The 61,266-nt window shown below is 30.9% G+C and overlaps 2 protein-coding genes and 1 pseudogene across 7 annotated transcripts; all 3 read right to left on the bottom strand.

The window, feature by feature from the left end:
- Positions 1-8,058: 8,058 nt before the first annotated feature.
- LOC111314991 (putative calcium-binding protein CML44 pseudogene) lies at positions 8,059-8,988 on the bottom strand (annotated as a pseudogene).
- A 24,370-nt stretch (positions 8,989-33,358) lies between these two features.
- On the bottom strand, positions 33,359-38,321 carry LOC111315144 (UDP-sugar pyrophosphorylase-like). Of its 3 annotated transcripts, none has more exons than XM_089749489.1 (11): positions 38,020-38,321; positions 37,797-37,902; positions 37,436-37,524; positions 37,089-37,229; positions 36,682-36,791; positions 35,821-35,938; positions 35,676-35,746; positions 35,227-35,332; positions 35,004-35,064; positions 33,989-34,921; positions 33,359-33,577 (listed from the first exon to the last, which is right to left on the bottom strand). In XM_089749489.1, exons 1-6 carry the CDS (start codon positions 38,218-38,220, stop codon positions 35,911-35,913), a joined length of 675 nt encoding a protein of 224 aa, XP_089605615.1. In that variant the 5' UTR covers positions 38,221-38,321; the 3' UTR covers positions 33,359-33,577; positions 33,989-34,921; positions 35,004-35,064; positions 35,227-35,332; positions 35,676-35,746; positions 35,821-35,910. The 3 variants fall into 3 exon arrangements, with proteins under 3 accessions (XP_089605615.1, XP_089605617.1, XP_089605616.1); XM_089749491.1 differs by having other exon boundaries at positions 33,368-33,385; positions 33,989-34,065; positions 34,804-34,921; positions 37,797-38,039; XM_089749490.1 differs by having other exon boundaries at positions 33,439-33,577; positions 33,989-34,065; positions 34,804-34,921; positions 37,797-38,039.
- Positions 38,322-39,254: 933 nt separating this feature from the next.
- Positions 39,255-49,618, bottom strand: LOC111315667 (uncharacterized). Of its 4 annotated transcripts, none has more exons than XM_022917566.2 (10): positions 44,450-49,602; positions 43,361-43,559; positions 43,128-43,278; positions 42,875-42,998; positions 42,645-42,719; positions 41,274-41,361; positions 40,916-41,186; positions 40,786-40,828; positions 40,609-40,712; positions 39,255-39,928 (listed from the first exon to the last, which is right to left on the bottom strand). In XM_022917566.2, exons 1-10 carry the CDS (start codon positions 49,575-49,577, stop codon positions 39,467-39,469), a joined length of 6,645 nt encoding a protein of 2,214 aa, XP_022773301.1. In that variant the 5' UTR covers positions 49,578-49,602; the 3' UTR covers positions 39,255-39,466. The 4 variants fall into 4 exon arrangements, 3 of the variants coding, with proteins under 3 accessions (XP_022773301.1, XP_022773300.1, XP_022773302.1); XM_022917565.2 differs by having other exon boundaries at positions 41,274-41,364; positions 44,450-49,601; XR_016330759.1 differs by lacking the exon at positions 41,274-41,361 and having other exon boundaries at positions 44,450-49,617.
- Between the last annotated feature and the right edge of the window lie 11,648 nt (positions 49,619-61,266).

Below are 61,266 nucleotides of genomic sequence, written 5' to 3'. Positions count from 1 at the left end.
TCATATAAAGCTCCATATAACTGACTGAATGGCTTTTTGAGCTCTTCTACTTTTCTTTTCATATGCCTTTTATTCTCATCCAAAGCATTGATTGCATGATTGGGTAATAGGTTACCACTAATATTGGGTGTTGAGTTTTCATTAGTGTATAACTTATTAGCCATTCTTTAATTCGACTTTACACTTTGTGTTTTAAAAAGGTGCAATCTTTGGTAAAATGACCAGTCACCCCATAATGATAGTCATAGTAGATAGTGAAATCATACCACTTAGGATAAAGAGGTTCAAGTTGTTTCATAAGGATGTGAGCGATCAAGTGATTTTTGTAGAGCTTTTGGTACAATTCTATATAATTTATGAAAATAAGATCAAATCTAGGTTTTACTTAATTATTTCATGGTTTTTGCGTACCACTTGTTAGGTTGGTTAGATGAATAAAACGTTTTATTATGGATGAATAAGAAGATCGTGTAGCTAATTGGCAAAAAAAAGTGAAAGCATGACTTATGGTAGGGTAATAGATTGGTCAATGGTAATTTTTGAATTACTGTTTTTTGAAACTCACAGCTTGAGCCTCATTTTCTTTCTTCTTAGGCATCTTTTAGTAGCAGAGGGCTTTCCCCTTTAAGTTTACCATTTTTGATAGCATTTTTAATGATCTCTCCCAAAATCACCATATTAACAAAATTTTTAATCACGTTCCCTATCATCTTCTCATAATATGGTGACTTTAGAGTGCTTTCAAACAATATTATTATTTTTTTTTTGTTAATGGTGGCTACACTTAAGCGATGATATCTCATCATTTTTGGGCATATTCCCTAAAGAACTCAGTTGCTTTCTTTTCTATACCTTACAACAAAAAATGATTAGGAGCCATATCTATAATATTATGCTATTGGTTGATGAAAGATCGAGTCAGATCCTTCCAATATCATATACAAGTCTTGTCTAATTAAACGTACCATATTAAACTACCTTGAAACATATGCATAAGTAGTTTCTTATCACTAGTGTGTGTTGTCATCTTACAATAATACATTGTGATGTGTGTAATAAGACACTTAGTACTATTATACTTATCAAACTCTGGTACTTTAAACTTTAGAGGTATCATCACATCTGACACCAAAAAAAGTCCCATAAAATCCATCGATCTATAGAAGTCAATGCTTTTTACAACTTATAATCTCTCCTCAATCATGTTCATTGTATGATCAGTCTTAAAGTCTTCTAAGGATGTAGCCATCTTTAACTTTAATTTTTTTCACCTCATCTGGACTGGGATTTGAACTAGCTCAACTACTTTTTCAATGAAGACAAGATTAATGTAACTCTGAACATTTTCTTGACTAGGTGCATAGGGCATTCCCAGGTAGTTTTAACTTAGAAATATGATTTGTTATGGCTGAAAACTTTGAATGGCTTGGGTCTGATGTGGATCGTAACCTGAATGATATACTGGCTCAGTGGCTTCATGTGAAATATCTTTCTCCACCACTTTTCCTTTATTTATCTTATCCAAAGCTTTAAGGATCTTACTTAGTTCCCTCTTGAGTTCTTTCTAAACCTTTTCCAACCTTTCAAAATGGTTCGCATTGTCTTGGTCCATCTTCTTAACTTGAGCCGAGTGTTATACGAATGTTGAGCTCTTCTTGCACCTTAGTACCACAATCTAAAATTAGTGATGTTGATATGATTTGACATGAAGAATGTAATGTAATGCATGAAAAAGAAAGAAAAAAAAATTTGCCCTTTTAAAGATTTCAACAAAAGTGAACTTTTATTTATTTTACAGAAGTCTATTTTACATCAAGTCTAATATTCGACCATTGTAAAAACACTTAATTTACTCATACTAATCCTTAGCTTCATCAATAAAGTTTAATAGTCACTAGCATACTCTTGTACTGGTATGACCAAAGCTTTCAATGTCTCAGCATTCTCTACCATTTCTGTTGCCTTAATTATTACCTTGCCTATTTGGGTTATAAAATGCTCTATGTATCTTTATCTTCTTAATCCATCTCTTTTGTCGAACCATACCTAATAAGATAATTTTTTGTGCCTTTCTGTGAGTGCCATGATATATTTTCCTACTTATTCAATTTTTGCTTCAGCATCTGGATGTACTCTCTAAGCATGTCATTTTCATGTTGAGCTTTGACATAATTATCCTCCATTTAGGAACATTTTCTTTTCAACTTTTCATTCTTATAAGTCAAATCTATGTTGTTTATTTCTTTGGCTTGCATCTATATGTGCAACCTCTTATGTTTTTGTTATAGCTTTATCAACTCTTCAAGGGCATTATCACACTCTCTAACAACCTTTTGAGTCTTGTTCTCAGTTTCTAATTTCTTGTGTTGTTAATCCTTAACTATCATGTCTTGCTTCTTAGAAATCTTATCGACTTGAACTTCTAATTTTTCTAATTTATCTTTTCATTATCCATTTTCTTTCTGAAGCTTTAGAATTTCTTGTTTCATTTTTCTCTCTTGACTTCAAACTCCTTCTTTATAAGTTCTAACTCTAAAGGCACATTATCCAACTCCCGATTCACTGACTGGCGATGGTCTTTGAACATAGGGCAACCTTCTTGGTTCTCTTGGCTTTCTAAATCAAATATCCCTGAATGACTTTATTAGTAAATGGTTTGGGGATTACCCTTCTAGGTTTATTTTAGGCCTTGATTATGCCATTAATTTTTTGAAATGTTTTAGGTTCTCTATATAAACAGTCAAATTGGTTGAGCCTATGTGTCATAGAAATGAACTATTCAGCTTCATATTATCTCTTTACCATTAACTGTGCATAACTTATTGACCCACATAAGCTAAAAAGTGAAACCCTTATCTCATTTTTACATTGATACAACATAGGTTCCCAATTCATCCATGAAGCTAACCATTTCACTTGACAAACTGTGAGCTTTTATAATAGACATTCATATTCCTTTCGGGTCTTTGCTTCTGACCATTCACTCTCACAAAATTCCTTAATTGGATTTTGACTACAAAAATAAAATTTGAAAAAAGCACTCTTCTTACATTCGAAATGACTCTTCATCTATAAATACAAGTGGTATGTAACTTAAAAAATGTACTTTATCATTCTATCAATAAAAATTTAGAGATCTGATGGTTTCTACCAATATCGTCAATGAAGGATTGTATCCCCTTTCAATCTTTTCAAATAAATCCACCAACTCTATCTTAATATGGTTTAAGACCTTAAGGAAAATGACCATCTCTTATATCGCTAAAGTAAACACATTCATTCCTTGGACGTCAATAGGGTGTTTGATAATGAAATTTCAAAAAAATTCTCATGGAATACCCTTATGCTTTCCCATTTCTTGGATATGTGAATCATGAACTCTTTTTCTACCTCTAGAATGTGAGCCAACTTTTTGCAATATCCTGATTTTTGTTTCTTCATGTATACTTTGTTTGGATACTGAAGATGTATACCCACCAAAATCGAATACTTCTCTATTGTCGATACAAAATCATCTTCATTAAAAATGAAACAACGATAAGAAAGATCCTAAAACTGTACCATAGCTTTAATGAGAGAATTCTCAACCCTTACTAACAAGAGATGTGCAACAAGCCTAAACTTCTAACAAAAAGCTTGCTACCTTAAATGAACCATGCTAATCGATATATCTAATAAGCTTTCCAAATCATTTTGTCTGAGGAGTAGCTGAACTTTCTTAGGTAAGGTATAGACATAACTAGACGGTAAACAAATTGCCTTCTTCTCGTTGTCTCCTTTCAAACTATATCTTCACATCCATAAGTGAATTACATTTGAAAAATACAAACGGGTGCAAACTTGATGTTTTATGGATTCCATAAAAACTTTTGTTGTAAATATCTTTAGGGCATGAATAATATGCAATATACATGTATGTTTATGAATATGCATAAAAAAAAGAAAAAGAAAAGACAAGAAAATCAGTTAGTCACCTTAATATAAAATAAAGAATAAACACTATAAAGCAAGTAAAATAACAACATGATTCTAAGTTTTGGATTAACTACAAAGGATAGAGGGATATGGCTCTGCCTATGAGTTTAGCTTTTAAGGTTAACTATATGTAGCTTAGATTATTTTTAAAAGGTTTCCAAACTGTTTCTTACATCATTGTCTATCATAGATAAGTAAGGCACCCTAATCTTTACCTATTATAGGCTACAAACAAAAATGGTTCAATCTGAGTAAGAGTATTTTCCTAGCTCATGCAGAGACATGAAATCAGACGAAGGCTTAGGTACTTTATTTCTTTTTAAGGGACAAAACTTGGATATAGAGCTCATGCTATGTATATGAAAATGAATGACATATATATGAAAATGAATAAATGAATAACTAAATAAAATATAAGCAAGGAAAAAGAAAGAAAGAAGAAAAAAAATCTCAAATTTATTAGGTTAGGCTTAGATAATAAAAAATCATTTACTGGCCTAACTCTCGGTGTCTTCAGTGGAGTCACCAAACTGTCATAATTTATAGATCCATGGACATACTCCTAGACATGGATTAATGGAGCTGCCACAAATTTTTTTGTTTAGATGTGATTAGCCACTTGATTAAATCTGTTCTATTTAAAAAAGAGTTCTAAGATTGACTTAAGTATATTTAAATAGTAGATTGTAGTTCACAAAATCATATTTCAGATTAAGAGTATAATTACATGTGAGAGGGTTATAGCACACTCACAGTGCCCATCTAAATAATGGTACTAGTTTGATTTCAAATTGTCTAAGCCTTAAACATGTTTATAATTTACCAAAATATTTACTATTGAAAATTGATCTTAAGATTACTTTAATAGTTTGATAACAATTAAAGATAATTTTCTCACCTCAAGAGTATTTATGGAGACTAGTGTCCCACCCTGAAAAGACTCCATCGTTGGATTTATTAATATATTTTACTCAAGAAAATAATTAGTAAAGTTCTAAAATAATTTGGTAGGATTTACTTTTATCTAGATCTTCTAATAGTTTAGTAAGATTTTATTGTAAAACATTTATAAAATATTAATTTTGAGAAAGTTCATTGAATTTTTCAATAGTTTGGTAAGATTTAACTTAAGATGCAATTCTCTAATAGTTTGGTATGAGAAAATATAAAATATTTTATTGATTACTTAATTTAAAAAATTCTCAAATAGTTTGGTAAAACTCATAAAAATTTAAATTCATGAAAAATCCACTAATAGTTTAGTAAGATTCATAAATTTGTTTGAAAAGAGTTTTTTTTTCAAAAATAAAATAATAAAAAGGAATTTTACAACAATATTTAAAAAGTAAAAAATTGCTCAATTTAAAATTAGTAAAATAATAATGATAAATAAAATAAAAAATAAAAATAAAATAAGAAAAAGCTTAAAAAATGAAAATCATAAAAAAATAAAAATAAAATCAACAAATGAAAATAAAAGAAAACTTGTAATCGAGTCAGGTTGCTCCATGGGTGGGGCGCGAATCCTAAGCGGGTTCATGCGAATCTTGGGCTTTCAGAAATGACATTATATTAGGGTCCCATAAAAGGATCAAGGATTGGTTTTTCCTTAGATAACCTTACTCATTTCTTTCTCTAGCCAAAATTTCATTTGACTTCTTTTTAGAAATCCTCTAAACTAGTTGTTGGAAACTGGGTAACTCATTAGTTTTTGAAAAATGTTGCCAAAATCTAACCAAAAAATTCAAACTCTGTCAAAAAATTTAATTGAAAAATTCAAACATTCAAACTCAAAACTAGATTTTTTCAGATTTTTCAAAAGTTTCCCAAAAATTCAATTCCAAAAAAATTCAACTGAAAAATTTAAACATTCAAACCAAAACTAGATTTTTCTAGATTTTTCAAAAATTTCCTAGAAATTCAATTCCAAACCCAGAAATTTCAAATCCAGAAACTTCAAACCCAGAATCCCAAAAACTCCAAACCTAAAATCTTTAAACCTAGAAATATTTCCTCCCTCCAAAGTCTACCTTTCTTTGTGACCTTGTGTTGAATTTATAGCATGCCTTAGTAAAGATTTTAAGGCTCGAATAGAACTAATCAAGGCTTGAATCCTGAGATTGGATTCTGCTTGAACAGAACTAATTCAAGCTTGAATCTTGAAATTAGATTCTGTCCAACGTGATTTTAGACCTAAGTTTTTGCAAATTTGTCTAATTGAGATCCCCTATGATTCGGTTTTGAATTATAGATCCTTTGATTATTCAAATTGATTTCCTTGTTTCAACACAAATTAAGAAAAAGAAAAGAATAATAATAATAATAATAATAATAATAATAATAATAATAATAATAATAATAATAATAATAATAATAATAATAATAATAATAATAACAAATAGTTGATCGGACACATATGGGCGTCTATAGTAGGTTTTATATTTTTATGTTGTATGTAAATTTTTTATTATTAATAGGTTTGATATATTTTGAGAAAAATAAAAAAATATTATTTATGTGAGTTTTTGAAGATATTTATTTTTTAAAAGTAAAATAATTTTTAAATGAGATTTTTATGATGAAAGGATCTAATTATCATATGAAATTAAAAATTTTAGGATGAGTTGTTTATTTTCCAAGCTAATGAAGCTTTGTTGAATTATATTCAAAACTCAAAAACCTGAATGAAATTTATTTTTAATTTTTATTTATATTAATTATATCATATGACAAATTTTAATAATATTTTTTATATTACATGAAATTTTATTTTAATTGATAAAAAATTAATGGTATTAACTTTTTCATTCAAATAAAAATTTAATTAAATATAAATAAAAATTAAAAAATTAATTGATTATAAGAAAACAAGTAAAAATTTAATTAATTTTTTAATTATAGTTCGAAACTTTTATAACTTTTAACTGCTAATAAATTATGTTTTATATGAGCTCTTGTAAAACAAAATTGGGTTTGATCATTTAAATTACTTTTATTTTTGGATGTCTTGAAAAGTCATGAAAAACTTAATAGAACATACAAAAAAGTACATTACCGTTAGGGATGGCAACCTAACCCATTCCTTATGGGTTTCAACCCGACTTAATCTTTTAAGATTAGTTTTGTTTTTTTTTTTATAATCGAGTCTTGGGTCAAATCGGATAATAATAAAAAAAAGTCGAGATTAGGTTTTAAGCAAATCTGTCCCAACATAGTATAATATAAAAAATATTTTTAATTAATTATTTAAATTTATTTATATATATATTTATTTAATTTTATATGTATATTAAAAATAATAGTTTATTAATTTCGAGTTGGATCAGATCAAGTACAATTTTATATAATATTAGGTCAAGTCGAGTTCAAGTATAAAAAAATAAAAAAATTATCGAGTCATATTCGGGTGTCATGAATATAAAGTCAAGTTAGGTTTGAGGTGAGTAAAAACCTACATTGACCCGATCCATTGCCATCCTTAATTACTGTACTGGTCTTTAGTCCTTTTCAATTAATCGTCCAAATGTTTAAAGTATTTTAATACAAACTTTTAATTATCATTATATTAGTAGTCCTTATATGAGTATCATTATTGTACTTTACCATGTAACAATTACATTTTATGACCAAAACTTTAAATCACATGTGAGTTTAAACACATGTATTTTCATTCCACAATTCAAATAAATTATGGTTATATTTGATATATAGAATTATGTTAAGATAAAACAAAATGATATTATAAATATGATTAAATTAAATAATGTTATTTTATCTGATATTTGATATGTATAAGAATTAAAATAAGATAATTTATTTATTGACTAAAATTATCTTTTCTTAAAGTTTATATAATTTAAATTATTGATATAATTTTTAAAGGTATAGGATATGTGAATTTAATCTTATGGATTAAAAATAATTCTTTTCATTTTAAACAGATTGAATTATCCTAAACTAATAGTATTAAATTATCTTATATCAAGAGGACAATAATTTTTTTTATAATTCTATCTATTTCTATTATATACAAATTCAATATAATATAAAATGATTATCATACTATTCTATCTATTATCTTATATACTAAACATGACCTATGTCTATTAAATTTTCACAATTGAAATCCTGAATTAAGAAACGGTGTATAACATCATGTTCTTAAATTCTTCAAAATCAATCATTCCGTCCAAGTTGGTGTCGTAGAAGCAAATCATGCTTCTGCAATCTAGGCCGCTGCTTTCATCCCATAAACCAAGTGTAGCCAACACGCTTTGAAGCTCCTCGCACGAAATGAAGCCATCCCCATTTAAGTCAAACATCTTGAAAGCATTGGCAAGGTCACTGTCTTCATCACCATAAACCAATTCTACCTCCTTACCACCTGCTGCTGCCTCAATCTTCGGGTTCGATATAGAATCATAAAAGAACAAGAATTCAACAAAGTTCAGACATGGTTTTCCCACTAAGGACTCCAACTCCTCAAGGCTAAACTGGACTCCAATTCTCTCCAGGGGCCAATTAAGCTCCTCCAGGCTAACCAAACCATCCCCATTTTTGTCAAGCTTCTCAAAGATCCGTTGCAAGTCGTTCTTGCTAAGGGGAGACATGTTATCAAAGAGAAAGTCACCGTTAACATGAAATGCCTAAGCTTTATTATTCAGTGTTTCTTGCACATATGATGACAACATAATGAAGAAAGGGTGTTTTTATATATAGAAAGCAGTTAATCTTTTGTATGGTTTTAGAAATTATTACAATTCTTTTTATGGAGAAGAGATGGGTAAGGACTAATGAAGCTTGCAAGAACTTTCCCATGAAAATTATTGTTGGAAACAAATATTTTTTTATTTTCAGATATTTTGAATTTTCTTTGTCCATTTTTTTTTTCTTTTCTGTTAAGCTAAGACCAGATCAAGCAAAATCTCAATTGTGGTCTTCATGTCTCAAGTATTTTTTATTGGTTTGTACTGTATTGTCTTTTATTTTTGGAGAGTTGATCGCCTATTTGTCTTTAATAGGCGAAAATTCCAGCACTAAATTTTGGATTTTGTAAAATTATTAATTTTTTTTTAAGATATCATATAGTTCTTTGGTAATTTTTTTATATAAAAAAAATCATAATTTGAGAATATAAATTAAAAATTATATATACTGAAATTTAAATTTTAAATTTACCTAATGTTATAATTTAAGAGTAACTGTATAAATATATTTCATTAAATATAGTTACCTTTCGAGTTTAACTCATAATTAGAAAACTAATTTGAAAAAAATCATATCTAACAATATTAGTTACATGTTAGAAATATAGAAAGTCAAAATCTAGTTTCTTTTTTTTTTTTTTAAATCATTTTAATTAATTAATTTTTATAATATAAACGTTAAATTTCTTTTTCAAACTTTATTTGAATTTAATTTTTTTGAACTATTTAAATAATGTATTTTTCTTCATCAATTTAACACATCCAGAATTTCATTTCTAATATATTCCCTTAAAATACTTTTGTTTACAAAATCTTTTATGTAGATTTTATAATTGTAATACATGTGTGCCTTTGTATAAACTTATTCTTAATTTTAAACTGAATTTCAAAATTTGAACTCAAAACCTTTAAAATAAAATCTTAAGTTTTAAACCTTGATGTTCCTTTGGAAACTCATGTTATTTTATTTAGCTGTAGCATTGAAAATGTATTGAGAATGATGTAAAGAGCGTGTGATGCAAATCTGCAACAGAGACTGCCCTCATATTTGGTAATTTAACAAGGATTTTGTGGGTAGCATATCAGCCTCACTCACACAGTTATAGCATATATGTGTATAAACATATATATATATATATATATATATATATTTATATAATTGTGGCTCCAAGCCACTGATTGAGTGACCGGTAGTCAGCGGATGATCATTGGAGTCTGAGTGCCTTGGCCGCCCCAAAAACTTCAAAAACTCTTAACATGCATATGTATAATCATATTAGATAAATTTAAATTGATCACTAATTAAATTTGTTAATTTTTTGAGGATTCGTAATTTAAGAGTTACAAAATCGAGAAATTTGTCGTAAATTTTAAATTGTAATAATTTAATTTAAATAAAAACTAAATTAATTTTAATTTTCTCACCAAAGACTCTAAATCCTCAATTAAGTACCAAATGTGTGCATTTTTTTTTAACCTTTAACTTTCTCAGCAAAGACTCTAATTTCACTTTTAATTTTATTATAGATCTCCATCTCATATATGTTCTCATGCAATATCTTTTCAACAAAAAAAGAAAAAAAAATCAGATTAGAATCACTCTATAAAGTTTAGAAAAGGACCATAATTCCTAATCTTGATGTTTCAACTTCATTCTTTTAAAAGAATATTTATGCAAATGTGAAGAAAATTTTACTTCGATCCCAAAAATAAGAGAGAATAAAAACATGGAAGAGTTTCAGGGAAAGAGAGAGGAAGGTTTGGGTGCGTGGTGGCGAGGGTAAATATAAATCATACAAAATTTCACCACAGCTCTTGGCTTATTATTGCTAAACCAAACTAACTTTGATAGTAATTCAAGTTACTGAAGGAATGAGCTTTATTCCTGCTATGGCTGCGAACTTTTATGTAACAAAAAAAAAAACAAAAAACTGACAGATAAAGCTTTTCTGAAAAGAAGAAAAGAATTGCTGTGTCTCTCTGTATATGTTCAACTTCATGGCTTTAAGGTGAACTTACCAGGCTCACTGTAAGTTTCCTCGAATTGCTCTATCTTGTTGATTTTGAAGCCCCTCATCCATATTCCTCTGGTATTGCAGTATCTTTGTAGTCAATGCTCTCAAGAAGCCATTGCTTGTTCAGTATTGATCCTCCAACTTTTACCTATTTCCAAAACCATATGTTATTACCAAATTTTTCTCCAACTGAACTAAGCTTGAAGCCTAAACTGAAACACTGTTTGTCCTTCAAACATGGCAGAGACGGATCACATGATATTCATATAACAAATTTGAATATCTGAGCTAATCATGATGAGAACTTCATCATAAGGAAGAACGATTAAACAATAGCATGCTGTACCATCAATTTATCATGGCATACCTTAGCACCATCAACGGAGTTAATGATAAGAGCTCCATCCAAGGGCATATCTTCAAGAAAGATATCGCGACCTTTAAGGGCCATGCTAGACCTTTGAGAAATGGAACAACTTCCGCTAGCTTTGCTTTTATCTCAGCAAAAGTCAGCCCCCATTTAGGCTACCTTGTAACACGCGGCTACAGTTCCACCTCTTGCCCATTTAAAACATGTTGCACTGGATCCTACACTTGAACACCCGCCCGGCAAACAGATAAAAGTTGGAAACCAAAAGATTTAACAATTAAATGAGGGATAGAATGAGAGAGTGAAAAAAGATTCTTAAAAATGAGACAGAGATTCTAACACTGTAGTTTAGCAGAAGAATAACATGATCATCACCTTTTTAAGGATGAGACTGTTCGCACGATATATGGCCATTTCTCCAGAAGTTGCAATGTGATATGGGTTGCCTTCTGGTACCTTAATCAAGGTTAACAGAACATTAATAAATAATTCAAACTGAAAAAAGTATCCCCAGAACAAAAACCCTAAATCACCAAGAGCTACAAAGGATGATGATTAATTGATTATAAATATCCAAATAGGAGAATTGGTAGAGGAAGAATGTGCAGCCTCAAGGTTGCTTGCTTGAAGACTAAACAAGTACAATTTAAAAGAACAAAAAGTGAATTAGTCATGTGCTTAGTGTCATAGTCCTAAAGAGGAGCTATGAATCTCACATCGGCCGTGCACTAAAGTTGATCTTGGGATATAAGGGTTCACACTCCTTCAACTTGTGAGGCGCCTTTTGTGGGACAAAACTGTAAAGTCAGTGGGCTAGAGCGGACAATAAGTCACAAGTTAGTGTGGACTGTGACATTTAGTATCAGAGCTAGCTCTGGGGGTATTAGCGATGTGCCACCGAGGATGGTGGGCCTCCATTGGAGTAGGAGACGATGTCATGATCCTAGAGAGGAGCCATGAATCCCACATCGACTGTGTACTAGAGTTGATCTTGGGATATAAAGGTTCACACCCCTTCAACTTGTGAGGCACCTTTTGTGGGACAAAACCGTGAGACCAGTGAACTAGAACGGACAATTCCTCACAAGTTACTGTGGACTGTGACACTTAGCATGATATTAAAATAGACAGAAAGATGTTATAATGATGGCCACCATCTAAATAATTGTACCACTTCTCTTCAAACAACTTCAACAATGAATTTAATAAAAGTAATGAATCAAAATGGAACTAATACACTAATTTGAAAAATTTACCATAAAAGTAGGTCCTACTAAAAGTTGATTAGGATATTTAAACCTATAAGATGCAAGAGCAATAAAAGAAAAATAAATTCCAAGCAGAATTGTTCATATTTTCTTGTTTAATGAAGGTGGAAGCGAAAACCTAACTTGAATTATTGGTCATTGAGCAAAATTATAATATGAAAATTGTTCATTTTCACAATGTAGATCCTTTAACACATTGAAACAAAAATTCCTCCTAAAAGTTGTACAATGCCTGCCCGATTGCTTTCTTTCTTTTTCTTAAATCTCTTTTCCTTTATTGTGTATAAAATTTTTTTTTTCATTTTTTGTTAATGGTCGAATGCCATGAGGCAGTTTGTTTAATTTTTAAGTTTTTGTAAATTATTTAAGGCAGTTTTTTACACAAAGAAATAAATTGCCTAATGATAGTTATCCATTATGGGTGCATCTCGTATTTCCTTCATCTCCCACTCACACAGAATAGGTGTCAAACTCTCATGATCTCAAAAATGTTTTCTCTTTTCTTTGCATTAGGTTCTGAAGGAAATTTTAGATGCGCCCATAATGGGTAACTGCTATTAAACAGTTTATTTCTTTGTATAAAAAATTGCCTTAAGGCAATTTACAAAGACTTAAAAGTTAAAGAAACTGTCGCCCTTTATTTCCTAATATAATGGCATTCGGGCATTAAGAAAAAAATGAGAGAGTTTTTTTTTTTTTTTATACACAACAAAGTAAAAGATTTAAGAAAAAGAAAGATAGCAATCAAGTAAGTATTCTACAACTCTCAAGATGAATTCTTACTTTAGTGTGTTAAAGGATTTACGTTGTGAAAATAAACAATATTCTTATAATAATCTTGTTCTGTAGAAATATGATTCTCCTACATTAGTGCAAATATGATTCTTCTACATTAGGGTAGCTTGATTTCTTAATTTATTTTGAGAATATTTCTCATTTATTCTTTTGATTTAGTTAATTATTCTGATTATCAAGTTTTTAGGGATTTGTTTCTCCTTCTTTTTATTATTTTTTATTTTTCTGTTTCATGAAAGTTGTTTCTTAATAACGAACTTCACTGTTCCTAGTTATTTGATGTACTCTTTCATGCTAAAAATAATAAAAAGAAATAAAGACAATTGTTCTTTAAGTTTTCAACATGTTATTAGAGCAAGTTGGCCTAAACCTTTAAACTGTAGCCATACGAGTTTCTGTTATGGCTAATAGGAGTGAGAACTCTTTTTTTGTAGAGATATGGCATGAGAAAAGTCACAAAAAGATGATGCTCTAAAAAACCCTACAAAATAAGTCTGCAATCTTTGGAACTAATTTATTAGTACAAAAAGGTAGTTTCCTAAATGTCTTAAGTGTTCAATGGGGAAATACATAATCTTGGATTGTTGATTCAGAAGCATCAAATCACATGACTGGAGATGCATCATTATTTAACACATATAGACCTTGCTATGATAGTTCTACTATAAAAATTGCTAATGGCTCTCTCTCAAAGGTGGCAGAAACAAGTTCTATTATAGTTTCGAATGACATTACGCTTGACTCTGTCCTCCATGTCCTTGATTTAAGTTGTAATCTACTTTTCATCATTAAGCTTACAAATGATAGATGTTGTGTCATTAAATTTTTTCCCAACTTATGTGAATTTCAAGAATTGGGTATGAGGAGGATTATTGGCAGTGTTAGGATGTGTGTAGGGCTCTACCTTCTTCAAGATAATGCACTTGAGAGATCACAAAACTCTTATACAGCCTTAACCTCTAGTATCAATAAGGATGATTGTATCATGTTATGGCATTATAGATTGGGACATCCAAATATTTCATACCTAAAAAAGCTATTTCCCTAATTACTTAATAACATCTCTAAATATTTTTAATGTAAAATTTGTCAACTGTCCAAGCACACTCAAAATACCTATCCTAGCCTTTCCTATAAATCATCTCAATTTTTCTCAATGATTCATAATGACATTTTGAGACCATTCAAAGTTAGTAGGATCCTAAGTTCTAGGTGGTTTGTTACATTCATCGATGATCATACTCGACTCACTTGAGTATTCCTTATGAAAGAAAAATCCAAGGTTTGCCAAATCTTTCAAAACTTTAATAACATGGTACAAACCTAATTCCAAGCCAAAATCCAAGTCCTAAAAATTGACAATGGAAGGGAATACTTTAACTCTATTCTCGGCCTTTACCTCACAAATCATGGCATTATCCATCAAAACTCTTGCGTTGACACTCCACAGCAAAATAAGGTTATCGAACGTAAAAACAAACATTTGATAGAAATGACTAGATCTTTTTTGTTGACTTTCATGTGCCTAAACATTTTTGGGGAGAAGCTATTATCACTATAATTTATTTGGTTAATTGAATACCTTCTTGAGTTCTTAGCTTTAAAACACCTTGTCAAACTCTCATTGCTTTCTATGTACAAACTTGATTGATTTTTTTCATTCCCATCAAACTCTTTGGCTGCATTGCCTTTGTTCATATTAGCCAACAAAACTCCAACAAGCTTGATTCTAAAGCCTTAAAATGCATCTTCTTTGGTTATTCCTAAACCAAAAGGGCTATAGGTGTTACTCACCCATCAGAAAAAAAATTTATAGCTTTACGGATGTCACATTTTTTGAGAATATTTCATATTACAACAAGAATGATATTCGAAGGGAGGAAACTACTCAGGAATATCAAATTTTAGCTGTTGACTTGCCAATTTCCCAACTAACCCCTTCAAAACCAGATTCTCAACTAGCCCAAAATTCCCAACCAACCCATTCAAAACCAGATTCTCAACTTACCCAACTTATTGGCCATGCAGATTCTGAAACTCAACTTGTTTAAACAACTATTGACTCTTCAAACCTTACGGTTATGCAAGAAAAAATAAAAAAACCGATAGTCTATTCAAATAAGCAAAAATCCTAAGAAGAAGTAGACAACTGTACACAACCAAGCACTAAAAATCAACCTGATTCGAGTATCAAAGAATCTGAAACTAACACAGGTTATGCCCCTTGTCATAACGTCTAGATCCAGAGATCTATCGCTAGATTTAACAAATGAATAGAGTCGCCACTAATCTTTTATTAGGTATGATTGGTCACCTAAGAAATCTATCATTTTAAGGAACTCCAAGCTTGACTAAGGGTCTCTAAAAGAATAGGTTCGGGTCTGTTAACTAGAACAAGGTTCAGGAGTTTGATTACATATAGGGAAGGTTATAGCACCCCCACATGCCCATCCAAGAGATGGTACCATATTATTTCAAATTTATCCTAAGGTTCGAAGTCTAATGGTTTCAAATATTGGAAACAATTTTTAAGATTCTTCATCAATCTTGGTAGAACTCTTAAAAAATACTTCATCACCTTAAGAGTATTCAAGAATCTCATTTAATTTCTTAAAGAGGCTCTGTCGTCAAAAAATGATTTATTTATTATTATTTATTATTATCAATTTTCGTCGAAAATAAATCTAATTATTCCACCATTTGGGCCAAATTAGAAATATTTTTTCTTTTGAATTTCTAAAATTTCCACAATTTGGGCCTATTTAGAAATTCCTTTTTTTTTTCTTAGAAAGAAAATAATATGACAATTATTTTTATTGAAATTTCATCTAAATTATTCCACCATTTGGGTCAAATTTAGAGAAAATTTCTCACCTAGAGATTTATTAAAAATTTACCATTTGAAATTTCTAAGAATCTCATCTTTAGATAATTATCAAATATTTTCAATCCAAATTTTTATTTAGGAAAGAATACAATTACTTGTATTAAAATTTCATTTAAATCATTCCATCATTTGGGCCAAATTTAGAGAAAATTTCTCACCTAGAGATTTCGTAAAAATTTACCATTTAAAATTTCTAAGAATCTTATCCTTTGGTAATTTATATTTAATTCCAAAAATTTTATATTTTTATGTTTTTTATTATTTTTAATTTTTTAATTTTTTATGGTTTGAAAATAAATATTAATTGTTGTTATTGAAATTTTATCTAAATTATTCCATTATTTGGGATAAATTTAAACAAAATTTCTCACCTAAGAATTTCATAAAAATTTACCATTTGAAATTTTTATAAATTCCATCATTGGATGATTAATATTTATTCCCAAAATTTTTATTTTTTATTTTTTTATTAAATTTAATATCAAATAATGAAAACCATAAAAAAAATGAATAAATAAACAATTATGCATAAAACAAAACAAATGAATAAACAATCAAATAAAGAGAAAAAAATGTACCAAACAATTAAAGAATTTGAAAAAAAAAATTAAAAGCAAGTAAAATTACCAAAGTTGACGTGAACCTTTAGGATGAAATTCTACCAAATCAATGTGCTAGCCTATTACATGACACTAAGACATCAAAGCACACTAAGGCACTTGCTCCACACGCATGTGGTTCCTCTCTACTATTGCCTTCCACTGTTTTTTGGTTCCTGCTAGCTTTTTCTATTCTTGCTGCCCAGTCTTCTTTTTGGTTCCTCTTCTTTTTTTTCTTTTGGTACCAGCAGCTTCACGTTCCCTTGCCTGTTGTTAATTTTTTTCCCTTTTCTTGTGTGTTCCAGCGTTTATTTATAAGGATTGATCAAAAGAGTTTCTGATCAATCCCAATTCCTTCTTGTGATTGAGATTCAATCTTTGAATCTAATCCAAACTCTACCGACCCAGTTTTATGCAAACTCAAACACCTTTTTTTGTTTTTTTCATTTTTATTATTTTTTTAATTTTTTAATTGTCAAAGTTGATCTTGTAGACCCCTAGACAGATTGAGGTGTCTACAGCTGCCCCTCTTTGCGCATTTTCTGTGAAACAAAAATTGTGCAAAGATGTAGACAACCTAATCAATTTGACACGTTTTTTTTAAAAGAAAAAATAACAAAGCTTCTCTAAATAGAGACTCAATGACTTTTGAAAATAAACAGAGCTCTTCTAAATAGAGGCTCAACGACTTTGAAAATAAATAAAGCTCCTCTAAACATAGGCTCAACGACTTTGAAAATAAACAAAGCTCCTCTAAACAAAGGCTTAATAACTTTGGAAAGCAAATTGCTCCTTTAAATAAAGGTACTACAACTTTGAAAGTAAATTGCTCCTCCGAACAGAGGCACCACAACTTTTGAAATTACTCCTCTAAACAGAGGCACCGTAACTTTTGAAAAGTAAATTGCTCCTCTAAATAGAGGCATCACAATTTTAAAAAGTAAATTGCTCCTCTAAATAGAGGCACCGCAACTTTGAAAGTAAATTGCTCCTTCAAACAAAGGCACCGTAAATTTTGAAAGTAAATTGCTCATTCAAATAGAGGCACTGCAACTTTTGAAAAGTAAATTGCTCCTCTAAATAGAGGCACCACAACTTTTGGAAAGTAAATTGCTCCTCTAAATAGAGGTACTACAACTTTGAAAAGTAAATTGCTTCTCTAAATAGAGGCACCACAACTTTGAAAGTAAATTGCTCCTCTAAACAGAGGCGCCTCAACTTTTGGAAAGTAAATTGCTCCTCTAAATAGAGGCACCACAACTTTTGAAAGTAAATTGCTCCTCTAAATAGAGGCAACCATGACTTTGAAAAATAAATTGCTCCTCTAAACAGAAGCACCACGACTTTGAAAAATAAATTGCTCCTTAACAATCATGTCCAAAAGAGTTAAAAATCGTGACTGAAAGAATTTTGTAATGGAAATTCAAGGATTCACAATTTAAGTTCAACATTCAGAGGTTCAAATTCGCAAAAATCTTTCAACTTCGTAAGAATTTACTGAAATTTGATTCTCAAAATTTCAGTTTCATTCAAGTTTGTAATATCTCGAGATTTGCATTTGTAACTTGCAAGACTCGCATCCAACATTTAAAGATCCTTATTTGAATTTTGGAGATTCACATCCAAAAGTTCAAGGCTTTTCAAAGGTTCTCATTTGGCAAACTTGGAATTCATATCCAAAAATCTAAAGCTTTTCATTTGAATTTTGGAGATTCACATCCAAAAATTCAAAGCTTCTCATTTAAGTTCAAAGGCTCACATACAATAAAACTTAGAATTTCACATCTAAGTTCAAAGGTTCTCATTTAAAAGATTAGAAATTCATATCCAAAAAGTTGAAGCTTTTTATTTTGGAGATTCACAACCAAAAGTTCAAAACTTTTCATTTGTTCGAAGATTCACATTCAATGAACTTTAGGGTTTCATTCCTCAAAGATTCTCATTTTGAAACTAAAAAATTCACGTTTGAGTTCTCAAAAATTTTCATCAAAATATTCACAATTTGTTTTTCAAGTGACTAAAAAATTTGCATGAATGAATGTTATGACCAAAAATGCAAATACCTTCTTAATGATGTAAATGCAACAACCTAAATTCTCATAGTGCCATAAATGTCCAAACAAAGTTTAATTCATCAAATTATGTGCATGTACTATTCAAGCAATGATGCCAACATGATACATATAATACGGATATTAATAATGTCATGAAATCTTAAATAATTGTGGTAATATGGCTCTCAAAACTCCACCATTTCGTATTTCTTCCTTGTTCAGTTTCTTAATACTTTAGGACAAGTTTCATCAATCGATTATCACTTGACCATCATTCATGGGCTTTTCAGCATTAATAAATTTTAGAACAAGTTTCATCCACCATCATTGGGTCACTACTCATAGGTGTCTCAACATTAACCATTTCGAACAAACTTCATCGTCCGTCACTAGGTTACACTCATAGGTTTCTCAACCCTAACCACTTTATCCACTGATCCATATTATTTTCATCATTCAATCATAACTCGCAAGTCATGTCGACCAATTCATCACTTGGTCATATCACCTCTTTAAGTTTTTACATTTTCTTCATTTATTGGCCAACCCATCACCATTTTCATCATTTGACCACACCACGTGTTATCTCAAATCATCCTTTATAGGCTTCTATGATCTCTTCATTTTTGTTTTTATCATCTTGGATTTCTTTTCAAATGAATGTAAGACTCTTTTAAGCACATATTTATTCATTCATTATCATTTCAATTCTTGACAAATACAATGCAATCAAGCATTTTCTCAATTCATTTTAGAGATGTGAGAACAAAAGAGTGGAAGGTGCATTGAGAGAATGAAAAATGAATCTTGGTACCAAAACAAATGGGGAAAAAAATAAGTTGGATGTATGACATTAGGACAAATGAAATGGGAACAATTTTGAACATTAATTCAAGATTTTTTTTAAAAATTCATTCCATTGATTGTCAAAATCATTTTTAACTCATCAAACTTTATCCTAGCTTTGGAGGATCTTTAGATGCATTGATCTTCTATATATTTGAACTGTTCATCTCTTTCAGCTCAGAGATTTGGTCTACCCAAATTACCCTTTCGGGTTTTTAATTTGAGTCTTTTTTTTTCTCCTTTCATCTTTTATTTTTATTTTCCCTTTTTTTTTTTTTTCACCTTTCACATTTCACCATTCACCATTTTCTTTTCTTTTCTTTTCTTTTTTCATCTTTCATCCATTGTTGATATATCTAAAACATTAATCTTTAGGGCAATAACATGATTCCATCATGAGCACTATTTGCCTAACATATGATTATTCAATTCGAGTATTCACACTTGATCTAAATAAACTTTTCAAGGTTGTAATGTAGGCCATGGTATGGGGTAATGAAAAAAATGGATAAAATAGGCTCAATATATATGTTTAAAGGGTTCAAAATCAAAGGATCATCACTTGATGCAGCTTAACATTTTGCCCCGTTCTATATCATTTCACTACTTTTTCCTTTTTCTATCTCATTCTTCATAAAAAGATTCTCATTTCTTTACCCCAAATCATTTGTGGCATTTTTCTTTATTTTTTGTTAGACTATTTTCTTTCTAAAAAAAAATTACCCCCTAGTATAGGGGGTGATCCTTGGTCAAGGGTTTTTTAGAAAAGAAAATCATAATAGATTCAAAGGGGTAGCAATGAATGGCTTTTCAAATGGTAAAAGAAAGATAGCCATTTTTCATCTCAATGTGGATACTTCTCTTGAACCTCATTTATTGACTAAAAATAAGCTCATGGATTTGTAAAAAAAACTGCCCATCTTTAAGATATATTAACCTCACATCTGTTAGTAGTTGACTTTTTTTTTTGCTCCAATAATCTTTTTAAATCAATGTGAATGAGTTCTCAAAATTAAATTTTAAAATTATTGCTGCCATTGTCTAAACATTCATCGTTCAGAATTCAAGAATGAGAACAAAAGTTATGAAAGGTGACAAAGCATAGAACAGTAGTTGAATGAAAAAAAAAATGTAATGAAATACATTAAATTGCCTTTTATTGAAATGATAGCAAATGAAATCCTACTGCCTAAAAGAAACCTAACATTACTCTAAAAAAAATCCTAAAATGATAAGAAACTTTCAATCAGCCTTATCTCCATTCTTCAAAATTGTCCCTTTATGCGATCAGGTGAAGAATCTTTATTGACATCTTGCCCCTTAATTCATTGTGACTCTCCGGACCTTTTCTGACTAAATGTGTTCTTGATTTTCATTCAGAGCATTATGATTTGGTAATGGGTTGCCACTAACATTAGGTGTTGTTGCTCTTCCTTGATCAAAACTTACCATTCCATCATTGATTAATCATTGCACCTTATGCTTTAAAGTAATGTAATTTTCAGTAGAATGACTTGTAATTTCATAGTGATAGTCGCAGTGGGCTGTAGGATCATACCACTTAGGATAGGATGGCTTAAGTGGCTCTACATGGTTGGGGGCAATCAAGTGGCTATTATAAAGTTCTCGATATAACTCCGTATAAGTCATGTGGATTGAATCAAATACAAGTTTTTCTCAAGTAATCAGTTACTCTCGTGAACCACTTGCTGGGTCAGTAGGGCGAATTTGGGCTCTTACAGGAGTTTGAATGTTAAGGCTATATGTAAGATCTTAAGGGCTAAAAATTGATCAATATGTAGATGAATAAGGTGGTTGTGGAGCTAGCTGGTATGAGTAGGATGAGGTATTATTCACAGCAGGATAAATGGAGAGTAACCTTAGGGTGGATAGGGTTGATAACCCCTCTATCAAAGCTCACAGCTTGAGCTTCAGTTTTTTTCTTTTCTGATGCCTTCTTGGTTTCTCCTCCTTTCAACTTGCCATTCTTGATGGCACTTTCAATAATTTCTCCAGAGATCACCATGTCGATGAAATTCTTTGTTGCATTCCCTATCATCTTTTCATAATAAAGAGATTTCAAAGTGTTGACAAACAACACTATAGTTTCTTTTTCAGTCAGAAGAGGCTGTACTTGAGAAGCAATATCCTTTCACCTCCGGGCATACTCTTTAAAAGTCTCATTGGCCTTTTTCTCCAGGTTTTGTAAAGACAAATGATCAGGGGCAGAATCCATGATATGTCGATATTGATTGATAAAATCATAGGCCATGTCACTCCAGGAACGGATGCGAGTTCTATCTAACTGGATATACCAACTAATAGTAGAATCAGTAAGACTGTCTTGAAAAACATACATTAGTAGCTTTTCGTCATGAGCATGGGCTGCCATCTTTCGATAATACATGGTAATATGAGTTTTTGGGCACTTTGTGCCATCATATTTTTTAAATTTTGGTACTTTGAACTTAGGAAGAATGACCACATCAGGGACTAAGCAAAGCTCAGTAGCATCAACTGAACCATAGAAATCAATTCCTTCTACAACCCGTAGCCTTTGTTCTAGCATACTAATTTTGAAATTTTCCTGAGTTTCTACTTTTATCTTTTTCTTGTCTTTTCCTTTTAGTTCATCCAGATCAGGGATTTAAATTGGTTCAACTGCCTTTTCAGTAAAGACAAGATTCACATAGCTATGGTAATGCATTGGATTAGAGGTTGATGGCATTCCAGGATATGTAGGATATATGAACTGTTGTGGTGAAACCTCTTGTGTAGACTGGGCTCGAGGTGGACCAAAACCAAGTGGATATAGGGGGTCAGTCACTTCTTACGATATAGGGCCTTGTTGGCTTGTGTTCTCTTCTACTCATTTCCCCTTATTTAATTTGTTGAGAGCATCCAAAATTTTACTTAACTCATTCTCAATCTTTTTCTGAGCTTTTTCTAATTTTTCAAATCAATGAGAATTTTTTTGCTCTATTTATCTGGCCCTGGCTCTTGTATTATATCGATGGATGGGGTTTCTACTGGATGGAGCTATTCTTGAACCTTTAGCATCACAATTACAATTAGAAACTATGTATGATATGCAAATGTATGCATGAAATGTACTAATGTTTACCATATCATCGATATTGATAAAAGAAATCTCCATTTGAAACTTTGTTAAATAAAATTTCAAAATTACATCCTAATAAAGTCAAAGCAATATTCTAAAGTCCTAAACATCATTCTTTATTTATAATGCCTCCTTATAAACTTCCTAGCTTGTTGGTAATGATTTTGTGCCTCATTTAGGAAATCAAGTAAATATCGCCCATGCATTCCCACTGGTTGCACCATAGCCTTCAAACTTTCCACTTTTTCTTCCATTTCTGATGCTTTGTCTGCAACAATGCATATCTGATCAAACAAATGCCTTAGATGCCTTTGTTTTTCTATACACATGTCTTTCCATAACTCACTCTGTTGAGCTTGTTTTCTGCATTCATCAGACAAAGCTTCTACTTGTACTGTGCATCGATCCACTATCTCTTGTAGCATTTGACTATGTCTATGTGCCCTAGCAGTAACCTTTTGTTCTTTCACCACCCTCGTTTTTAATAATTCATTTTCTTTTAAAAGTCGGGCAAGCTCGGGTGTGACTGACGAATGTGTCATATCTAAATCATTAAATAAGGCTCTCCATTAATCTTTTTGCTCTGTAAGGCTCTGGATTTTTAGTTCTTGAAGTTGTGAACACTCTTCCATTTTTATCTTCAATCACTTGTTTTCTTGTTCTAACTAATCTTTCTTAGACTGGAGTTTTCTCTTAGATATTTCCATTTTAAGCAAAGGATCTTGAAAAATGGGTTTTGGGGAATGCCCTAACTATTTACTGGGAATCACAATGTCTTTTCCCTTTTTCGCATGCCATACACTATATTCTGAAGTGACGTCATAAGTAAACCTCCCTTGGTTAACCCTGGTGGTTTGCTTCTATGCTTTCTTGATCTTTTCAACCATTCCATATGCCCTTTTATCAGTGAATGATAACTTTCTTTGGTTAAGTCCCTAGGTTTCTAGAATGAATTACTCATACCCGGATTATCTTCTCACTAAAGCCAGAGCATAAGTAACAGCACCCCATAGGCCTAATAAAAACACCCATGGCTGATTTTCACAACTGTATAACACCTTATCATGATGCATCCAAGGTGCTCTCCAAACTATCCATTGACTATCAAGGGCTCAAAAATAGAAAACCCATTCCTCTTTTGACTTTGCTTGAGGCCATGTGTTGTAACAGAATTCTTTGATGGGGATACTGGAACGAAGGTATGACTTGCGAAATTGACTTTCTTTACATTTCATGTGACTCTTGATCTATACATAAAGCAACTGTAAACATCCATTAAATCGACTTTTATCGTTTCTGTGACAAAAGTTTAAAGATCGAATGGTTTCTGCTAAAATGGTTGGTGCTGCATTGACCTAATATGCTAACTGATCAATAAAATCCACCACTGTAACATCCACATATCTGATGACTTTCAGAAAGATCACTAATCCATATAAAGCTATAGCTATAGCTACTAATCCCTGATCATCATCTATGTGCCCTTGGATGAAATCTCGTAAAAAACTCCATGGAATAGCCTTACTTTCACCCTTTATTTTGACACATGAATCGACTTGAGGCAAACTAAGTCTAAGCATTTGCACTAATTTTTTACGATAGCCCACCTTGTTGGCCCAACAAATCTTGTTTGGGTTTGCTAGATTGAAGTGAAGTAGGACAATATACTCTTCAATTGTAGGCACCATGTCTACTTTATTAAAAACAAAACATCTATATGAAGGATCTCAAAACTAAATGATAGCCCTAATCAAATTATTATCCACTTGCACTTATAGCAGTGAAGCTATGTCTCCATATCTATTCTCAAATTCCTCATGTCTTATTCTATTCATGCATCCTCATATACAGCATAAGTCAGATAGATCATTTTGCTGTAGCTCTAGATGAACTCTTTCGAGTAATGATGAAATAAAATCCTTAGGCAAGCAATCTCCTTATTTTTTTTTACCCTCTTTTGACTTAATTTTCAATTGATGAACAGACTCATAGTGGACTGATGTAGACTTTGGTTGCATTTGGCTTTCCATGGATGTAAGTGTGAGATCTAATTTATCAATAACTGATATATGACAAATATTTTCTATATGAAAATGATGCAAATGATAGTGTTAAATATGATCATGATATGATAATGCTAGAACATGAGAATGAAATGACATATAAATGCACAAAATCAAGCAGATAAAATGGTTAGATAACAAATTGTTCCTTCTTGTGCCCTAATTTTGGGTTGTATCTATTGATGGATAGAAAGGGCTTAAGTTGGTTTCTTAGGGGTGAACTATATACAGGGTTAGAAAATTTTGACCACTAAAAGGTTCTGAAATTGTTTCTTACATCATTGTCCATCACAAACTAGTAAGGCAGTCCAATCTTCACCCATCACAGGCTACCAACGAAAAGGATTCAATTTGAGTGGGAGTATTTCGCTAGTCATTGAAGAGATTATCATCTCCTAAGAATGCCTCTTAAAAGGGACTAAGCTTGGGTATAGAGCCCATGTAATGCAAATGCATATGGTAGTGTCTGTAAAAGAACACAAAATTATCAATCCCATAAATCAAATAAGAAACCAAAAAAGGAAAAATGTTAGTAAACAAATAACTTAAAGCCATTAGTTCAAAGGATAGGATAAATTCAGAAATTATGGCTTGACTCTCTAATGTCCTCAGCGGAGTCGTCAAACTATCATAACGTCTAGATCCGAAGATTTATCGTTAGATTTAACAAATGAATGGAGTCGCCACCAATCTTTTATTAGGTATGATTGGTCACCTAGGGAATCTATCATTTTAAGGAACTCCTAAGCTTTACTAAGGGTCCCTAAAAGAATATGTTCGGATCTATTAACCAAAACAAGGTTCAGGAGTTCGGTTATATATGGGAAGGTTATAGCACCCCCACATGCCCATCCAAGGGATGGTACCATATTATTTCAAATTTATCCTAAGGTTTGAAGTCTAATGGTTTCAAATATTGGAAACAATTTTTAAGATTCTCCATCAATCTGGTAGAACTCTTAAAAAATACTTTCTCACCTCAAGAGTATTCAAGAATCCCATTTAATTTCTTGAAGAGGCTATGTCGTCGGAAAAAGATTTATTTATTATTATTTATTATTATCAATTTTCGTCGAAAATAAATCTAATTATTCCACCATTTGAGCCAAATTAGAAATATTTTTTCTTTTGAATTTCTAAAATTTCTACCATTTGGGCCTATTTAGAAATTCTTTTTTTTCTTGGAAAGAAAATAATATAACAATTATTTTTATTGAAATTTCATCTAAATTATTCCACCATTTGGGTCAAATTTAGAGAAAATTTCTCACCTAGAGATTTATTAAAAATTTACCATTTGAAATTTCTAAAAATCTCATATTTAGATAATTATCAAATATTTTCAATCCAAATTTTTATTTAGAAAAAAATACAATTACTTGTATTGAAATTTCATCTAAATCATTCTACCATTTAGGCCAAATTTAGAGAAAATTTATCACCCAGAAATTTCTTTAAAATTTACCATTTGAAATTTTTAAGAATCTCATCCTTGGGTAATTTGTATTTAATTCCAAAAATTTTATATTTTTATATTTTTATGTTTTTTATTATTTTTAATTTTTAATTTTTTTTGTTTGAAAATAAATATTAATTATTGTTATTGAAATTTTATCTAAATTATTCCACCATTTGAGATAAATTTAAACAAAATTTCTCACCTAGGAATTTCATAAAAATTTACCATTTGAAATTTTTATAAATTTCATCATTGGATGATTAATATTTATTCCCAAAATTTTTATTTTTTATTTTTTTATTAAATTTAATATCAAATAATGAAAATCATAAAACAAAGTGAATAAATAAACAATTATGCATAAAACAAAACAAATGAATAAACAATCAAATAAAGAGAAAAAAAAAGTACCAAACAATTAAAGAATTTGAAAAAAAAATTAAAAGCAAGTAAAAGTACCAAAGTTGACGTGAGCCTTTGGAATGAAATTCTACCAAATCAATGTGCTAGCCTATCACATGACACTAAGACATCAAAGCACACTAAGGCACTTGCTCCACACGCATGTGGTTCCCCTCTACTATTGCCTTCCACTGTTTTTTGGTTCCTGCTAGCTTTTTCTATTCTTACTGCCTAGTTTTCTTTTTGGTTCCTCTTTTTTTTTTTTCTTTTGGTGCCAGCAACTTCACGTTCCCTTGCCTGCTGTCAATTTTTTCCCCCCTTCTTGTGTGTTCTAGCGTTTATTTATAAGGATTGACAGAGAAGTTTCTGGTCAATCCTAATTCCTTTTTGTGATTGAGATTCAATCTTTAAATCCAATCCAAACTCTACCAGCCCAGTTTTATGCAAACTCAAACATTTTTTTTGTTTTTTTATTTTTTTATTTTTTAATTTTCAAAGTTGACCTTGTAGACCCCCAGACAGATTGAGGTGTCTACATCCCTATTGAATTTTAAATAAAAACTTGTGAGCTAGCCTTTTGACATTCTTATTGCATTAACGTGTGAGATCATGCACACGCTACTCTATCTGCAAGTACATCTCGTATGAAAGGTTAAATCTAAATTTTTGAGCCTTTACTACTAACCTTGACAATGTGCAAATTCAAAAAATATCAGGAAGCCCTCAATGAACCAAATTAGAAGGCAACAGTTTTTAAAGAAATTAATGCACTAGAGAAGAATGGGACATGAAAAATTTTAGATTTGCTCAAAGAGAAAAACTCAGTTGGATGTAAGTGGATCTTCACAATAAAGCACAATGAAGATGGAAGCATAAATAGGTTCAAAGCTAGACTTATTGTAAAAGAGTTCACTCAATCCTGTGGGATAGACTATGAGGATACATTTGCTCCAGTAGCCAAAGTCAATTCAATCAGAGTTCTATTATCACTAGCAGCCAACTTGGATTGGCCTCTTCACCAACTTGGCATAAAAAATGCATTCTTAAATGGTGACTTGGGGGAATATGTCTACATGGAAGTTTCTATTAGTTTCGAAAGCCAAGTCAACATAGGCAAAGTGTGCAAACTTCAGAAGTCTTTGTATGGACTTAAACAATCTCTTTGGGCTTGGTTTGAATGGTTGACCAAGGCAGTTGAGAGGTATGGATTCCTTCAATATCAATATGATCATACTATGTTTATTAAATTCACTAATGAAGGAAAAAGAGTCATTCTTATTATTTATATAGATGATATCATAATCACTGGAGACCACAAAAAAGGAATTGATGATTTGAAAAAACTTTTTGCAAAGGAGTTTGAAATACAGGACTTGGGGTTCCTTAATTATTTTCTTATGATGGAAGTAGCTCGATCTAAGAATGAAATATTAGTGTTTCAACATAAGTATGTACTTGATTTAGTCAAAGAAATCGGTATAATTGGATGCAACCCTACTGATACACCCATGGACTCAACTAGTAAAATTGGAAGTGAATATGGAAGTTCCCTCATGGACAAAGGGCAATACCAAAGACTAGTTGGGAAGCTTATTTATCTCTCTTACACACGACTTGATATTGGGTTTGCAGTAAGAATGGTAAGTAGATACATAAATAATCCAACTAAATAGTATTTTAAGGCTATTTATGGCATCCTATAGTACTTAAAAAAGAATCCTGGTTAAGGTATATACTTTAATAAGTCAATAGACATGGCAGTTGAGGTGTACACAAATGCTTATTGGGCTGGATCAGTAATAGATAGAAGGTCTACTATTAGATATTGCATTTATGTTTGGGGTAGTTTGATTATTTGGAGAAATAAAAAGCAATCTATTGTAGCTATGAGCAGTGCTGAGGCTAAGTTTAGAGTAATGTCCCATGATATTTGTATAGGAATTTGGCTGATAAGATTGCTTAGAGAATTAAAAGTTAAGACTGTGACATCTATAACACTATTTTGTAACAATAAAACTACTATAGGTTTTGCCAAAAATCTTGTTTATCATGATAGGACTAAGCACATAGAGCTAGATGGACATTTCATAAAGGAAAAGATACAAAATGGATCAGTCAAATTGGCGTATACCCCTACAAGTTCTCAAATTGCAGATATTATGACTAAAGCTCTTCCTAGAAACATTTTGACAGATTTAAATCCAAGCTGGGTATGATTAACATTCATAACCCAGCTTGAAAGAGAGTGTAAAAATCTTATTCTCCTACATTAGTACAAATCTTATTCTTCTACATTAGTGCAGCTTAATTTCCTAATTTATTTAGGGAATATTTCTCATTTATTCTTCTAATTTAGTTGATTATTTTGATTGTCAAGTGTTTAAGGATTTGTTTCTTCTTCCTTTTACTATTTTTTTTTATTTCATGAAAGTTGTTTCTTAATAAGGAACTTCACTATTCCTATTTATTTGATGTACTCCTTCATTCTAAAAAGAATAAAAATAAATAAAGACAATTGTTCTTAAGTTTTCAACTTGTTCAACTACTAATAATTAAAGTCAGGTTTTCATTTATGCCTCTACTAAATAAGTAATTATATATGATTATGTTTATATATATATATATATATATTGCATAAATTTATCCTTCATTGGTATCAGAGCCAAGTTGGTTCATGTTCTAGTTAATTTGTATGTTCTTCATAAGCGAAAACACAATATGCTTTTACATTCTTGCAAACATCCATAAAAGTTGACATAATTTTTGTGTTCTTAGTATAATTAAGGTTATTGTAATAATTTTTGGAATAAAAAAAAAAACTGAAATGCCATTGATATTTTATTATTTTTAGATCATTTTTTTTTAGATACGGCATCCGAATGCCTTAGGCAAAATTTTTTTAAAAAATTATTTTTTTTTAATAAAAAGCATGCATTCAAATGCCCTACATAGAACATTCAAATTTTTTTTTTTTGAAAATTTTTTAAAAAAATTATTTTTGTCATTGATTGACTTTAAGATGTCAGATTACACAAGAATGATTGAGATGAGTCTTAATTATTTTTTTACTTGTGTTGACTAATGATTTTATAATTTTTCTCATATTTTATTACAGAAAATCATGACTATTTTTTTAAAGACTCCTATTGTTATGAAGACATAAGTGTAATTTTTTAGAATCATAAGGCTAAAAGTGGAATTGATGTAATACCGAATGGATCCAAATGATGATATTAAAAGACATATCATCAAGGTTAATGGTATGATCCAAGAATTAATCAGGTGTGACTACATGCATATTATGAATGATCAGATCAAATATAAAATGTTGATTGGTACACTTTTGACTCCTGACAAAATAATCTTTTTCAAGATATCTGCAAATCTTTCTAGAGTAATCATAAGTATGAAATATTAATTAAGAACTTTGTGAAAACATATATGAGAATAGGGAAAAAGATTAGTGCAACCCTATTAATTTGCCCAAGTCTCCATAATAAGAAATAAAAAATTCTTAAACCTTCATGGATGGGCAATATGAATGTAGAACTATCAGAGGAGCTTTTAAAATCAATGTATGTTCTTAGATAAATCATTTGTAAATGATTAGGAACATGTTTAGTTAACATTTAATATGTATAATTTTTTTATTATAAACATGTATATAGCAGTCTCATGTGCATAGGTAATATAACCTCAAGGTCTCAAATTACTGAAATCAAGTTTTTTCCTAATCAATAATTCATAAGGGGTAGATGTAATGGGCATGGAAAGTACTCTATTGAGTATATAGATAGCAGTTAATAACGCATCACTCCAAAAGGTTATTGAAATTTTTGCTTAAGCTATCATAAACCTCATCATTTCTAGAAAGGTTCTATTTTTTTCTTTAAGCAACACCATTTTGTTGTGAAGTTCTTAGAATGATCAACTGTTTATCAATACCTTTCTTATCACATAATTTTTTGAACTGATTGAACAAATATTCACGTCCTTGGCTTTTATGGAAGCTTTAACAATTTATGGGTTGGTTGTAGCATTGGCACTTTTATTTGCGAATCCCTTTGTTTAATCCTATAAACATGAGAATTGTGTATTTTTTTTTTCTTATTTTATGGCTTGGGACTTACTCCTCGCTTTTTCGAATTATATCAAGATTTCATCCCTACAATTACTTATTTGTTGGGACAATAATCCATAGGAAATATTAATTTGAGGATGAGGAATTATCACACTGACTTGCTTTCTTCGTCTTTCCTTAACACCTTAATGTTTCTGTCTAATTGATTATTTACCAAAGTCATATACTTTATAAGGCATTCTGATGCTTCAGGCTTATAAGAAATCAAATAGATGAATCTAAAGCGTGTAAAATCATCAATGAATTCAGTGAAATATTGACTTTTTTTTTGTAACCTAACATTCATCAGACCACAAATATTGAAATTTATCAACTGCAAATGGAACTTTAGCTCTAGTTCCTATACCAAATGGTTTTTTTATAAATTTTCCTGCTAGATAATTTTCACATAATGGTAAATTAACTTTCTCAATAAAACTTAGTAATCTCTCTTTTACTAACCTATCAATTCTTTGTTGACTTATATGACCAAGTCTAACATGTCAAATATTCACATCAATATTCATATCAAAATCAATCATAAATGATTAATTAATCATTCCACTTTGTCCCCATTCCCACATATTCTTTAAAAAATTTTTAATTAATGTTTCATACTTACGATCACTCTCCAAAGACATGAAGATTATTTTATCAAAGAGTAAAAAATATACCCATTAACATTTCATTTTTGATCCGATTATTCCTAATGCGCATATAATTATACCAGATCAATTCTTAGATTATACCATTAACCTTGATGATATGCCTCTCAATATCATCTTTTGGATCCATTCGATATTACATCATTTTCATCATCAACTTTATGACTTTTAGAAATTGCCATTGTTTCCTTATAACGCAGGAGTCCTCACAAAAATATTAATGATTTTTTGTAACAAAATATGAAAAAAAATCATGAATTCTTGAGTCGATTCAAGTAAAAAAAAATGATTTCAATCATTCTTATGTGATTTAACATATAGGGATTCAAATACCAGTAGCATAGCAACGTCGCAGCTGCTATTTTGTGGTTTCAATACCTTCGCCTCTGCTACATGCCGGAAATTGGGGTGAAAATGGGATTCACACTCGTAATAGCATCTCGCAACCACAAAATATCAGTGTAGCAGACAATGGTGGCTATAGCGGGACATTAAAGCCGCATCCACCATTTCCCAATCCAAAATGTAAATAAAAAACCCATTTTTTTTCATCAATCACAAAATTTCACATGAAAAAAAAAATCCAAAACAACACCTCCTCAACGAAGAATCAACAAACATAAACCTCAATCAATATCAAAGAACATGTTGAAGTTAACAGGAAAAAAATTACCTTTTTTTTTCTTTTAAGGTTTTGCAAGTTTAACAACTTAATTTCTGCAAATTTCTACATATTAACTTTTGGGTTTATCCATGACCACTCTACCTTAGATCTTAAGAGTTGAGAGAAAGCAAAACATTTTCGTAACTATCAAGATGGGAGGATGACGAGCTTGGGTTCAATAATGGTGTGGATAGCAGCTTGTGTTGAGGAAGAAGGCAAAGACACTGAGTGGAACTTATAAGAGATTAGGACTTAGGAAACTTAGGAGGTGTCAGTGATGAGTTAGGGAGGTCTAAGCATCTGACCACTAATGGATTTTTAGAGAAAGACAGAGTGAGTTAGAATGAAGGAGAAACACGGTTGCAAATTTTGAGAAGAAAGCGGAAGAGTTAGGTGGGTTTTGTTTCAGTCGAACCAATAATAGAATATTTATTTATTTATTTATTTTTACCTTAAAACTTAAGATTTTTGAAGGCTTTGGGTAGCTCACATGTGGCATCTAAAACTTAAAATTATATTTTACTTTATTTTATTTAGATGAAAATTTGAAAGGGAATTTTTTTTTTTATAATTTAGTTGAAAATTTAGTAGGAATGTGAGTTATTAATTAGTAAATTTACTTTTGTGTATTTTTATGCATATAGTCATGTATAATCATTTAAAAAAAATTAGTATTTTTTTATATAATTTCGATAATTGTAGTGTTATTATTAATTGTTTTATGAGTCGGTAAATATTAAATTATTAATTATTTTATTATTTTGATTTAATTAATTATTTTAATTATTTCACTTGAATATTTAATCTAATGATAAAGTATACTTATCTATACTAAAAAAATTTGATCTAATCATCTTCCCTCAATAATCATACATGATAAAAAATAAATACAATGTTCATCACTATTTTTTTTAATTAAATTAAATTATGATGTTAACTTCATATAAGATTTTTTTTTTCTGCCATAAGTATTTATAGTATTTATGTCAATGAACTTAATGAGAATATTCATCAAAAGCATTTTAAACATTCATATTAATTTTAAATTAAAACTGTAAAATGTGAATAAAATATTTTGACTTATAAATAAAAGAATTAAAATATCATAAATTATTTTAAAGATCATAAAATAAGAATTTCTATAATTATAATTATAACTATTATATTTTATAACAAGTTGTGTAAAATTTTAAAAAAATTTACGATCGTAATGACCATGATAATCTCCTTTATAGTCACAATTACGATAAATGTGACATAACCGAAAATATATTCATGATCACAATTTAAATCCTTGCTAACATCCCAAAATCAATTAAGGACAAAAATATTTTTTTAAAAAAATTTTAGAAAAAAATTTGCTAATATCTTTATACCTGCAGTAACATAGGACAAAACAGATGACACAGTCAAGACTTGCTTTCTTCTTTACAAGGAACTAAATATACAAAGTTCATAAATTAAGATATTGGGACATCAACATTCCAATAAAATCAGACGAAGTCGTTGAAGAATTTTCCACCATGTTTTAGAACCAACTGAATCTAACTTCTTTACTTCCCAGTAACCTAACAACAAAAGGAGCTGGATGTTTAGCATTTTCACTATCATAATTCATAACTACCTCAGAACTTGAAGACATTTCCTACAACAGGAATTTGTAGGAACAAAATAAATTTATTTAATGTTTGTGCTATCAGCAATGAAAATTCAACAGATGATGCAGATGAGATTACCATTTATTTGAAAATTCTGTTATGCTACATCTTTCCCAAATATTCTGCCAACTTCCTATTTCTCACGTTGCTTCATAAGAAATATATGCTTTTAGGTTTTAAAAAACTAATGAATTAAAAATGAACCATAAACTTTTTATTTCAAAATTTTGTTATAAGATCAAACAAGGTGTAAAACCTTCCAAAAAGCAGAACATTAACAAGTTTCAATCACAATTAGCTAGAAGAAAAAAAAAGAATTACTTGGGGTTAACAAATTCCTTAATAGCACCTCCTGTTTTTGTGAGCTCCTCAATGTATGGACCAAGCTCCTAAATCAGCTGTAAAACAGAAACAAAAATATAACAGGAGAGGGAGGTAGAAAGCAATTAGACAAAGAATGGAACAAATTCTGCACACAGATAAGATATTACACGACAAAAAATCAGATCAAATTTCATAAATATCATGATAAAAATGACGGTTATAGCAGCTGAAAAACTTAGTAAATTTTGGTACTTCTAATCATATCAATTACTTAAGTAAAGAATCCTTGTTATAATCCAAAATGAAAATCTGATAAAACTTTGTAAAGGCTCATTTACTTTATTCATCACACTAGACATCCTTCTAGAAATGAAACATCTAAATAATGATTTTGAGCCCAAAAATTTCTTGGTTTATATTTCCTGGGAATGGAGAATAACCAGTCTTATAATTAACATCTCCATCAGGATGTCCGGAGGCTCTAAGCAGAGGATCAAGATGATTGTGTTCCACATTGATCACCGTCGATCTCCCTGAAGTCAATTCCATGGTGCATTACAAATAGTGCAGCATAAATCAAAGGTTTTTTGATGCCTAAAACACCTACTATAGCATCATTGTATCATATATATTGTATATATTATACATAAGAAAATGAAAAATGACAGTAAAGAAGTCAGAATTACTGAAGTGTAGTAGACCTTATTTTAGTCCTACATCAACGACCAGAAAGAAATATGTTTATAAGCACATACTACTCAGTTGGCAGCTCTAGCTTCCGGAATTAGAGGAGTTTCATATATAAAAAATACCATCACTATGAATGAGTCTAGTAATTCCTCCAATGACTTCTTTGGCTTTCTGTTGAGTAGCAAGAGAGTTGACATGGTATTGTTTAGTTGCACTGACTCTCAGTGGTTCTGGAATTGCCTACATTGAAATAGTAAAATTTTATTTAAACCAGTTTCATGCCGTTACTATAGATGACATGATGGAGATTTTGGAAGTTAACCTTGAATAGAAGTCCACTTGTATCTTGGAAAAAGACATCCCATCTCAAACCAGTATCATTCCTAGCGTAAAGTGATGACAAAAGTTCAACGTGAAATTTAAAAAAATTATCCATTAAACCAATTTCAAAGACTGACATTTGACTTTTTTAAGCAATGTCACTGATCTAGTGTAAATAAATGTCAGAGACAATTAAGATGAAAAAGAGTTAGAAAACGGATTACCTAAATGTGTATGGTAGCCAGATTACAGCTTATTCACGTGGATGTTGTCAGTTTGTTTCCATTTTAAAGCTTAGTGTGAGCTTAAAACCAGCATTTTTGTGTCTTACTGCCATAAAGAGAGGCAAAGGCAGGAGCAGACACAATCACATAAATATAATGTAAGGAGTTTCTGTGCCATAAAGAAAATTTTCAACAACAGGCAACATCTAAACATAAAAAAAACTTGCAAAGGCATGAAAAAAATTTCCAGATTCCAGACTTTAGAACCAATCTAAGCATTTGAGAGACATGCCATATATTCAAAGGCCACTAGAATAAAAAAGTTAGTGCACATCATCATGGCCATGAGGTTTTGTCTAACAAGACCAGAAAAGAGTTGAGAAAAGAACCTAATGGTTTTACCAGTCAAAATATAACCATGCTTTGTATACAAGATTTACAGAGGTTACCTCAATTTGTATTTGTTATGAGGGTCCAAAGCAAGCTTAGCATCATTATCATCTAAGCATGCAACATTTTCCTGCAAGTAAATATGAAAACTTAAAGTAGCTTACAACAGCTTTCACCAATCACACATCTTTGGAGATTACATACCTGCTTAAGAAGTTTAGTTTGTTTAGGTTTCATCCCAAAAAAAGAATTTGATTCTAAAAGGTCCAATGTGTGGCTGTGTGTAATCCGATGTCAAAAGGAATCTCCTTTTGACATGTACCTAAAATTTAAACACACACTCAGAGAGAGAGAGAGAGAGAGAGAGAGAGAGAGAGAGAGAGAGAGCTAATAAGTTGTAAAATGCAACAGACAATACAATATTTTTCTAAAGAAAGGTTGGAGGTTGACTATTTTTTTACTTATTGAGGCTAATATGTTGACCTGGATACTTCTATCCTAGGAAAATGTCTTGTAACAATATGAACTGCTTCTGCTAGCAAGACTAGGGAGGTTGTTTACAAAGTATTAAATAAGCTCAGCCAGCTAAGAAAATTGCACCTAGCTCAGTACATAAATCAGATTTTTCTTGCAAGTGAGAGCTTGATTATATGGACAAGCTCACTTGCTATTGTTGATTATAGAAAAAACAACACAGTATAACTTGAAACTCTTTTCAACTTATTCATTCTATCAAATTTCCTTATGGAAGGATGGTCAATTTACAGCTGAAGTAAATGGTCAATTCTTGACTTCTTTGAAAGTGGCTTTTCCAATGATCGCTATAATTTAAACCTAAGTTCATCCAAGTGGCTTTCTTTCCATGGTTTGGCACTAAGCAATTGCTCATACATTTCAACAAGTGAAATGGACTACCCTGAACTTCTCGGTATTCTCTCATTGGCTGCATCCATTCATAATACTGAAGGACAATAACACTTAAATCTTTAGTGATCACATGGAGGAGCAACATTTATAAAAAGGCTATAGAATGTGGAAGAACTCCTAAAAAATAAGATGTCATACAAGCCTTGTGTGAGCCTGAGCCTACTGCCAGCGACTTGAAGAGCCAGAATATACTCAATATAGAGTTGTAAGAAACATGTTTCAGTTGTGGCCTCTGCTGGAAGTGCCACCTACAAGGTGTAAAAAGTAGCTGGTCAAATATTTTGTTTGAAGTAGCAAAACTAGTCAAGGGTGTTGGAACTGATTTAATCACTACAACATCAAATATGTGATCAACCCTCTTTAACAAAGGAGAAAAAGCATCTATCCAATATCTTGTGCAAACAAGCATGAGCCAAGGGAACCAACACACAAAAGTATCTATGAAATATATATCAACTATGTAAAGTTGTAAGCTTCTATGAAACCAAATAATTAAAATTAACAGAAGAAACAAAATATTAACTGTTAGTTTGTAGATTATCTACCTTAATTCCATTGTATCCAAGACCTGCACCAAGCCCACCTGCAACAAGAACAAATGCAGCAATTTGGGCTTCTTTGATGCCTGCCTCCTCAAATTTGATGAAATTATCATCACCAAAAGAGAGAATTTCTCCAATTGGAACCTTTAAAAAAAACATTTACTGTAAAAAAAGACAGTTGCACAGAAGACAATGGAGATACGGACACGACACCGGGTAAAGAAAGCTTGATATTAATGTCCATTTACATTAATATGAATTATGTAAATTTAATACAATTGGATACTGATTACATTATAAGAAATTGTATAAAAATTAAAAGTTTTCAAAGTGGAGACTGATTTTGTTACCGAAGGTGGGAAGCCATCATATGGGTTCTTCCCTGCTTTAGAGTCCGCTAAGAGCTCCCTAGCGGTTTTAACGTCGGATGCGAAACCCCCTGGATAGATTGAATTTAGCTTAGCCACCTATAATTTTTTTTTTTTAAGTCCTATACATAAATAAAACTCTAAGATGTAATACTGAAAATCACTAGTACACAATTCAAACATATTCAAAACAGCAGAAGGAAAGAAAAAAAACTCTTTTTATACCCTTAATTTTTCTTTTAAATCATAAGTTTATTGCATTTACCAAAACAAATAAAAAGCCAAATTTGAAGATTAAATTTTTAAAAATAATTGCGCAGCTTAAAAAAACAGAGATAGAAACCTGAGTGAAAAAAGGCTTTCTTTTGGTTGTCCTCCACGCCAGGCCCTGACCAATGCTGAAACAAATGGCTCTGCCCCATCTCCAACAACATCTTTGTCAATGCAATCTGCCAAAACAACAAAATAGAGCACATAATTCACATATTAGTATACCTATATGTATATATATACGAAATGTATTGTTATTTTTTTGAAAAAAGGTATGGAATTTGGGAATGCAAGACTTGATCCGGTGAAAGGAGGTAGAGATTCCGGCGTCGAGGTTGAGGTTGGAGAGAATCTCTGCCACTGAATCTGGCCGAAGTCATTGTCGCCGGCATTGTAATTTTCGAATAAAAAACGAAAAAAAGAGAAAGGATTGAAGAAGAAGAGGAGGTTTGAAATAATTTATACGTAAGAGTCCAAAACGAAACTGAGCTTATCATGTGAATGTGAAGTGAAGGAGAGAGAAAGGAAGAAGATCAGAGAGAATGTAGCCTTGAAAGATGTGACCGATGATCAGACATTAACTTAATGATATATCATTGATTTTAATGTTGTGAATTTTATAATTTAATTTTTTGGTTTCTGATGACATGGATTTTTTTAATCGCTATCCAAAAATTCCTCTCTCCCTCTCCTATGTTTTTTCCAGCTTGGATTTGTCAAAAACAACCCCAACAAGTCTAGATCTAAAGCATAAGTGAGGAAAGAAAGATTCCTGTTGATGAGAAAGAGGTTGATTCTGTTCCTTGTCAATCAAGTGAAGAGCCTTCTAAGAAGATGAATTGTGGATGAAAGCTTTGCTCAGCTTCTGGATTTTGATAAGCCTGGCAACAATATGGAACTGATCCATGAAAGTGATGACACAGGTATGCATCAGAAAAATGATGGAAGTTGTTCTGATTTGGAGATATTTGCATTTGATAATATTCCTTTTCATGAAGGAGATTATACACTGTTTGTTCCATCAAAATGCTATCAATCATTGGTATACATATTTTCTTTGCAACGCTGTATATGCTTCTGTTCTTATTTTGTTTTTCCTTTATTGTTTGCTAAAGCAGAAAAGCTAAAACAAACATGATAGGAGATACATCTAGGCCAAGAGAGTTTTATAGGTTCCACCCCAACCTTACTCTGAGAATTTAGTGCAAGCCATGAAGGAGGAAGTTGCAGCCATGTTTGAAATCTTAAGGCTGAGTGAATTTTATTCTCAACATTCTCCGTACTTCTTTTTAAATGTGTTTTTATTCAAAAATTGCCTTTAACGACCACTCTTTTTGGTGCTGAGCATGCATCTGAAGGTGGTGTAGAAACAAAGAAAATCGCTGGCTATCAATTCGATAATCGACCATTTGGTGGCATTTGACTCCTGATATCAATTCAGTCACACATTTTATGAGCAAAAAGTGCAGATACATTTCAACAACATATTATCCTCACTCACAAAAGTTCAATACTTGCACGAAAGAGCAAATGATGAAAATCACAAAATATATATATTTACTCCATTTCTGAATTCCTGTTCTTTTATAGGGTACACAAGACGTAAGGTAGCTGTAAAAAAGGAAAATTTAAACCAAAGGAAAAGGAAATAAAAAAGAAAGCCTATGGATGCTAAAAATCTTCTCCAGCGACAGAAGGCCAAAATAAATAAAAATTGCTCTCTATGCAGCATGTTCAATTCCTTTACCGTATGGCCACATGCTTAACACTTGAAGCTTCACTGACCAGAAGTGATTGTGTCATCTTATACTCATTCATTATACGAATAGGTTTGATTGACTCATTGAGATTATCTAATTGTAGATCCGAGGAATCATTGTCACCGAAGGTTGTTTGATCACAAATCACTTTATGAAGTTCTCCAGCTTCATCATCGCCAACATCAAGGCTAATGTAATCAGAGAATTTCCCATCAAAGAAAATGTTGCCATCATCTAGTGCCTTGTGTTTTTCAGACACTATTCTTTTCGGTTCAGAAATGTCAATACGAAAGTAACGCCCACAAGCATTCTTATGTTCGATTGACCTTTTGCTTTTCTTTCCCTTGATTCGGTTTTTGGGGTGGTGAAGCTTGCATTTAGATCCTTGAGGGCAGGACCCTGTTGCTTCAAATTTGGGACAGATATAGCTGTGCTTCTTCCGACACTGAGAGCAGAGATAAATTCCATTTCACTTATTCAATGTTAGTGTGATTTGTGTGTGCATTTCAGAAGAAAGTAAATCATAGAAAATCTATTTCTAAAACAATGGATGATCATCAGTTTGTGTGTGCATTACTTGCAGAATCTAAGTTCCTCCTAGGAAGAGGCAAGGGCGGAAGAATATAGATAGGTTTTTGTTTGGCCAAAGGAATATATAGATAGGTTTAAAAAAAAGTTCAACAGTTCAGACGTGTTGAATAATCATAATTATAACTTCCTATTCAAGTAATTTCAAAGAGAATTTGAGTAAATCCATATAAACGAAAAAAAAAGTTATGGAATGAAAACAGGATACCATGAGACTATTCAAGTAATTTTGTCATTTCTTAGAAAAAAATACATGAGAATCAAAATAGAGTAAATATCAGTGCAACAGTAAACAAAATCAGGTTACGAAAGTTTGGAGAAATTAAGATTGCACGCCAGAGAGTATAAGAAGTAAAAAGATTTTCTTCACTTTTCAAGTAAATTTCCTCAACGTTCTAATACTAATTATTAAGAACAATGTGAACCAACCAAGCAAAAACAAGACAAAGATGTCTCTATAACAAGACATTAAACGGGGCATGGCACAAAATGCAAAACAATGGGCTAAAATAGTATTTAAAAATGATAAGGCACTACCTCATTATCATCAGCACAATAACCCCTAAGAAATCCTTGGCATGTAGAGGCATTGGGATTCACATGTACGTGTCTATAAGGACAATTTTCATTTGTGCACAAACCTGCCAGTAATTTTGTCAGAGTTCTGTATTCATACGATTAGAAAAAAGAAAAACATGATCAGAAAAGGAACACCTTGCAGAAAATATGAACAATCAGGCATTCGTTCCGGAATGACCTGCACAAAAATCCAATCAAAGGTCAGATGTTAACCATATAAGTCAATCTCCAGCAGAATGTCAAATCAATCAGATAAGTGATGAACCTTATGAGTCAATTTGCAGTTGGGATTTGAACATAGACCCTTGAGAAATTTTGTGCATACAGCAATTTTGGAGGGATCATGAATGTAGGGACACTTTCCATTATCTTTGTTGCATTTTCCAAATCTCGTGAAAAACTGACAGTACTTCCGCTTTTTAACCAGTCGCAACCTGGCAGTGTGCAAACTCCACCAAACTTTCTCACTTGCCAAAACACAAGTGCGCTTCTTTAGGTCTCTAACAAGCTGGTTGCCATTGCCAATTCGAACATACCTGCGGATCTCAGAATTTATTTTAATTTTATACATTGTAGGTAATTCCGTCAAATTAACATTTTATGATATGGTAACATTAACATACTCATCATTCCCGATCAATAATCTCCTTGGGACATAAGATATTTTGGTAATGTTTTCTGATAGGTGACCAGCAGAGCATGACGACTTGTCTTCTAAACAGAAAGTAAGTATAGTTATGAAAGCATTAAAAAAAACTAAAAAAAAAAAGGAAAAAGGACATCACCATTGGTGCAGACAATAGGTGCTGATTAGAAACTAATAGAAGAAAGTTATTTACATCACAACCTTGTGTGTTTCTGCACCAAAATATCTAAAAAAAAATTGTGATGAGTCCCATGAGGTGATGCATTAACAGGTCTGACAGCCAAACAAGGCTCTTTAATACAGCAATACCCAAGCCTTGCTCCGAAAGAATGTGCTCGATTCCATCAACTTGGTCAGTAAGTAATCTGATGCTTCTTCATTTATGGTATGAACAAACCCAACACAAACATTTTATTTCTAATCATTTAACAATCAGAGAAAAGCATACATAACTTTCATTTGAAAAACATGGCAATTCAATTCATCTTCTACCAAGCTAGAGTTTTAGATTAAGTAAGCAGAGGTGGAAATCAAAGAACAGTAAGCATAAAAAAAAAAGCTTCTGAAGCATTTCTCTAATCCCCTTATTGAGCTACCGATCTTACAGCACTTTCTTTCCTATCATCCCTTCGATCTGCGGGCTAGATAAATTCTTAAGGTTAATTTTCAAGCAGAATTATGGAAATGGGGCAAGCAAATAAGCAAGTGGTGGGATCTTTCAGACTAGGGCAAAGGTCCAGAGCAGGCCAGAAGGCGGGACTCTTTCTTTTTCTTTCCTCAAAGGATTAAGGGCTAGATTCATTTTAAGCCGGTTCAGGTTCATCAAATTTCCTGAAAAGCTAGTCAGTGAGAAAGGTAATGAGCATGGTCAAGTGAAGGGGGTTCAAATGAATACTTGACTGATAAGGTTAAGGGAGGAAATTCATTTTAATAAGGTGTGCTCCCAAAGTTAAAATGTGAAATCGCACCTCAGAAAATTCACCGACACAGCTACAATCTTTCCCTTTTCATCTTCCTCCCAAATTAAACTTGTTGGAACCCAGATGACGGAATTTCATAAAGGCCTATGATTTTACTCAGAGAAAAAGGAAATAGTACTATTTCTGATACCAACAAAGTTACAGCAATCTGAAAACAATACATTAACCATCCATGTAATCTTTCATAAACACAATATAGTCACACCACAAGATACAGAAAGTTGCGTTAAGTACAATAAAGCTTTTCTAATAACATCTGGCATTATGTGTTCAATTTATATCAGATTTACTTCCACACACACTGTTGGAGTTAAAAAAAGCATAAACAAGGGACCTAAGAAACACAATGAGATAAATCAAAGAGTCACCTGATATCCTCTGAAGGGAACGCCTTGAAGAATCCATTTTGTAGCGCAGTGAACCAATGCGGAATATACGTTCTCCTACAATATCAAATATTTACACGAAACATATGTTTGAAGCATTCTATTCAAAACCAAACATCACACACATTAGATACAATGGCATTACTTCACAAAGTCCAAAAAAAAAAAAAAAACATTGTCATGTAACAGACTAAGATTGCTAATTGGCCTACCTGGCCGAAGTTCTGTACCATGAACAACCTTACAGCGAGAGTGACTTCTTTTGCCTGTCCCAGAAACACCGCCATTTTGTTCTCTTTTCTTTCTTTCTGCTTCAACAACTGCTAGTGTAGCTTCCTATTAAACAGTTATATAAAATGCAAGAACAAAAAAGCCATTTTAAGCAAGTATTCTATCATCAATTCTGTTTTGAAGTCTATATGAAAGATATAAAAACTAGGTCAACTAGCCCATGAAACACCCTACCTCATTGGCTTTCCTCGAATGCCTTTCAATAGATTTTGACCATTTCAAACTGGAACTGCCAACACTTAATACCTTTGTTTTCTGAAGTGAAAATCCATTAATTGACCTGGTATAAACAGTATTTCTCTTCCTCAATAGCAGCATTTTCAGTCTGGAACAGAACAATACTTTATTATTTTATTGGACAAAATGTGCATATTTAAAACAAGAAGCTACTGAAACAGGAATTATACCCGATCGTAGATAAAGAACTACTGCAGGAAGAAACGGAGTTTAACTTAAAGCTTCTCTTGTTTGTCATTCTTTTCCAGGAAAACAGTTGTGGAAGGACCTTTGGATGACATAGTGAAATGCCATCATTATTTGATAGCCTTGCACCATGCAGAGTACAGACCAGGGAGAATTTGGAAAGTTTATTGGTCTTTGCTACAACTGCAAAAGGACTAGTCATTTAATCTATCCCCTAACTAACCATCATGCCAAAACAAAGTAATGAAACTTGCTGCAATCAATTTCCACAATCATCCAATTGACTAAGTTATGATTTTAATACATTGAGGTTGATGGTCACAGTAAAATTTAGAGATGGCCCTAAAATAGAAATAACTAGCAACAACCAATAAACATGATTTAATACAAATTACTTAAAACAGATTGCAATTGATAGAAGTGTGTACTTGAGACTTGACAATTTGACAGAGGCAACATGAGTCCTTGACCATTAAAGCTAGCTTACCATTCTGTCACTGAGGAAAAACATGGTTTTTTTTTTTTTTTGGGGGGGGGGGGGGGGGGAGGGGGGGAACTAAAATATAAAATTTGATTAAAAAAAAAAACAAAAAAAGGAAACTAGAATTGGTCAAAGGAGGCAAATTAGGTGAAAGAAAAATAACATAGAAAATTAGCATAAAAATCTGGTTAAAGATATAGTTTTCAGGCAGCCATTTCTCATGATTGTTAATGCATAAAATTCCAAAACACAAGTAGTCATTTGTATAAAGACATGGCTAACACCAATCCTATATGACTCCCATAGCGTTGGGAAAGTGAAAACAGCCTTCAATTGCAAGTGCTGCAGAAAATAAACATAAACATTACACTCCAACAGAGACAGAGGAGAATAAAGATGAACGAAGATGTCATTTTAATGCTTCATGGATAAAATTAAGGAAAATAAGTCATAAAAAGCCAAGAAATGTTTAAAAGCACAAAACTTAATTTAGTACTTTTGGTGCTCGATAAAATGCACATGAAACAAAAAACATAATTGCTCAATAGGAAAAATAAAAGATTCTGCTAACAGAAAATCCATGAACATATACCTTTATTAGATCGCCTCTTACCAAAAGTTCTACTTGAAATAACCTTAGCAGCCACTTGTCCCACTGAGTTGGATTTGCCATCAGAGATGGTAACTGCCTGCTTGATATGACTCTCAAGGGAAGTCCTAATTAGCTGGTTTTTTCTTTTCTTGTAGTAGCCATCAGAGGATGCAGAAAAGGGTTGGTTCTTATCAGCATCGAGAATAGAGTTACGGCCACAATCTGAAATTGCAACCAATTGATTTGATTTTGGCTTTACATATGTCACCCTCTTTGCATTTGAAGGAACCAAGTCACTTTCATTTTGCTCGGTCCAATCTTCCAAATTGTTAACTGAACCATTTCGATTTACAGTTTCAGAAGTATTCAGTCCCTCCTCTGGGAAATTGAGCACATCATTATTTTCCATAGAACTTGGATGTTTTGTTGTAGTTTCACAGCAATCACCAATAGAAGGCTCTGCTAATGGGGAAGAGGTACACTCTCCTGATGAGTTTATGGTTTGCTTTGGTATTTTGGTGACATTGGATAGGGGGGGTGTAGTAGGCCTCTCAAAAGAGGTATTTACACCTCCTATTCTCAGGTCAACAGCATCAGCTCTACTTTTGGGTCCTGTGCCCTTCTTCACTTCATCCACAACCCCAGAGTTCAGCCGGTAATCAGACGAATTCAAAGAATGAGAACCCTGGGGAAGAAAGGGAACTGAAATAGATGTTCTAACAAGACTGTTACCTTTACGAATGTAAGAAGTACTTTGAAAATGTAAAGCCTTTTTTGGCATCTGCCTTCGCAAAGGATTGGCAATTAAGGAAGGTTTGTTTCCAGACAGAGGATAGGCAGAAGAATTATCAGTTTGTTGCCATGTCTGGGGCTTTGTGATATTGGTAGAAGATGTTGTACTCTTGGAAGCACAACAAACAAGAGATGAGCAAGTAGGATAACTCTTGGGTACAACATGACTAAGCTGGTTTTTCCTCCCATGTGTTTCTCCACTAAGGAAATTGGGGGAATTAGTATTTTTGGAATCATGTGATGGCAACAATCCTGCCTTCCCAGCAACTAATTGATTGGTTTGGATTGCATCATTTGACTTCAAAATAGTTTTACTATGATGTGAATATGACACAAGGGCAGATGAACTGCAATCACCTTCAATCATCGGCTTATCATCCGAATGTTTTTCATCACTAAAAGCCTTCTCTTCTGAGTTTTGGCAGAGATGTGCTTTGCAAGTCAATTTGCTTATAACTAGGTTATCATGGTTAATGGGGAAACCCACATCATACGGTATATCAGGTGCAGGCATCACCACTTCATCATTGGAGTAGGCAGCAGAAACTTCATTAGTATCAACTCCAAAAACCAAAGAGTTAGATGCAGAAGGAAAATCATCCTTCAGAGGAAGATGATTATCATCTTCCACATCTGTCCTAGGAAACCTCTGATCTGAGCTGGAAGACTTATGTTCTGGAATAATTCTGCATTGAGTTACCTCACTAGAAATAATTTTTTGATCTTCTGCAGTATCCTCATGCACTTTTCCCCCGTTATCACCTTCAATATCCGTGGCATCAATTAGATGGTTATTTACAGCAGAAACTGATGTTTCACCTGATAACTGCTCACCACCTAACTTTAACGGATAAAGGCATGGGGAGCTTGGAGCAACTGACTCAATGAAAGCTGGACAAGCATAAATGCTTGGGTGATCATCCCTGCAGGCATAACTAAAAGTGCCAACAGCCTGAGAAGGTCCAGCCACTGAATTGTTTACACACGATAATGCAATACCCTTAGTGTGGAGACCATCTGTACTAGATACTTTAACTTCCTGTTCCAATTGCAATAGATCATCAGTAAAATTGGAAGGTAGTTGTAGAGAAGATTTAGAGATATCAGAAACTGCAACTTCCTGGCTGATTACAGGTCCTGTCAGACTAGAACCGGAGGTGGAGATTTTTCTCTTTTTCTTCTCTGGAGACTTTCCATCTGCACTAGCACTCACCTCCGGAAAGGTATCATCTAAGCTGCTCCCCTGCAAAATACTAACTTTATCTCTAGAATGCCGTAAGCCAACATCAGGCCACCCAATACCACTAATAGCTTCAGCAGGATTGCAATCTATTCCAGATGTACTTATGGTACCATCCAGACAATTTGCAGAGGTAAATACATTTGCAGATCCTAACGAAATGTCAGTAAATGTTGAGCTTGACAAATCTAACTCACTAATGCCAACTTTTCGCTTATGGATGCTAGCTGCATATTCATCTCCACATTCTATTGATTCCATAGCATCGGGGATTCCCTCTGTGTCAGAATTCCCAGGTGATAGAGTGGATGGGGAAAGATGTTTAACAAAACCATCACCTACCTCACGGTTTCTCTCCCCTGAATTAACATAACCAATATCAGGTGAGCCAATTGTACTTCTGTTCTGGATGGAAGAGTCTGCATAGATGGAACCACTGTTAATGAGAGTTTCCTCTTCACATGGCAAATGAGTTATTTTGTTGCTTCCTACTAAACAATTAGCTTCTTCTAATCCCTCAGTGGTACCATCCTCAACTATTGGACCGCCAGAAGTTGTACAAACCTGCTTGCAACCAGAATTAAAATTGCCAATGTCACAAGCAGTATTTATCTCCTGGGTGTTAGATGAATCACAGTCAAAACCAGTGGAGTTATACATTGGAACAGATGAATATATATCTACAATATCCCCATGCATTTTGATGTTATCTGATCTTGACAAACCATGATTAATGCTGCTTTCATTATGGTAAAACTGCTTGTTAAGATCTTCAACAATAAGGGTGCCAGATTTAATAGTTTCATTTGGTTTTTCAGTACGATCCTCCTTGGTATTTGAAATGATATGAGGGCCAACGACTGAATTATCAGCATTAAAATAACCCTGATCAACTTTGGTCTCCTCATGACCTGAAGAACTAAAAGGATGAGTTGAGCTGTTCTTAATCTTAGGTGCAACTGAACTATCAGGATCAACATCAGTGCCAACATCCCTTGAGATGTCTCTTGACGCTCCATTCACTTTCTCATTTTCAAGAAGCAGAACTGATTCTTTAGGACAACAGTCTGAATCAACACCATGGACTGAATCCCCAGCAACAGAAGCAATTTCCATTTTAAGAGGTGTAACACTCCTGTCTGACACGGTGGTAGGAGATAGACAACAAGTAGGGGTATCTGCCTTAACAGGTTGATCTCCCTTCTTTGCTAATTCTGAATTTGCCAAAATCAAGGGGGAATTGGTAACCTTTTTTACCACTTTCCTCACAATTATTTTCTTCTTGGTAGTCTTTAGGATGGATGATTTACCAACACTAGCACCAATTTTATCTGAAACAGTGCTCTTAAGAGTCCCTTCCACTTTGTTCTCTCCAACTGAAAAATTGGCCCTGTTAGAACAATTTTGAGCACCACCATCCCCCATATTACCAATGCAAGGAATTGTAGCTTTCCCCTTTAATGGTTCAGGTTTCTTGTCAGAAATGGAGGCATCTCTAGTAATGCATGACAAATCATCCAATTTTACAGTAGCCTTGTGAGGTTTTTTAAACTTACCCTTTCTAAGAGAAACATTGGTTCCTTTTGAACAAGGCTTTTTAATGCCATCCTGCACATTACCAGTACCAGAAGATTTAACTTTCCCCTCAGACTGCTTAGAGTCCTCAGAACCAGAACCCCTATTTACAACATAAGTGGAACCATATAATTTTGCACTACTCTCATTGGCCTTACCAGTTTGCAAACTCGAACTATCCTTATCAAATCTCGTAACTTTTCCAAATTTGATATTTTTAGGCACCAAATTCGAATCAGAAATATGGGCAAAACTAGTAGGAGTCACAATTGCCTTAGCCACCAATGAATTTGACTTGAAAGACACATCAAGCTCAACAGGGCTATCTTCTCTCTCTTTTTCTTCCATTCCATGATCCGAACTTAAGACCAAATCTTTTCCTCTAAGAGTACCAGTTTTCCCCTCATTATAATAACCCAAATAATGTGATCTCTCATCTTCCCTACTCCTATGATTCAGTTTCGCATTTTGAATCCTAAGTAAAGAACTCTTCTTTTGTATATGCTTCCTTGGAGTCCGATTAAATTCATGACTAATCTCTCTAATACTTCCCCTTTCATTAAACCTTTCTTTTTCTGCATCATAATCATAATCATAATCATTTTTCCTGGAAAAAACCCTCATCTCATCTCTTTCATTAATCTCATCATTTCCATTGTCAATCAACCGATCACGTAAGCGCGAACCCCATCTCACATTTTCATTAACCTCATGATCAAGACTTGAATTAGATTCAAATCTCATTGAAACAATCCCAAAATCCCTAGTAGATTTATCGGAAATCCACCGATCACTGTGAAACCTACAAAGTTCCTCTCTTTCTCTCTGATTCAGCTCGAAATCTCTAAACCTAGAACTTCCCTCTAAATCATGCCTAAACCTTTCAATCTCCGGACATGCGGTTCTTCGATCAACCTGATGATAATGGGCCTCCCGATCCAAATTGGAAACCGGATGGGGCCTAGATACCCGATTATCAGGCCAGCAATCAGAGCGGGTACCGAATTCAGGCACGCGCCGTTGAGGGAAATCTTGGATTTGGAGGGAAACATAGGTAGGGTTAGGGTTTGGGCTAGGTTTAGGTTTAGAATTGAAATTGGGATTGAAGGTGTACTGAGGATGATGAGGGCTGTAAGGTTGATGATTATGATGCTGCTGTCGCGACAAAGGAGGTGGTGGGACAGGAAGAGGGAAGTATGATTGCTGTTGTGGTGGTAGTGGTGGTGGTGGAGAAGGCAGCGGCCGCAGTTGTGGCGGAGGCTGGGGTGGAGGGAGGTGGTGACGGGAAGGGTAGAGATTCTTAGGGCTGTGCTGACAGGGAGAAGGAGGATGAGAGGGAGGCGGACAAGGGTGAAGAGGAGGAGAGAAAGGGACGTACCTGGGGTTGTTGTTGTGGTGGTGCTGATGCTTGCGGACGTAGGAGGAAGGATCCATGGTCGGCTGGTTTGGACTTTTGCTTTCTGAGTCTGACTTAACTTGCATGAGTATTCGTTTCATTTTGCAGCCGGCAATTTTCTCCATTACTAGTTTTTGATCCGTACAATGAACCGGGTTTATAATTTTCATAAAATTATTTTAATTAATTAAATCTCGAAAAATATTATTTTTTTAATTCTAAATTTATATGTTGCAGTTATTTAATTTGAAATTAAAGTACAAAAAAAATTTTATATATAATTGTATTTAAAATTAAAGAGCATATTTTATTTTTATTTTTATTTTTATTTGTTTCAACTACTTATAAATTGTGTTTAATAGCTTAAATTTAAAAGAAAAGATTTAGATTTTAAAATTAATATAAAAATACATGATAAAACGCATGTAATTATAAATATTATTTTATAATTATTTTTCAAATTTAAAAATTTATTGGATGCTTATTTAATAGCTAGTTTAAAATATTTATACGTATTTATGAATTTAAAATTTATTTTTTATATATTTCAAACTAAATTAATAATTATATTAGATTTTGTTAATTTGTGCATGTTACGTATATTTTATTCTTGTAATATATATAGCAAATAAAATTCAAAATTATTTTCTTGAATTTATCTTTGCTAGCGTAACAATAAGGTTTCTTTTATTGAACAATCGCTTAATTTAAAATAAATTATTTAAAATTTTTACAAATTTATCAAACAAAAGATTTTAAATAATCAATTTCAAAATTTTTATTAAAAAACCCATACTTGTTGATTGACTATTTTTTCCTATTTTTATGTACATGTATTTTAATAGATTTTTTAAATTATTTTTTTATTATTTGAGATTATCAAAATTAGAATTTTGATTACTGAAACTAAGAATTTAACATTTTATCAATAATTATGCAGTTGTTGGTTATTTTTAGATTATATTTTTATAAATATAAAAAATTATATAATATAAAAATCAAATTAATATTTGGTGGTACTCGGTGATTGAAATTTTTTTAAATAAAGTAATAAAATTATTAAATTATTTTTATAAAAAATATTTTAATTCTTAAATGATTATATAATTTTCAAATATTATAAGTTTTTATTCAAACATCAAATAATCAATAGGTAATAAATTTTTAAAATATGTTTTATATGAATTAATTAATTTAAATTATTTTCTTATACGATAGAAAGTCTTCCATTTAATATAGCATAATAATATTAGAAAGATAAGATATAAAATTGAAATTTAATTTTTCAATGATAATTTAAATTTAAATTTATTTTATTATTTTATTTAAATGTATAAAATACAAAATCTTTGGCAACAAAGAAAAATGTCAAATGTGAATAGGTTTATATTATTGACATGTGAATAGCCTTAAAAAAAAACTATGTTTGCTCTAATAAATATATTTTATTTTATTTGATATATTTTTAATTTAAAAATAATTCAATAACTTAAATTAATTACATTTATTTTTTATTATTTACCTTAAATTACACTCATTAAATTCATATGAAAGGCAAAAAAAATTTGATTGCCATTATTAATAAGTAAAATAATTTTTTGTTTCTTTTTCAATTATAAATTTTTAACTCTTAAATTATATTTATTAAAAAAAATACTTCCCAATTTTTTTAAAAAATATGATTTATTAACTCTACCTTTTAAATTATACATATATATTTAATATATTGATATTAAAATGATTAAAAGATGATCAAATCAATTAAATTTAATTTTAATATGTCAAATCAAATTACTTTTATTATCATTATTACATTAATTTCAAATTTTCTTTTTTCATTTCTCCCAAACACTTTAAATACATATTAGACTTAATTATTTTAATTGTCTAGCATAAATTAGTCTTAACTTATAATACTATTGCTCTTGATTTGGTTTAAAATTTTTTTAGTCAATTAATCATTTAAAAATAAATGTTAATAGAATCATTGAATGTGTTTTATAATGAAAATAAAATATTTAAATTAAATTTATTTTACTATTGAATTCTAAATTTTAAATTTGAAATGCATAATTAATTATGAACACATATCGATTTTTTATATTAGCACATGTCAAAAATATAAACTATTCACAACAATTTTTTTTTTTATTAGAGATTTTGACTTATATATATATATATATATATATATATATATATATATATATATATATACAGGCGGTTTTCACTTTTTTCTTTGCACAATTAATATGTCATTTAAATTATAAAAGATTTTAATATGATATTTAAATTATAAATTTATTAAATCTCTAATATAATTAATTTTAAATGATTATATATACTAAATAAAGCATTACATTAATCAATAAATTTATAATTTGAATATACATTAAAAGTTTTTAAAATTTAGATATTACATTAAATATTTTAATATAATTTAAGAATAATCGTAATATTAATCCTTAGTAATTAAAACAAGCACTAGTAATTAAAACAAGCACTACTTAAGCACGTGATATGACGTTTTTCTTGTTTTTTGAGTTTGTATTATGACATTTTTCTTAGGTAAATTTCACTTATGATATTTAATTTTTTATTTCTATTTTATTTTAATTTTTTCACTAGAAATTGGCTCGTACATTTTCGTAGATTCAATTTTTTTATTGTTCGTATACAATAATATTTTTAATAAATTTAATGAATAAAAAAGTATTTTTTATATTTTTAATAGAAGTAACAATTGTTAAAATAAAAAAAAATATTAAGAGGTCATTTGGTTAGAGGAAAATTAAAATTACCCTCTAAAATCTTACTTTTGGTAATGTGATTTTCATGTTTGGTTTATGATATTTGATTCTTAGAGGTATTATAAGATTCTCAATAGTGTCTAAATATTTCGAAATTATAAACCCACCTCTTCTTATGGTTTTTTAATATTTCAAGAAGAAGTTAATTTTGTCTCACAATTAACCTCAATAATAAATGTTTTTTTATCTTTTTTATTCTAAAAAATCAATGTAATTGTATGATAAATAGAGACCCATTATGACATGAAAATATGCATTCATAACAATACAATTGTACAAAAGGTGTAATTCTAGCTACACAATTGAACACTAAGCACAGGATTGAATGTGTGGTATATTAAATAGAATAAAAATAATATTTTTAAAAAGACAAATAAAAACAACATTTTTAAAAGAATAAATGTAATAGATATATGTAATTTTATGTTTTCGAATTTTATTTTTATTTTAGAATGCATTACATTTTATATTTGAAATGTATTAAATCAATTAAAATATAACAAAATAAATAAATATTTTTATATCAACAACATTTTCTTATGTGAGAAATATATAATATATATAATATTAAACATTATATTTTTAATACTTAAAAATGTAGTTTTTACTAACAAAGACCATACTTATTAGTTTGCAAAAGTGATTCATAATCTATCAAAAATCACATTTTTTTTTGTTTCAAAATGTGGTTAAAAGGGAATAAAAAAGTTATATTTGAAATTTTGTTTTAACTATGTTTGCTATATCATAAATGTTGTCATAATGTATTGGTCCAAGAACTCGATTGCTAAACGTAAAAAGTCAGGAGTAACCACCGTTTTTTTTTTTGTTGAGGTACGATTGGCCACAAATCCTATCATTTGATCTACAAATTTGAGATTGGATTTGAGAGTACAATTATTTGTAAAAAAAAATTATAACAACCCCACAGCGCTTGTCTAAAAACAGTACCGATTAATTTTATTTGATCCTAAATTGGTCTTATTCAAATAGTCTTTTACTTATTACGTTATCATTTATTTTTATTTTCATTTTTATTTTTATTACTTGTAAATTGAAAACTTTCAAAGTTATTTCTAACATTTTCAATATAACTTAAGAAATTTTCTCATTGCAATAGTATTCAAAGAAATTACTCATTTTTTAAAAAAAACTCCGTCATCGGATTTGTTTTAATACTTTCAAAGCAAAATAGGTTATAATTCTCTTATGCTAATAGGTATAATTCTAAAAATTTAAAAGAAAATCACTACTTGTAACTTTCTGTTAATTTTAATATCTAAGAAAATTTTAATCTATTTTATAATGTTTTTATTGTTTATTTATTAAAGTAAGTAAGAATTTTTTGGTCAAAATTTCAAAATATTTCAACACTTTTAGAACATGTGAAAAAATTATTTACCTAGAAAATTTTATTCTTGTAAAATTTTATTTACCTTGACAATTTAAGTATTTTATATTTTTTTATTTTTTATTGAAAACATTATTCACAAATCTTACCAACACTTTTAGCAAAATTTTTGAAAGATACTTTTCTAAGAATCACCACTTGTGATTTTATTATTATATTTATTATTCTTTTCTTTATGTATTTTTTAATTTTTCCTATTTATTCAAAGTGAATATTCTTATTACTATTTTTATGAAAAATTCTAAAATATTTCCAACACTCTTGGAATATTTTAGAAATTTTCTTTGTATGAAAAATCACCATTTATGATTTTTTTTATTAATAATATTTTTTTACTTGAAATTTTTTAAAATATTTCTAACACTTTTAGAATATTTTAAAAATTTTCTTTGTGTAAATATTTTTAATAAAATCATCACTGGTAATTTTATTGGTATTTTTATTATTTTTTTATCTTTTTTATATTTTTCTTTATTTTTATTCATTAAATTTTTTTTCATTATTTATTATTATTTTTTAAAGTATTTAAGAGAAAATTAAATTTTCAAATTTTCCTAAGTTTATTTTTTTGCAATTATTTTAAATCAATTTCAATTAAAAGAAGTTTATATTTTCTACCTTTTATTTTATTTTCCTATCCAAAGTATACAAAAATAAAATAAAAATACCATAAAAATAAGAAATTAAGTAATAGAAATATAAAAAAATTGAACAAAAAATGAAAAAAATAAAAAAATTATGATTGAAATACTTAAAATGCCCTTAATCAACTTTGGTCAAAGGTTTAAAAGGCGATTCAATCAGTCCAAAACGGTTTGTAGAATTCAAACCAGTTTGGGGTGTTTTGGTTTCAGTTCATTTAGGCCGATCTATAGGAAGAAACAGTAAGTCGGGTTGAGAGTTGGGTGTGTAGGCTCTGAGTCAGATTCGAGTTCACGCACAGATTCTCTAGGCCTCCAAACGGTGTCGTTTTATTATTTTTATAGCACTATAAAAAGCATATTTTTTATTTCATTTTTATTCAGACCTTTTTCTCTCTAAAAGAGAGAGTTCCTCTCTCTAAAAATAAACCAACCCATTGGAAAACCCAATAATCCCAAAACCTAACAACTGGCTATTGTGCCAATCACCAATTATTGGTGTCGATTGGCTTTCAAATTACACCAAAATTTCTCATTTTTTCTTCATTTTCCCTTCTTCACTTAGTTTTCCCAAAAACTAATCAAATTTGCCTAAATCTAAGCCAAAACCCATGGTTTTAAAACTAAAAACTTCTTCTTCTGTTGCTCTCAAATGCTACTATTTCAAACTATGCCTCTTATTTATTCCTAGCCTTCCTCCTTACCCAAAAACCCAGCCTCAAAACTCCTCAAAACTACTCAAGCTGCAAGCATATTTTTTTTAAAAAAATTTATTTTGTGTTATTTTTTTGGATTTATGGTGTTGTGGTTCTTCGAAAGAGGATATGGTTTTTTTTTGTGTTAGAGAATGACTATGGATTTCATTTGTTTCAAGAGATTTTTTTTTTTTTTTTAGTGGCAGGTTGGTTTGAATAGAGGTGGTTGGTGGTGATAATAGGCTTAGGTAAAATAAGAATGGATGAGGTATGGTGTTGTGGGCATGTCGATTGAGATGGTGTTTGACGGTGGTATCGATAGCGGGTTTGGTGGGAGTTGTTAGGCAGAAGGTTGTGCAAAATGGGCCTGGCAATGTTGTTTAGGTTATTTTATTTGGCATGGTGATGGAGATGGTATCAACTGGATGATTTAGGCAATGTGTTTTTTTCCCAAAAAAATGGTCTTCTAGTTTTTTTTTTTTCATTATTCAAGCTCAATTTAAAGAGCTAATTTAGGAAAAAATCTTAAATTTTTAGGGATTTGGAGAAGACTTTTCTCCCTTGAATTGTGCTATCAAGTTATGTAATGGTAGGGCAGGAAATCAAAGAAGAAATTTTCAATAGTCAAAATGCTTGAATTTTGGCTATTCAAAATTTTCAAGCTTTCTTTCTCTTTTTTTTTTTTAACTTTCGTTTCAAAACTAATTAATGAAATAATATATATAATAATTGTACTCTATAAACAATAAATATGATCAAAATATATGAATAAGTTTAAACTGGACATACAGATGCAATTCGGATCTATTTCGATCAATTAGGATAAAATTAGGTGTCCATAACTATCCCTCTTTGTAGATTATTGAGAATCAGTAATAGGACAAAGACCAAAAGGCAACTATTTTGTCTGAACAAGCATATACTGAATTTTTTTTAAATCAAATCTAAAAGTTATTTTCATTAGAGGCTATGAATAAAAAAATAAATCGAAACTAAAACATAGGTGTTATTATCGAAAAATAACTTCGGATATCACCACCAAAGGAAACTCGACTATCACCACTGAAGGAAACTTAGATATCACCACCAAGAATATGCAAATAATTTTGGATATCGCTATCAAAAAGATGCAAATGATTTTGGATATCATCACTGAAGGGAACTCAAATATCATCACTAAGAAAATGCAAATGAGTTTAGATATCGCTATAAAAGAAAATTTAAATATCATCATTGAGAAAATACAAATGAGTGTAGATATCACAATCAAAGAAAACTCGGATATCACCATCAAAGAAATGCAAATGACTTTGGATATCACTACCAAAGTAAACTTGAATATCACCTATCGAAAAAATGCAAATGTAGAGAAAAAATGCAAATTCAAACTTTAAACTCTAATATCACTATCAAGTGATTTTAAAAATGTCTTAGATATCACTACCAAGAAAATAAAATTTAAGCTTTAACACTCAGATATCACCACCAAGAAAATGCAATTTTAGCTTTAACACTTTGATATCACTATTGAAAAAATAAAATTTAGAATTTTAATACTCGGATATCATCATCGAGTAATTTTAAAAATGGGCTCGGATATCACCACCAAAGAAAATGAAATATATATTTTAATACTCGAATATCACCACCAAACACTTTAAAAATAATTTATCACAACATTTTTCTTGAATGATGCCGATTTTATTAGGTTGACAACTTCCATGCCAACTAAATTGGACTTAAAGCTTTTATCTTGTGCCATCTCATTGAAAATTCTAAAACTTCTTAACCTTTTGAATATATTTTTGCCCCATTTCCTTTTTCTTCTTTAATGTTTCCAAAATTGGCGAACACTACTATGATGCAAATATCTTTTTTTAAAATAATGATGCAAATAAAAATGCAAATGTCTTTTACAATGATGCCAATGTGTACGTCCCTAAATGATGGACAAGCTAATGATGCAAAATTAAAGTCAAAAGATGCATATGCTCAAATTAAAAAAAAAAAAAAAAAAACCAAGTCAAAATATGCAAATGCCCAAAATCTTCTTTTCTTAAAATTTTCAAAGTTCTTTTTCTTTCAATCCTGAATCTTTTATCTCATTTCAATTCCAAATCCTTTCTTTGTTGCTCATTTTTCATCAATTTCTACTTTCTTTCAACACAACTTGGATTTCTCGACTTTTCTTTTCATTTTATTTTCATCTTCAAATCAAACATACACATAATCAGCTTGAACTTGATGAAAGAGAATTGAAGAAAACAAACCATCAAACTATGGTGAAACTTAACTGATTAAACATATTTTTGTATTAAAAAGTGTTTCCCATTGTGCCATTTATTTTCCTCAAAATTATTTTTTCTTCAAAATTTTATTTTTTTCCCTAAAAATATTTTTTAATGACAAAATTCAAAAAAAAAAAAAAAAGCCTTAGTCAACCTGTATAAAACAATGTAAAGTCTCTAAAAAAATTTTGATGATCATTATTATGCACATGTTTGGACAAAGAGGCAATTCCATCTTTTAAAATAGCTTAGATGGTTAATTGTCAAATTGAAATCTTGATTATCAAAAGGGACCTCATGACTTGATAAGGGGAAATTGAATTTCTATTTATCCAAGCTCAACAACAAATTTTTTTAGAAAGTTTTTTTAAGGGACAATTAGATTTGACATCCTTTTTAATATCATAATTTAGTATTTTAATATATGTCAAAATCAACTATGGTATGTTCAAGATCATGCCAGGATTTGCTATGATAACCCTTGCACACATCTCAATCATTGATTGTAATGAGTTTTTATGTTGCAATCTCATTTTTGCTTTAGACTATCCATTTTTAGGTTTTCACCCTAGGCTTCATTCTTTCATTTTTTTCTCTTTTTTTTCATGATTTTATCATGTACTCAAGTGGTTTTGTGAAAGAGAAAATTTTGCAAAGAAAAAAGGCAAAAGCGAAGTTAGTTATGAGGATTCTACAAGGAACAAACTCTTTAGTTCAAGTATCAATATTTGATCAAAATGAGCTTTTCGAGGTATGTAATATAGGCCAAGGTTCGAGGTTATAAAGGAGTGGATAAATAGGCATAAAACATGTATTCGAAGGTGATCGGAACAAGGATAATTTTATATCATGTGAAGGGCTTTCTTATGGGCATTCATCCCTTTTATTTTTTCAGTCATAACATTCCATCATCTTTTTTCTTCTTTCTTTTTTTTTTTAATTTTATTTTGTTTTTGTTTTTGTATCGTTTTCACTTTTACACTTTTTTTCACATTTCAATTTTTGTTGGAATATGTTCAAAATTTCTATAAGTCAATTTATCTAACATTTGTCTCTATAATATAAGACATTTTTTCTTTGTTGTTAAAGCATGACTTTATCAAATAGGTTTTTTTTTTTGTATTTTTTCCTAATATAAAGGATGATCCTTGTTCAAGGTTCATTTAGAAAGAATTCATTCAGCTTAAAGGGGTAACAAATAGATAACTTTTTATTTGTGAAAAAAAAAAGAAAGATGACCATTTGTCATCTTAAGCTCGGTCACTTGTGTTAAAAAGTGATTCCTTAAAAAACTCAGATTTTGTTTTTATCACCTTTTTTTTTCATCATTTTTTTACTTTCTCTTTTTTAGATCATCTGAATATCCAAAGTGCACGATGTAACCATCGACCCATTTTTTTTTCTTTTTATTTTTATAACTCATATGACAACCAATCTTTGTTCTATATTGATAAGCCAACAAGGTTTATATGAAATGAAAATTATGTTGAAAGGGTTTATTTAGGTCCTGATTGCATACATCATCACCAAATTAGATAGTGGCATGAACTAGGCAGTTTTAGGGTAATCATGCTCTTTGTCAATATGCCCTTGGACAATAAATGGTGCATTTGTGTATTTGTTGCTATTTGAATGACTTTGTATTTGAAGCATAACCTTGACATCTATCAAATCACCAACATCTAGATAAAAAATATAATATTTATCTTATTTTTAAAGAACATAAAAGGTTTTCCCAATTGATCATTTCAATATTTGTTGCTTTGATGAGAGATGTCATAAAGTTCAAACTTAGACTTTTGGATCATTAAGGTTTTTCAAATGGTTTTTAGGACATGAAAAAGACACAAAAATATTTTATTTGGATAGATTCATAATAACGACCACTAATTTTTTTTAGACTTTTTATTATGAAAAGAAAAGAAATATTTTTTTTAAAAAAATTGAGACAAAAAAAGAAATGAAAAAAAAATTCTCTCAATTAGCATTTAAATTCAAACTTTCAATCAACCTTTTTACAATACTGAACGAAGTGTCTAACATTTACCTATAAAATCACATAAAACCATATCCAATTCCTCCTCTGACCATTGCATCAAAATTATTCGTATCTATGCTTTAACACCCTTAGTTCACCTATTTTCTAATATATCAAGGTAGAGAGTCTTTAGAGACACAATGATCCCTTTTCATTCTAAATTTTATTTTTTTCAGCTTTAATGAAATATCTAACCTTGTTTTTAGTGTGGGGAAATTCTTTGTTAAGTGGCCCTAATTTCCACTGTAGTACTCATATTTTATATTAGGATCATACCATTTTTGCTAAAAAAGTTAAAGGGGTTCTAGACACATAGGCTTCAAAAGTTGATTTTGGATAAGTTGAGATAACAATTCTATGTAAGATATGGGAATAAAGTAAACACCATTCTTTCTTTTGTTACTTTGCTACCTTTCTTTGTTATTCTTGAAGGTATTTGATTAATTGACTAGTTGGGGCATAGGTGTAGGTGTTCAAAGATGAAAGCTTGGTTAAATCCCTAATTGATTCAGGTAAAGATTTGATAAAACATTATTTATGATAGGGTAATAATATGGTAAACTAGATAAGGATAATATGGGACAAAACCATTATCTCGTTGCTCTTCATGAGTTAAAGTTTGCACATTTCCTTCTTTCTTGGATGCCCCGTATTTTTTCATATCTCTACCATCGAGGTTTTCACTCGTGATTGCATTTTCAATTATCTCCCAAAAAATTATCATGTTTACAAAATTTTTATGGCATTTCCAATCATTTTGTCATAATAAGGTGTTCGAAAAGTGTTAATAAAAAACATAGTGATTTCTTTTTCTGTGAGCGATGGCTGAACTTGGGTAGCTGTATCTCTCCATCTTTGAACATATTCTTTAAAACTCCCAATAGCTTTTTTCTCTATATTTTGCATTGATATATGATATGGGGCCAAATTTACAATTTGCTTATATTAGGTTACAAATGCCTTAACTAATTTTTTCACAAAGTGATACGAGTTCTATCTAACTGAGCATACCACTTAGTAGCAGATCCTATAAGACTATCTAGAAATACATGAATTAAGAGCTTGTCATCATGGATATAGGTAACCATTTTCTTACAGTATATAGTGACATAGATCATTAGGCATTCAGTCTCATCATACTTTTTAAATTTTAGGATCTTAAATTTGGGTAAAATGATCACATCTGACACTAAACAAAGCTCTGATGCATCCATAAATTCATAAAAATTTATTCCCTTAATAACACAAAGCCTGTACATTATGAGATCCATTTTTTTTAGGCGTTGAACTTTTCATTGCTTCAAATGAATTTTTTTTTCCATTTTTCTAGTTTTTCAAGATCATCACTTATTCAGATTAGATTAGATTTATCTTTAAGAATAATGTATCTTTAGAATTATCCTTGTGCAACTACTGAAGGTATTACAAGATGAGGGTATGCCTCAAAAAATGAGACTTGTTGTGATTATACTCATTGAGATACTTGGACTTGATCTGAACCAAACCAATAGGGTATCAAAAATCTTGAATTCTTCAATCGTTGCTTCCTCTACTTTTTCATTCAAAATTTTCAACATTCCCCATTATTTGGGCCAAGTAGCCTTTCATTTCATCTTGAGTTTTCTCAAATTTCTCAATTCGATTGTTTTGTTCTTGCTCTATGGGTATTAGATAAGTGGCAAGTAGATTTCTTTGAAACTTTTAACAATTAAGCCCTTGAACCATTATTACCATAATTAAGAATTAAGATGATGGGTAGCTACAAATTTATGCAAACAAAAAATATTTATATGAATGGATAGATGCATGCATTGAATGTTATCAAATAAAAAAGCTTCTAAAAATTGAAAATCATCCTAATAACAACAATCTCCAAATAAAATTCTTAAATGATCCTAAAATCTATTGCCTGTTCCTATTTGCAATTTTAAGAT

The sequence above is a fragment of the Durio zibethinus genome, chromosome 20, assembly GCF_047325235.1.
Source record: "Durio zibethinus cultivar Kanyao isolate XHJ-2024 chromosome 20, ASM4732523v1, whole genome shotgun sequence".
NCBI lineage: Eukaryota > Viridiplantae > Streptophyta > Magnoliopsida > Malvales > Malvaceae > Durio > Durio zibethinus.
This window is presented reverse-complemented; position numbering and strand designations above follow the sequence as displayed.

What these genes read in the sequence shown, in the direction of transcription:
- LOC111315144 (XM_089749489.1), bottom strand. Translation starts at nt 38,220, where the DNA reads ATGATAAGCTCAGTTTCGTTTTGGACTCTTACGTATAAATTATTTCAA. An exon ending in ACCTCCTTTCACCGGATCAA is followed by an intron (nt 37,903 to 38,019) that starts GTCTTGCATTCC and finishes TTGTTTTGGCAG; the next exon opens with ATTGCATTGACAAAGATGTT. An exon ending in CTCAGGCTCACACAAGGCTT is followed by an intron (nt 35,939 to 36,681) that starts GTATGACATCTT and finishes TTTAAATTTTAG; the next exon opens with GTACATGTCAAAAGGAGATT.
- LOC111315667 (XM_022917565.2), bottom strand. Translation starts at nt 49,577, where the DNA reads ATGGAGAAAATTGCCGGCTGCAAAATGAAACGAATACTCATGCAAGTT. An exon ending in TGGTACAGAACTTCGGCCAG is followed by an intron (nt 42,720 to 42,874) that starts GTAGGCCAATTA and finishes TTGATATTGTAG; the next exon opens with GAGAACGTATATTCCGCATT. An exon ending in TTCCCTTCAGAGGATATCAG is followed by an intron (nt 41,365 to 42,644) that starts GTGACTCTTTGA and finishes CTTTCTGTTTAG; the next exon opens with AAGACAAGTCGTCATGCTCT.